General features: G+C 42.3%; 1 protein-coding gene across 3 annotated transcripts; it reads right to left on the bottom strand.

The window, feature by feature from the left end:
• Positions 1-8728: 8728 nt before the first annotated feature.
• Positions 8729-54187, bottom strand: mocs1 (molybdenum cofactor synthesis 1). Of its 3 annotated transcripts, none has more exons than XM_041848343.2 (11): positions 53853-54187; positions 45740-45875; positions 37007-37174; positions 27415-27579; positions 25869-25930; positions 25088-25199; positions 20806-20918; positions 17585-17695; positions 16595-16715; positions 12904-12951; positions 8729-11818 (listed from the first exon to the last, which is right to left on the bottom strand). In XM_041848343.2, the coding sequence occupies exons 1-11, from the start codon at positions 54069-54071 to the stop codon at positions 11667-11669; spliced, it is 1407 nt and encodes a 468-aa protein (XP_041704277.1). In that variant the 5' UTR covers positions 54072-54187; the 3' UTR covers positions 8729-11666. The 3 variants fall into 3 exon arrangements, with proteins under 3 accessions (XP_041704277.1, XP_041704279.1, XP_041704278.1); XM_041848344.2 differs by having other exon boundaries at positions 11730-11818; positions 12889-12951; XM_041848345.2 differs by lacking the exon at positions 45740-45875 and having other exon boundaries at positions 53853-53938.
• Between the last annotated feature and the right edge of the window lie 15034 nt (positions 54188-69221).

Below are 69221 nucleotides of genomic sequence, written 5' to 3'. Positions count from 1 at the left end.
TACAATAAAGAACCTTTTGATTGGCCTATACCTTTTGTTCATGTCCCCTCATTTTTGCCACAGGCTATGAGCCGGCCTGTGACAACTCTCAGACCATGAGAAACAAGGTTCACTGGTCTGATGAAACCAAGATTGAACTCTTTGGCCTGAATGCCAAGCGTCACGTCTGGAGGAAACCTGGCACCATCACTACGGTGAAGCATGGTGGTGGCAGCATCATGCTGTGGGGATGTTTTTCAGCTGCAGGGACTGGGAGACTAGTCAGGATCGAGGGAAAGCTTAACAGAGCAAAGTACAGAGAGATCCTTGATGAAAACCTGCTCCAGAATGCTCAGGACCTCAGACTGGGGTGAAGGTTCACCTTCCAACAGTACAATGACACAGCCACAGCCAAGACAACACAGGAGTGGCTTTGGGACAAGTCTCTGAATGTCCTTGAGTGGCCCAGCCAGAGCCCGGACTTGAAGACGATCTAACATCTCTGGAGAGACCTGAAAATAGCTGTGCAGCAACGCTCCCCATCCAACCTGACAGATCTAGAGAGGATCTGCAGAGATCACAATCTGGGTCAGCTGGGCATTATTTTAAAGCCTGTTCTATTGCCAACATGACTATTTTTAAGTTATAAAATACGATTTTACAGTGTTTCATAAAGCATTTCAGGGAAACAGAATTTTGGTGCGCATAGAAAGGAATCATGAGTACATTCAGGTGCGTGTGCCGCTGTGAATTTTCTTCACAATAGACAAACAGGCTCACATTGTTCAGAACAACCATGTTTGATTTAACTGTACATCAAACACAGTGATCATAAACGTTGACACTGTATATAACATGAGCTTTATATGGAAATGTACATAAGGGTCCTCTTCATTTACAGTATTTCCCTCACTCGGACAACAAAAAATTAGCTAAATTTGGCCAATTAACGGGAGGGATGGGGGCAACTGCTTGCCGCGCGAGGTGCTCAGTCAAAACCCATACATCATGTGAAGAGCAGAGCCAGAGCTCTGACTTCATGTACAGAATGTTACTGTACAGCCACTGCGTTTCAATTTAGGCATTTATCAGTGCCCAAATCTGCCATTTTAAACCTGTATATGGGTACAAATGTAAAGGGTTAAGCACCAATTTCAGTTCAATAAAGGTTTTCTGCAGGGCAATAAAGGCAAATTTAAGCTCTGACAGCCTAGTCAGCTGTGAGAGCAATAGCATACACCACAGTGTCATCTGCATACAGGTGAAAGTTATTATTTATTTAAACCAATATTGTTCATTTTTATTTAATTTTTTTATTTCACCTTTATTTAACCAGGTAAGCCAGTTGAGAACAGGTTCTCATTTACAACTGCGACCTGGCCAAGATAAAGCAAAGTAGTGCAATAAAAACAACACAGAGTTACATATGGGGTAAAAAAAACATAAAGTCAGAAATACAACAGAAAATATATATACAGTGTGTGCAAATGTAGCAAGTTATGGAGGTAAGGCAATAAATAGGCTATAGTGCAGAATAATTACAATAGTATTAACACTGGAATGCTAGATGTGCAAGAGATGATGTGCAAATAGAAATACTGGGGTGCAAAAGAGCAAAATAAATAACAATATAGGGATGAGGTAGTTGGGTGGGCTAATTTCAGATGGGCTGTGTACAGGTGCAGTGATCGGTAAGGTGCTCTGACAACTGATGCTTAAAGTTATTGAGGGAGATAAGAGTCTCCAGCTTCAGAGATTTTTGCAATTCGTTCCAGTCATTGGCAGCAGAGAACTGGAAGGAATGGCGGCCAAAGGAGGTGTTGGCTTTGGGAATGACCAGTGAGATATACCTGCTGGAGCGCAGACTACGGGTGGGTGCTGCTATGGTGACCAATGAGCTAAGATAAGGCGGATTTGCCTAGCAGTGATTTATAGATGGCCTGGAGCCAGTGGGTTTGACGACGAACATGTAGTGAGGACCAGCCAACAAGAGCGTACAGGTCACAGTGGTGGGTAGTGTATGGGGCTTTGGAGACAAAACGGATGGCACTGTGATAGACTACATCCAATTTGCTGAGTAGAGTGTTGGAGGCTATTTTGTAAATGACATCGCCGAAGTCAAGGATCGGTAGGATAGTCAGTTTTACGAGGGCATGTTTGGCAGCATGAGTGAAGGAGGCTTTGTTGCGAAATAGGAAGCCGATTCTAGATTTAACTTTGGATTGGAGATTCTTTATGTGAGTCTGGAAGTTGAGTTTACAGTCTAACCAGACACCTAGATATTTGTAGTTGTCCACATACTCTAGGTCAGACCCACGAGAGTGGTGATTCTAGTCGGGTGGGCGGGTGCTAGCAGCGTTCGATTGAAAAGCATGCATTTAGTTTTACTAGTGTTTAAGAGCAGTTGAAGGCTACTGAAGGATTGTTGTATGGCATTGAAGCTCGTTTGAGGTTTGTTAACACAGTGTCCAATGAAGGGCCAGATATATACAAAATGGTGTCGTCTGCGTAGAGGTGGATCTGAGAGTCACCAGCAGCAAGAGCGACATCATTGATATACACGGAGAAAAGTGTCGGCCCAAGAATTGAACCCTGTGGCACCCCCATAGAGACTGCCATAGATCCAGACAACAGGCCCTCCGATTTGACACACTGAACTCTATCTGAGAAGTAGTTGGTGAACCAGGCGAGGCAGTCATTTGAGAAACCAAGGCTATTTAGTCTGCCAATAAGAATGCGGTGGTTGACAGAGTCGAAAGCCTTGGCCAGGTCGATGAAGACGGCTGCACAGTACTGTCTATTATCAATCGTGGTTATAATATCGTTTAGGACCTTGAGCGTGGCTGAAGTGCACCCGTGACCAGCTCGGAAACCGGATTGCATAGCGGAGAAGGTACGGTGGTATTCGAAATGGTCGATGATCTGTTTGTTAACTTGGCTTTCGAATACTTTCGAAAGGCAGGGCAGGATGGATATAGGTCTGTAGCAGTTTGGATCTAGAGTGTCACCCCCTTTGAAGAGGGGGATGACCGCGGCAGCTTTCCAATCTCTGGGGATCTCAGACGTTATGAAAGAGAGCTTGAACAGACTAGTAATAGGGGTTGCGACAATTTCGGCGGCTAGTTTTAGAAAGAAAGGGTCCAGATTGTCTAGCCCAGCTGATTTGTAGGGGTCCAGATTTTGCAGCGCTTTCAAAACATCAGCTGTCTGAATTTGTGTGAAGGAGAAGCGGGGGGGGCATGGGCAAGTTGCAGCAGAGGGTGCAGAGTTGGTGGCCGGGTTAGTGGTAGCCAGATGGAAAGCATGGCCAGCTGTAGCAAAATGCTTGTTGAAATTCTCGATTATTGTAGATTTATCGGTGGTGATAGTGTTTCCTAGCCTCAGTGCAGTGGGCAGCTGGGAGGAAGTGCTCTTATTCTCCATGGACTTTACAGTGTCCCAAAAGTTTTTGGAGTTAGTGCTACAGGATGCACATTTCTGTTTGAAAAAGTTAGCCTTTGCTTTCCTGACTGCTTGTGTATATTGGTTCCTAACTTCCCTGAAAAGTTGCATATCGCGGGGCTATTTGATGCTAATGCTGTACGCCACAGGATGTTTTTGTGCTGGTCAAGGGCAGTCAAGTCTGAGGAGAACCAGGGGCTATATCGGTTCTTAGTTCTGTATTTTTTGAATGGGGCATGTTTATTTAAGATTGAGAGGAAATTACTTTTAAGGAACAACCAGGCATCCTCTACTGACGGAATGAGATCTATATCCATCCAGGATACCTGGGCCAGGTCAATTAGGAAGGCCTCCTCGCTAAAGTGTTTTAGGGAGCGTTTGACAGTGATGAGGGGTGGTCGTTTGACCGCAGACCCGATACGGACGCAGGCAATAAGGCAGTGATCGCTGAGATCCTGGTTGAAGACAGCTGAGGTGTATTTAGAGGGTATGTTAGTCAGGATGATATCTATGAGTGTACCCATGTTTAAGGATTTAGGGTTGTACCTGGTAGGTTCGTTGATAATTTGCGTGAGGTTGAGGGCATCTAGCTTGGATTGTAGGATGGCTGGGGGTATTAAGCATATCCCAATTTAGGTCACCAAGCAGTACAAACTCAGAGGATAAATGGGGGCAATCAATTCACATATGGTGTCCAGGGCACAGCTGGGGCTGAGGGGGTCTGTAGCAAGCGGCAACAGTGAGAGACTTATTTCTGGAAAGGTGGATTTTTAGAAGTAGAAGCTCAAACTGTTTGGGCACAGACCTGAATAGTATGATAGAGCTCTGCAGGCTATCGCTACAGTAGATTGCAACTCCACCCCCTTTGGCAGTTCTATCTAGACGGAAAATGTTATAGTTGGGGATGGAAATTTCAGAATTTTTGGTGGCCTTCCTGAGCCAGGATTCAGACACTGCTAGAACATCAGGGTTGGCAGAGTGTGCTAACGCAGTGAATAACTCAAACTTAGGAAGTAGACTTCTGATATTTATGTGCAAGAAACCAAGACTTTTGCGATTACAGAAGTCATCAAATGATAGCTCCTGGGGAGTAGGAGTGATACTGGGGGCTACAGGCCCTGGGTTAGCCTCTACATCACCAGAGGAACAAAGGAGGACTAGAATAAGGATACGGCTAAAGGCTTTAAGAACTGGTCTTCTAGTGCGTTGGGTACATAGAATAAAGGGGGCAGATTTCCGGGTGTTATAGAAAAGATTCAGGGCATTATGTACAGACAAGGATATGGAAGGATATGAGTAAAGTGGAGGTAAACCTAAGCGTTGGGTAACAATGAAAGAGATAGTATCTCTAGAGGCATCAATTGAGTCGGTCTCTGAGTGTATGGGCGGAGGGACAAAGGAGCTAACTAAGGCAGGTTTAGCTAGGCTGGGGGGTCTACAGTGATATAGTACAATTAGAAATAACCGAAACAACAATAAACTAACCATGTTTGGGCTGAGGCTAAACATAAACAGGATGTAGTACCGTAAAAAGGAACAGTCCAGCAGATATCAGCTGTATAGCTGAGTTATCATAAGGTCCGGTGGTGAAGCGCTAGTGAGTAAGAGGCCACGGCTAGCGTGTGCTACGTCCGTTTTGTTGTAGCCAGCTGGTAGCGATGAATCCGGAGTTAAAGGTCCAGTGATTCAGTGATTCCGGCGGAAAAACTGATATGTTCTGGGTCGATAACGCGCTGTGCAGACTGGCCGAATATCCGGTGATCAATGTCCAGTGATTAAAAATTAATCCAGCGGAAAAAAAATCCAATATTCTGGGTGCAACACCGCTAGCTGTGGCTAATAGCAAGTAGCTAGTTCAGTAGCTAGTTCAGTTTAGTGAGTAAGAGGCCACGGATAACGTGTGCTAACGGGCCAGGGCTAGCAGATGGATGGAATCTTCGTGGTTAACGTCGTAACCACATCAGACGATTTCGTCGGCAGACCAGTCGTGTAGGATCGGCGGGGCTCCGTGTCAACACTAGGTGGTCCCGTCCGGTTGATAGAGAGGTAGATAGCCGGGAGATGGGCCTAGCTCGGGATGATTAGCCAGACCACAGCTTCCGTTTTGTTGTTGTTGTAGCCAGCTGGTAGCGATGAATCCGGAGTTAAAGGTCCAGTGAATCAGTGATTCCGGCAGAAAAACTGATATGTTCTGGGTCGATAACGCTGTGCAGACTGGCCGAATATCCGGTGATCAATGTCCAGTGATTAAAATTAATCCCGCGGAAAAAATCCAATGATCTGGGTGAAACACCGCTAGCTGTGGCTAATAGCAAGTAGCTAGTTAGCTGGCTAGCTAGTTTCAACTGGAGATTCTAGATTCTAGATAAAAGGTAAGTCAATAATAGAATCCGTTCCACATTGAGTGAGGCGGGTTGCAGGAAAGTATATTTTGTAGAAGGATGAAAAGTCTGATAGGGAAATATGTACGAAAAATACAAAAAAACAGGGTATTTACAGGCTATTTACAGACACACGACAGAAACAGGACTGCACTACTTCGCCATCTTGGATAATTTAAATAGTGAAAAGAACCAGACCAAGAATCGATCCCTGTGGGACACCCTTTGTTATGTCCAGAAAACTTGATTTAACACCATCAGTAAATGCACACCGCATTATGTCCTTTAAATACTTTTCAAACCAGCTACTGGACAGGCAGCCTGGTCCAGGCCAACTGATGAAAGCCTCTGAATAAGTAATGAGTGATCCACAGTGTTTCTTCGTATTCAAACAATTAAGAACATCATTTAAAACCAAAGAAGTAGCAGAGACGGTTCTATGACCTGGTCTGAAACCTGACTGATGTACATTTAGAATCGATTTTGTAGTTAAAAAGGATCTAAATTGAGTATTTACCAAGGATTCTTGATATTTTGCTAGGCAAGAGTTTGGAAAGGGGACGATCATTATTTAGGTCACACAGGTCACCACCTTTGTGAAGGGGGAGTATATAGGCCGCCTTCCAGAAGTGCTCTTAAACACTTGTAAAACTAAATGCATGCTCTTCAACCGAACGCTGCCTGCACCCGCCCACCCGACTAGAATCATTTCTCTCGGCGGGTCTGACCTAGAGTATGTGGACAACTACAAATACCTAGGTGTCTGGTTAGACTGTAAACTCTCCTTCCAGACTCACATTAAGCATCTCCAATCAAAAGTTAGATCTAGAATCGGCTTCCTATTTCACAACAAAGCCTCCTTCATTCATGCTGCCAAACATGCCCTCGTAAAACGGACTATCCTACCGATCCTTGACTTCGGCGATGTCATTTACAAAATAGCTTCCAACACTCTACTCAGCAAATTGGATGTAGTCTATCACAGTGCCATCCGTTTTGTCACCAAAGCCCCATATACTACCCACCATTGTGACCTGTACGCTCTTGTTGGCTGGCCCTCACTACATATTCGTCGCCAAACCCACTGGCTCCAGGTCATCTATAAATCACTGCTAGGCAAATACCCGTCTTATCTTAGCTCACTGGTCACCATAGCAACACCCACCCGTAGTCTGCGCTCCAGTAGGTATATCTCACTGGTCATCCCCAAAGCCAACACCTCCTTTGGCCACCATTCCATCCAGTTCTCTGCTGCCAATGACTGGAACGAACTGCAAAAATCTCTGAAGCTGGAGACTCTTATCTCCCTCACTAACTTTAAGCGTCAGTTGTCAGAGCAGCTTACCGATCACTGCACCTGTACACAGCCATTCTGAAATTAGCCCACCCAACTACCTCATCCCCATATTGTTATTTATTTTGCTAATTTGCACCCCAGTATCTCTATTTGCACATTATCATTCCAGTGTTAATTACGAAATTGTAACTATTTTTGCACTATGGCCTACTTATTTATTGCCTTACCTCCATAACTTACTACATTCGCACACACTGTATATATATTTTCTGTTGTATTTCTGACTTTATGTTTTGTTTACCCCATATGTAACTCTGTGTTGTTTTTAATCGCACTGCTTTGCTTTATCTTGGCCAGGTCGCAGTTGTAAATGAGAACTTGTTCTCAACTGGCTTACCTGGTTAAATAAAGGTTAAATAAAAAACATATTTAAAAAACCTGGGGCTGGTACCAGAAATAATTGCAAGGTAAAAAATGTGTTAAAGATTCTGCAATCAGAGCAAAAATCTGCAGCAAGAAAGGACAAGCAAATCAGCTCCAGACCAGTGGATTTTTCTTACATCAATCTTACGCAAGGCGTCTAGCACATCACAAGTAGAAAGTTGTTGAACTGAAACAAATATTCATTAGAAGTTCCATCGAGCCAACTAGAGGCTTGGAGAGGGGCAGGCAGTCGACTAGCTGACCATGGTCAATTAAACCAGCATTTATTTAAAATAAAAAGCCTGCCGAGATAAGTGATGCTTTTAATCAGCATTTTATCTCATTTTTCTCAGTAATGATGACAGACTCTGACAAATTGCTTAGGCAGGGAAGCAGAGGAATTTCCACACCTCAGTGCATTAACTGTTTTCCAAAATTACTTGTAGGGGCTATTTGTCAGAACTAAGTAAATCAGTGAGGAGTTTGCTGGATTTTTTAAAAACATTTATCCGTGTGGGTTTTGCGATCAGTTGAGTCACATTAAAGTAAAAAAATATACATCTTAAAATGGTCTGAGGCCGGGGTAAGCCAATCTAAGTTGAAATCCCCTAAAATTACTAATTCAGATGACAGAAAATGTTTTAAATACTCAGAAATAGTAAAAATAGCTAGAGCCCTGCACGGGCATGACTTTTAAGCCCGAGCCCTACCCATCCATGGCCTGCATACTCACCAGACATGTCACTCATTGAGCAAATTTGGAATGCTCTGGATCCAAGCGTTCCAGTTTCCGTCAATATCCAGCAACTTCGCACAGCCATTGAAGAGGAGTGGGACAACATTCCACAGGCCACAATCAACAGTCTGATCAATGAGGCAAATGGTAGTCACACCAGATACTGACTGGGTTTCTGATCCACGCCCCTACCTTTTTAAAAAGTTATCTTTGACCAAGAGATGCATATCTGTATTCCCAGTCATGTGAAATCCATAGATTAGGGCCTAATGCATTTCTTTTATTTGACTGAATTCCTTATATGAACTGTAATTCAGTAAAACCTTTAAAATTGTTGCATGTTGCGTTTTATATTTTTGTTCAGTGTAATATAACATGGGATAATGTTTGACAAATAAAGGAAACTCCACATGCAGAACACCAACTACTAGAGTTTTGTGTGGTCTTCAAATATAGATAATGAGAGCAATGTTAACATATTAGCTTATTGTTTATTTAATTAGTATTCCATAGGTGCAGTGCTGAACAATGACAAAGAAAAGATAATGCATATCACATGATAATTAGTAACTTTGAATATATTCAACAATCAGTGTACAGCACTTAACTGTATTGTGCGAAATTATCAAATTAATTTAGTGTCACCTTAGAACATGGGTGTCAAACTCATTCCATGGACGGCCGAGTGTATCGTCATTATTTCCTTTCAATTTGTATCCAATTAAGACCTAGACACCCAGGTGAGGGGAGTTCCTAACTAATCAGTGACGTTATTGATCAATCAAGTACAAGGGAGGAGCTAAAATCCGCAGACACTCAGCCCTCCATGGAATGAGTTTGACACCTGTGCCTTAGAACATGAGGCAGCAAACATGAAGTGAATCTGATTGTCTTATCACAGATGGTTGAGAGCAAGGGTTAAGTTTGAGGGGTTAACACACACCCTAGTCCAGGGTTCCCCAACTGGTGGGCCAATTTTCTGAGCAAAAATAAAATAAAAAATGTTTGTGTGGAATTTTCATTGTTGGACATAAGACTGTAAAAACAGCAGGAAATCAGCTCCAAGTGATTGTAATTGAAGAAATATGTTCCCAAGTATTCGCACGCATAATAGAGAGACGTGATCGTATACAAATGTAAGCAAGGTTTGAAATTGTTACGTTTTAGTCAAAGATGCAGGTATCGGTTTGGGCTTCTTGCGGTCAATTTGCAGTCTAAACTATTTGTAATGTTCCAGCCCCCTGACCATCCGCTCAAGAAAAGAAAATCGGCCCACGGCTGAATCTAGTTGATGATCCCTGCCCTAGTCCATAATTATTTTCTTTATTCACTTTCCCAAAAAGGACTCCAGCCTCAACGTTATGGGTGCATCACAAAAGTAGCTTCCTCATCGCCATTCCTTCATCTGCACTGATTTGGAGAAAAAATGTGTAACCCACACTTTCTTTGTGCGGGTCTGGGACATACTGTATAAAAATAAGGGTCGTGTTCCAGAACGATTATATTGCAGATGCTGCATTGCGTATTTTAAGGTCATTTTTCATACCAGCATACTGACCTCAAATTGTGTGCATTGGTATGCAAAATGCGTGCAGGTTGGCAGGTCTGCAAATGTACTGTACACATAGCCAGCGTAAACATATCTGATCCTAACAATCTGGTACAATGGAAAGATCAATACTGATCAGCAAGTCATGGCACCAGCCTACCAGCCAGACAATATGATTTGAATCACATAGAAAAGGTCTATGGAGTTTAAGCTTAAGATGTACTTAATCAGTGGATGACTTACAGTGAGGCATTTCTTGATCCTCTAAAAAATTTGGGATTCTGAAAGGAGATGTACCATGCAGGGTTGGGGGCTTGATTCAATTTTTTATTCAGTCAACTTGGGAAGTGTAGTTCTCAATTCACCACCTGAGTTAAACCAACGAAATAAAAATATTGTATAGATCAGGTAAGAGTTTGACCAAAACAACCACACATGCGTTCCCCACATAGATAGATCCAGAATCTCTGCATTGCAGTCCATCAAAATATGCCAACATTTAGGCTTTCATTTATGTGTATTTCACACCATGTTGGGGTAAAAATCAGAGTACAATGCTTGTAAACCCCAATACATGTTCATGTCACCAATCAACTGCATTACACTTAAAAATGACTAATTACCACCACTGATTTCTATATGGTATGCTATGCTACCAGCTTATACAAGCATTTAGCAGATTTTTTTCTAAACCCGAAAAGGACAACTTCTAGATATTATACAGCAAAAACAGCCAAATATATTCAAATCAGATTTTAGTTAACACATTGTGGGCCTGTTAGAACACATAAATCATGACGGATTTGACGAATATCCACTTTGTTAGATCAGATTTGAAAGGAACGGCATCCTTATTCTATCCCCCATGGTCTGCATTCCATTGATCCCTTTACCGTATGTGCTGACCCCCAAATCTGGTGCCGTGGAGATCAGGTTCCAGTCAGGGGTTAGAGGTCAGGGTTCACAGTGGAAGTCCCCTTTGCACCCCGTCAAGCTTGATGTCTGACGGTGATGTCATGACTCACCACCTAGCACATGTAGTAAAGCGTCAATGTTGCCACTGCGACCACAGTCAGCGCCTCCATCTCCATGCTGGTACAGTCTGTGATAAGGGCGGTCGTCGTAATAACGGCCGCGTGGCGTCGAAGGCGACAGAGTACTGGTCTAAGGGCAGCAGGTTGCAAAGCGGGATGAAAGTCTTGTCTGCTTGGCGCCCATGATGCCTGCAAGCTGCGCAACGGCTAACGCGTCACCCTTGGCTAACTGGTTGTCCCGGAGCAGGAGGAAGGCAGTGGAGCCCAGGTGAACGGTAGCTGTGGTGCTTCGACGTGTGGGGGACTTGCTGCCCACATCCACCATGGAGGCTTGGCCTTCGGCGTCAGTGTGGGTCAGTTGGGCAGTGGAGGTGTTGTCCGGCTTGGGGGAGTCAGAGGAATTTGCGCTTGGAGGTCATCTCTGGATGTTTGTCTGTGGCACTGCCTTATGCTATGCTGGCTTAGGCGGGGCCCTGTTTTAGCGTTTCTCAGTAGTGTGCAAAGGGAGGGAATCTTGGGGGTCCTTGTAGAGGCATTCTTTGTTAAGTTTGGATTCCTGGCAAGTGCGTACCTGAGACAGTATATGTCATTGTGACTCAATGCATTTGTGCGTGTGTCAGAATCAGCAGCCTTGGTTTGAGAACTGGGGGTTGTCAGTAAGTCAATCCCATATTTTCTGAGGGGGGCTACACTAGAGGCAGCGGCACCCCTGTAAAGGATTATTTTGACAATAACTGAGGGCTCCTTCAACACTGGTGGGTTCCCGAACCGCTGACATCAGGCAGCACTGTTAAAACTGTGTTGCCTAAAAAGGCACGATACATCCTTACTGGGTTAGCCACTTCCGCTTCTGGAGTGGTACTGTTGGATGGCCATAGCTGAGGTGAGGACTGCAGGATCTGGACATAGAAGAAGGTGGAGAGGACCACTGGCAGACTCTGGACTTGGGCAGGGACAGGGGCCTTTGGGGTGTGGTGTCTGAGAGACAGGGATGAAATTAAGATTAGCGTTTAGGAAGACAACTCTAAATAACAGTATTGTAATATGGTAAAGCATTATCATTATTGCCATTCAATCAGTGTTAGTAATTTTATTAAAAAAGTTACAACATGATTTAGAAGTAAAAAAGGCCTCTATCCAAGAGGATCATGGTTTCCCATTTTGTATGCCAGAAGAATACGATGTAGCTGGAAACACCACTCATAGAGATTTACTAGAGAGCACATCTCAATGGCCGAATCTGTGAGAACATGGGCAGCACCCTTTTGGGGTAGTCTGCGTGGGACTTGCTAATCGGGAGGGGTCAAGACGATGAATTATACTCCTGTGCAAACATTCCATCAAAGATGGTGGATAAATTAAGATGAACGACTCAAGCCATTTACCATGTACATTTCTTTTTCAAGGTTCCTGTTTGTGTAAGTGGGTGTTCCGTCTTTCACAGTTCCTCCATAACCTCTGGCATGTTCAAGCGAGAGAGGGAACTGCTGGCTCTGGTCTACTTATTTTCCCTCCCAGCTCGCCTCCATGCGACCAGAAAATATGAGCCGGTGTCTCCTTTCTCCGCCTTCTCAGGGGCACCCCCTCCGCGGGGGCGGGGGCAATAAGTATACCAGAGCAGCCACGCCCCGATCAGAAAAAAATTCAAGAACGGGATGTCTCGCTTTCTCTACCATCTGTGAGTCCATAATTAAAGGTGGCAGTAAATCACCTATCTTGGCTTTATACCTGTTCAGACTATACACACTCCAGCACAGTAGGTAGTGGGAATGCACCTTTTCAGTTTATTAATGAACTTCCAATACACTCATAGAAGTAGAAAAATCTGGAATGGACTACTTTAAAATGAAGATTTAATCACACCTGATGAAGTCACCTGATGAAGTGAACCCTAGTAAAACTATGGGTTCACTTCATCAAATTCATTCAAATGGACTGAGGGTACGAGATTAGAAGGAGAGAGGGAGCGAAGGAGAGAGAGGGGGTGAGAAGGAGAGATAGGGGTAGAGGAGAGAAAGAAGGGAAACGAATGCGAGAGTGTTACGTACAGCCGCGTCACCCACCGATGAGGATCATGGGTCTGTTCTTCATCTGGGAGATGCTGAACATGCCTGTGGAGAGGGACGGGGAGAAAGAGTGAGTTTGTGAGGACTCCAATGGAGGACATGGGAAGGATAGGAGAGGAGAAAATAGAAAAATAAATTATGATTTGTGCGGGAGCCTCACCCACCACCCTCTCTCTACCTGTTCTTCCCTCTAAATTCTGTGTCCCATTCTACATTTCAACCTGTCTGGAAAAAACTACATGTGAGGACATCGGAGCCCCTGGTATCCTTTACAAGAGAATATATATATACAGTATATATATACACAGTATATACATACAGTATATACAGTATATACATATATATACAGTATATACATATATACACACACATACATACATACATACATACATACATAAATACATACATACACAGTACCAGTCAAAAGTTTGGACACACCTACTCATTCAAGGGTTTCTTTATTTTTACTATTTTCTACACTGTAGAACAATAGTGAAGACATCAAAACTATGAAATAACACATATGGAATCATGTAGTAACCCAAAAAGTGTTAGAAAAATCAAAATATATTTTATATTTGAGATTCTTCAAATAGCCACACTTTGTCTTGATGACAGCTTTGCACACTCTTGGCATTCTCTCAACCAGCTTCATGAGGTAGTCACCTGGAATGCATTTCAATTAATAGGTGTGCCTTGTTAAAAGTTAATTTGTGGAATTGCTCTCCTTCTTAATGCGTTTGAGCCAATCAGTTGTGTTGTGACAAGGTATTTTGATTTGTTTAACACCTTTCTGGTTACTACATCATTCCATATGTGTTATTTCATAGTTTTGATGTCTTCACTATTATTCTACAATGTAAAAAATAGTAAAAATAAAGAGAAACCCTTGAATGAGTAAGTGTGTCCAAACTTTTGACTGTATATATATTTTTTTTTACGTGAGTAATAAATTATGGAGGGATAATACATTAAGAGTCAGTGGATGTCCAACAGAGGGAGAGAAAAGGAAAGAGGTCATAATCTCGTTTGAAATCTACACTGAACAAAAATATAAATGCAACTTCAAAGATTTTACTGAGTTACAGTTCATATAAGGAAAAATCAGTCATTTGAAAAATCAGTCATTTGCCTCATGCAGTGCGACACGTCTCCTTTGCATAGAGTTGATCAGGCTGTTGATTGTGTCCTGTGGAATGTTGTCCCACTCCTCTTCAGTGGCTGTGCGAAGTTACTGGATATTTGCAGGAACTGGTACACACTGTCATACACGTCGATCCAGAGCATCCCAAACATGCTCAATGGGTGACATGTCTGGTGAGTATGCAGGCCATGGAAGAACTGGGATATTTTTAGCTTCCAGGAATTCTGTACAGATCCTTGTGACATGGGGCTATCATGCTGAAACATGAGGTGATGGTGGCGGATGAATGGCACAACATTGGGTCTCAGGATCTCGTCATGGTATCTCTGTGCATTCAAATTGCCCTCAATAAAATGCAATTGTGTTCATTGTCCGTAGCTTATGCCTGCCCATACCATAACACCAACACCACGGGGCACTCTGCTCACAACGTTGACATCAGCAAACCGCTCGCCCACACGATGCCATATATGCTGTCTGCCATCTGTCCGGTACAGTTGAAACTGGGATTCTTCCGTGAAGAGCACAATTCTCCAGCGTGCCAGTGGCCAGCGTGAGCATTTGCCCACTGAAGTCAGTTACGACGCCGAATTGCAGTCAGGTCAAGACCCAGGTGAGGACCACGAGCAGATGAGCTTCCCTGAGATGGTTTCGGACAGTTCGTGCAGAAATTCTTGTGGCTGGTCTCAGACGATCACGCAGGTGAAGAAGCCGGATGTGGAGGTCCTGAGCTGGCGTGGTTACACGTGGCCTGCGGTTGTGAGGCCGGTTAGACATACTGCCAAATTCTCTAAAATGACGTTGGTGGTGGCTTATGGTAGAGAAATGAACATTCAATTCTCTGGCAATAGCTCTGGTGGACATTCCTGCAGTCAGCATGCCAATTACACATTTTAGAGCAACCTTTTATTGTCCCCAGCACAAGGTGCACATGTGTAATGATCATGCTGTTTAATCAGCTTATTGATATGCCACAACTGTCAGGTGGATGGATTATCTTGGCAAAGGACAAATGCTCACTAACAGGGATGTAAACAAATTTGTGCACAACATTTGAGAGAAATAAGCTTTTTGTGCGTATGGAACATTTCTGGGATCTTTTATTTCTGCTAATGAAACATGGGACCAACACTTTACATGTTGAGTTTATATTTCTGTTCAGTATAAATCAGTGTGTGATCGAACCCTCTGTGATTAGGGTGCCGTTCTGATGCCATTGAAACACATTGAGCTATAGAAAAGGATCCAATTCGATAGCACCATAGTCGACATTTCAAGCTAGCTTACGACACATTCTTATCTCGGTTACACTCACCCCCCCTCAACTCGATCCACAGCGACCCCAGCTGTCGAGCTGAGCCCAACTGTGGATCCGAGTCACAGCACCAGTATAACCGGCATTACTGTGCTAGCTTAGCATATAGCGCTGCCTCCCTGAACCTGCCTCTGACTGGGCTTGAACCAGGGTCCTCTCCCTCGCCAACACACGACAACCCGCTTAACAACATATTAACTGATTGAGCTATATAAAAGGATCCAATTCGATAGCACTATTAGTGACATTTCAAGCTGGCTGCGGAGTAAGCTTACGGTATATTACGGTACGTTCTTATCTCCGTTACACAACAATGAATCTTGCAAAATGACATCATACACAGCAGGACGACTTCCTGCTTAAAACATAGGTAGTTGTGAAAACAATAACTGTTGTGTTAACATTTTTGTGCAGACAAAATTTTAAATCGTACAACCGTTGTGTCGAATATGTACGGGGCCATAAAGCCATTGTTATTCAAATTAAAGTTAACTAATCAGCGATTGCTGGGAATGATGATGTCTGATGTCCTATTGCTAACAGTCTACTTTTAATGTGCATTATCAGAGTAGTAATAAACCTGGGGCGGCAGATAGCCTAGCGGTTAGAGCATTGGGCTAGTAACTGAAAGGTCGCTAGTTACAATCCCTGAGCCGACAAGGTGAAAAATCTGTCGATGTGCCCTTGAGCAAGGCACTTAACCTTAATTGCGTCATTGATATTGGCAGACGCTGGCCGTGACTCCACTCTCTGAAGGTGTCTCAGGGGGAGTGGGATATGCCAAAAAAACAAAATAGGACAAATGTAAGCACCCACCTAATTATTATTATTATTATTATTATATTCACTAAGAATGAAATGAGAGACTTATCTTAACTTGTCCAATAAGAAACACTCCTTTTTGTTGCAAAATGTTTTCCTACAGTGTGCACTTAAGCAATAAGGCCCGAAGGGTGCTAGGACACGGCTAAGGGCTGTGTTCTAGCACTCCGTGTTGCGTCGTGCGTAAGAACATGCCCTGGTATATTGGCCATATATCACAAACCCCCGAGGTGCCTTTTTGCCATTATAAACTGGTTACCAACGTAATTAGAGCAGTAAAAATAAATGTTTTGTCATACCCGTGGTATACGGTCTGAGATACCACGGCTTTCTGCCAATCAGCATCCAGGGCTTGAACCACCCAGTTTATAATAATGAATATACCCCAGGTAATGTGCTCTTACTACCTGCATGTTGTTTCTTCTTCCGGCCCACGGCGGCGCCAATGATCTCCAGCAGCTCCCGGTCAGACACTCCAGAGCGCAGAACGTCCCTCAGGGACACCTCCGTGTTCCCAAACAGACACACCTGGGGACGGGAAAGAGGTGGAGTCACTAACACACACACCCCTGACAAACATGCACAATCACACATACAGAGACAGACATATCCGCAAACACACACACACTTGTACACACACACATGCACACATCTGGGGACAAAACAAAGGACGAGTAACTAACACACACACCCGATGCACGTACATCAGGGATCATCAACTAGATTCAGCCGCGGGCAAATTTTTTCTTGAGCGGATGGTCAGAGGGGCGGAACATAATACAAAAATATATTTTTAAGACTGCAAATAGACCGCAAGAAGCCTGAACAGATATAATATTTGACTAAAACATAATCATTTCAAACCTTGATTACATTTGGGAACATTGTCCTGCGTAGGGTGCCGTCTTTCAGATGGGAAATTAAAACGGGTGTCCTGACTCTCTGTGGTCATTCAAAAGCCCATGGCGCTTATTGTAAGAGTAGGGGTGCTACACATTGATGGTGGATGAGGTGAGTTTCCCCCTACTATGTAAAGCACTTTGAGTACCTCAGTTGGTAGAAAAGTGCTATATAAATCCAATCAATTATTATGTATTATTATTTGTATACGATCACATATGTCTATTATGCGTGGGAATACTTGGGAACAGATTTCCAAAATGAAAATCACTTGGAGCTGATTTCCTGGTCTTTTATGTCCAACAATTATTCTTTAAATATAAATATATATTTTGTTTGTCTTTTGCTCAGAGAACTTGGGGGTGCCAACCCTGACGTACGTAATCACACACACACGGCCGACTGTCTGTCTGTCTGCGCGATTATGTAAGTACACAGACGTCCACCCACCCCCAAAGTCACGCCTTCACTGGCTACCTCGCATGTGGGCTGTTCACCTTGAGGTTGCCGTCTGCCGTGATGCGTAGTCGGTTGCAGGAGCCACAGAAGTGATCCGACATGGAGGTGATGAAGCCCACCTGGCCCTGAAAGCCTGGCACCTTAAATGTCTAGGGAACAGAACAAATCGTAAGAACATGGTTTAAGGTAATCTTGTCCCCAGCCCGCTTTCTCTTTGTCGAACTGTCTGGTTTCCCCATACATTCGATCCCCGCATGAGCGTTACGCATTCCTCATCCCTCTACTCTGTCTCCCTGCGCCTATCCTTTGGCTAATAAATAAAAAATATGTAAGGACTTTGGATTTCTGTTCTTTTATTTTTGATATAGCACATCTGTTCAGGAAAGGACAGGTGATTGTTATACTGGGGTCATTTGGAACAGACACTGACCACGTTTATATGCACACCAATATCCCGTTATTATTCGGGATACTCAAGTATTCTGTTTTTAAGTTGACACATATAAACATCATATCCCGTTTAAAATAACCCAAATAAGCATGTATCCTGGTTATAAGAAACCCAGATAAGATGCCTGGGATATGCTGATCTTAGACGGGATACTTATCCCGTTTACTGTTGTTTTTGCGGTCTGCACAGGCTCAGTTTAGGATAGTATCATGGGTGTTGTGTGATGATGTTTTCATCAGATTGCAAAACAAATCACTTCAAAAAGTAGGATACCTGCGCATGTTCAAACCACCATAATAATTCCATAATTTATTTTACTGGTACTCTGTACCGGACCGTATCAGCTTAGGCTCCTTTCACCCCTAATTTAGATATGTTTCTGCTTATAATTTCCGACATTTAGTAGGCCATTTGCTCGTCAACATGTCTATAGTTAGATGTAGCTTTTCTTTTGTCATAACTTGTTGCCCTTGCAGACTAAATAAAGCAGTGCTCACCAGACTAATGTCTTAAATCAATAGAATGAATGCATTAGTAATCTAGTTGACACCGGTAAAGTTGTCCGTTTCACTTCAGCGAGGACGTTTAGGGATCGGGAAGAAAACGCAATAACTCCAAAACAGTGGAAAGATTGTTCTTGTGCAAAATGTCCAAATGCCATCAATTTGACCGGTTTTAAGGAAATTAAAAGCTGAGAAAATGATTAAACATGTTTCTGTTAAGACTGCTTGCATGTAGAGTACCAGTCAAAAGTTTGGACACACCTACTCATTCAAGGGTTTTTCTTTATTTTTTACTATTTTCTGCATTGTAGAATAATAGTGAAGACATCAAAACTATGAAACAACACATATGGAGTCATTTAGTAACCAAAAAAGTGTTAAACAAATCAAAATATACTTTATATTTGAGATTCTTCAAAGCAGCCACCCTTTGCCTTGATGACAGCTTTGCACACTCTTCAAGTTTCTTCAAGTGCAGTCGCAAAAATCATCAAGCGCTATGATGAAACTGGCTCTCATGAGGACCGCCACAGGAAAGGAAGACCAGAGTTACCTCTGCTGCAGAGGATAAGTTCATTAGAGAGTTACCAACCTCAGAAATTGCAGCCCAAATAAATGCTTCACAGAGTTCAAGTAACAGACACATCTCAACATCAACTGTTCAGAGGAGACTGTGTGAATCAGGCCTTCATGGTCGAATTGTTGCAAAGAAACCACTACTAAAGGACACCAATAATAAGAAGAGACTTGCTTGGGCCAAGAAACACAATGGAAATCTGTCATTTGGTCTGAGGAGTCCAAATTTGAGATTTTTGGTCCGAGACGCAGAGTAGGTGAACGGATGATCTCCGCATGTGTGGTTCCCACTGTGAAGCATGGAGGACGTGATGTTATGGTGTAGGGGTGCGTTGCTGGTGACACTGTCTGTGATTTATTTAGAATTCAAGGCACACTTAACCAGCATGGCTACCACATCATTCTGCAGCGATACCCCATCCCATCTGGGTTTGCGCTTAGTGGGACTATCATTTGTTTTTCAACAGGACAATGACCCAAAACACACCTCCAGGCTGTGTAAGGGCTATTTTACCAAGAAGGAGAGTGATGGAGTGCTGCATCAGATGACCTGGCCTCCACAATCACCCAACCTCAACCCAACTGAGATGGTTTGGGATGAGTTGGACCGCAGAGAGAAGGAAAAGCAGCCAACAAGTGCTCAGCATATGTGGGAACTCCTTCAAGACTGTTGGAAAAGCATTCCTCATGAAGCTGGTTGAGAGAATGTGAAGAGTGTGCAAAGCTGTCATCAAGGCAAAGGGTGGCTACTTTGAAGAATCTAAAATATTTTTTGATTTGTTTAACACTTCTTTGGTTACTACATGTGTTCATATGTGTTATTTCATAGTTTTGATGTCTTCACTATTATTTACAATGTAGAAAATAGTAAAAGTAAAGAAAAACCCGAGAATGAGTAGGTGTGTTTTTTCTTTTGACTGGTACTGTAAGTGTCAAAGATAGCATGTTACATGCGGTCCCTAACCGCAACTTTCTGAAGAGATGCTGAAAGAAATACATCATATTTCTCCACTGCTCTTTCCGAGAAAAAATTAACATTTCGTGCTAATCATTTAACAGCAATAGAAAAAATAGAAAAAGAAGTTCATATTCTAGTTAATATTCTATTAGGCTACATCTGAGAGGTTATAGGCCTACAGTCAGTGTCTAGATTTTTAGCTTTTATTCCATTTAACCTAAATTAGGAATATTCTGTTTATTCATGGCTAGAGGGATACTCGTGAGCGGGATATCAAAGGTGCATGTAAACAGCTTATCCCAAATAAGACCTTAACCGGGATATGAGCTATTATCCAGAATACTGTGCGCATGTACACGTGGTCATTGAGATCATTAGCCTATGTGCCAGTCTGTTTGGCTTGACGATGAGCAATGAAGTGAACAAACAGATCTGGGACCAGGCTACAAGATCATTAAAAAAAAGAGACCAGCTTTGCTATCGGGCATCACTGTATCTTGACATTTTCATTAGCATCTGATTTAGCTTGCACAACCATGTGAGTGTACTTACTGTCAAATAAACAATTAATTAATTAATTAATGCAACCAGCACACACTGTGGGAATTACTGCATCTCCGATGTAGCAGAAATGGATGACGTGTCATCATAATTGGTTCCTGTGTGGACCTGGCACACTGAATATTTAATTTAGCCGAGTTGCAGACAAAGCGGATTAATAATTTAGATATTATATGTGGGAATTTGAGCGGGCTGGGGGGAGAGAGGAACCTTGGCTGTGTCCGTCTTTCCGAGTGGAAGCTTTTCCAAACTGGGCCACTGCTGTCTGATGCGGTCCAGCATCTCCTGGTAGCTCACCATCTTCTTGAAGTTCCATTTGTTTCCTGCAGGAGGTGGCAGAGGTCAACAGAATGGAGTGAATGCTCTAGTCTAGAGGTGCATTCACACAGTGTGGATGACCGACCGTGATTTAAATACTATTTATTTTCACTCAAATACTTTCAGTGCGCTTGATTGTGCTTTGTGCTTTCCCGGCGCACCAGGTGGGTTGGTTTTTCACATTTTGGACTGTTCTATTGGTTCAATTAGGCAGAGCAAGCTAAATCAAGCATACGTAAAGTATTTGAAAGAAAACCAATTCTATTCGCACCCAGGTCTAGTTGAGGATAAACTTGTACAGTACGTAAGTTTCATGGAGACTCTCACTCTACATGAAACACTGTTGGTTACCATGTGGTTCTGAACAGTGATGACATATTCTAGTGAAGACCAAATTCAGGACTCTTAGGCCCTGTTTGGATGACAATTCATTTTCTTGCCTTCCTTGAAGTAATCGCTGATCAGCGATGCAGTGAAATGCATGCTTTTACAATCCAATCATGTTTTTACATTTACAAAAAGGGAGGTCCTTCTTTTTCAAAAGTATTTGAACGGGGTGAGTGAGGGTTTAAATGCTAACCTCTGTCACCCTGTCTGTAATCTCCTATCTTTTAAACAAGAACGAGGAGATTAGCTAACACAAACTGGTGCTATCACTTTATCTTCAGTATTTCTAGAAACTGCCAATTGTAAACTCATTAGTTACCCCATTCATAAAGGAAAATTAGACTCATAATAGTTTGATTTGAAAGTGTGAGACTGCATTGAACCATTACAAACATAAGCCTATGTAAAATGAGGTCTACAATTTGAATATAAGGTAGATGGCTAAGAACCCTGTTTTTATTTCAGTATTACAGCAACTTAAAACCCACAATGACGGAAATCGAGAGAGTATTATTAGTCTTCTTTTTAGGGAATTGAAAATACTGAGACAATGACCCTATTTTACTTCTGTAAAAAAACAGAAACTTGGACAATGCAGTAAAACGGCAACATTTACAGTGGCAATTATCATATGTACACTACCGGTCAAAAGTTTTAGAACACCTACTTTCTTTATTTTTTGTATTTTCTACATTGTAGAATAATAGTGAAGACATCAGAACTATGAAATAACACATATCGAATCATGTAGTAACCAAGAACGTGTTAAACAAATCAAAATATATTTTCTATTTGAGATTCTTCAAACAGCAACGATTTGCCTTGACACTTTTGCACACTCTTGGCATTCTCTCAACCAGCTTCACCTGGAATGCTTTTCCAACAGTCATGAAGGAGTTCCCACATACAGTTGAAGTCGGAAGTTTACATACATACCTTAGCCAAATACATTTAAACTCAGTTTTTCACAATTCCTGACATTTAATCCTTGTAAAAATTCAATTTCATAGGTCAGTTAGGATCACCACTTTTATTTTAAGAATGTGAAATGTCAGAATACTAGTAGAGAGAAGTATTTATTTCAGCTTTTATTTATTTCATCACATTCCCAGTGGGTCAGAAGTTTACATACACTCAATTAGTATTTGACAGCATTGCCTTTAAAATTGTTTAACTTGGGTCAAACATTTTGGGTAGCCTTCCACAAGCTTCCCACAATAAAATGGGTGACTTTTGGCCCATTCCACAACTTCCTGACTGATGTCTTGAGATGTTGCTTCAATATATCCACTTAATTTTCCTTCCTCATGATGCCATCTATTTTGTGAAATGCACCAGTCCCTCCTGCAGCAAAGCACCCCCACAGCATGATACTGCCAACTCCGTGCTTCACGGTTGGGATGGTGTTCTTCGGCTTGCAATCACCCCCTTTTCCCTCCAATCATAACGATGGTCATTATGGCCAAACTGTTCTATTTTTGTTTCATCAGACCAGAGGACATTTCTCCAAAAAGTACGATCTTTGTCCCCTTGTGCATTTGCAAAACGTAGTCTGGCTTTTTTATGGCAGTTTTGGAGCAGTGGCTTCTTCCTTGCTGAGCGGCCTTTCAGGTTACGTCGATATAGGACTAGTTTTACTGTGGATATAGATACTTTTGTACCGGTTTCCTCCAGCATCTTCACAAGGTCCTTTGCTGTTGTTCTGGGATTGATTTGCACTTCTCGCACCAAAGTACGTTCATCTCTAGGAGACAGAACGCGTCTCCTTCCTGAGCGGTATGACGGCTGCGTGGTGTTTCTACTTGTGTACTATTGTTTGTATAGATGAACGTGGTACCTTCAGGTGTTTGGAAATTGCTCCCAAGGATGAACCAGACTTGTGGAGGTCTACAATGTTTTTTCTGAGGTCTTGGCTGATTTCTTTTGATTTTCCCATGATGTCAAGCAAAGAGGCACTGAGTTTGAAGGTAGGCCTTGAAATACATCCACAGGTACACCTCCAATTGAATCAAATGATGTCAATTAGCCTATCAGAAGCTTCTAAAGCCATGACATCATTTTCTGGAATTTTCCAAGCAATTTAAAAAAGGCACAGTAAACGTCTGACCCACTGGAATTGTGATACAGTAAATTATAAGTGAAATAATCTGTCTGTAAACAATTGTTGGAAAAATTACTTGTGTCATGCACAAAGTAGATGTCCTAACCGACTTGCCAAAACTATAGTTTGTTAACAAGAAATGTGTAGAGTGGTTGAAAAACAAGTTTTAATGACTCCAACCTAAGTGTATGTAAACTTCCGACTTCAACTGTATGCTGAGCACTTGTTGGCTGCTTTTCCTTCACTCTGCGGTCCGACTCACCCCAAACCATCTCCATTTGGTTGAGGTCAGGGGATTGTGGAGGCCAGGTCATCTGATGCAGCACTCCATCGCTCTCCTTCTTGGTAAAATAGCCCTTACACAGCCTGGAGGTGTGTTGGGTCATTGTCCTGTTTAAAATGATAGTCCCAATAATCCCAAACCAGATGGGATGGCGTATTGCTGCAGAATGCTGTGGTAGCCATGTTGGTTAAGTGTGCCTTGAATTCAGCAAAGCACCCCCACACCATAACACCTCCTCCTCCATGCTTTATGGTGGGAAATACACATGCAGATCTCATCCATTCACCCACACCACGTCTCACAAAGACAGCGATTGGAGAAAAAACATCTCAAATTTGGACTCCAGACCAAAGGACACATTTCCACCTGTCTAATGTCCATTGCTCATGTTTCTTGGCCCAAGCAAGTCTCTTCTTATTATTGGTGTCCTTTAGTAGTGGTTTCTTTGCAGCAATTCGACCATGAAGGCCTGATTCACACAGTCTCCTTTGAACAGTTGATGTTGAGATGTGTGTTACTTGAACTCTTGTGAAGCATTTATTTGGCCTGCAATTTCTGAGGCTGGTAACTCTCTAATGAACTTACCCTCTGCAGCAGATGTAACTATGGGTCTTCCATTCCTGTGGCGGTCCTCATGAGAGCCAGTTTCATCATAGCGCTTGATGGTTTTTGCGACTGCACTTGAAGAAGCTTTCAAAGTACTTCACATTTTCCGTATTGACTGACCTTCATGTCTTAAAATAATGATGGACTGTCGTTTCTCTATGCTTATTTGAGCTGTTCTTGCCATAATATGGACTTGGTCTTTTACCAAATAGGGCTATCTTCTGTATACCACCCCTACCTTGTCACAACACAACTGATTGGCTCAAACGCATTAAGAAGGAAAGCAATTCCACAAATTAACTTTTAACAAGGCACACCTGTTAATTGAAATGCATTCCAGGTGACTACCTCATGAAGCTGGTTGAGAGAATGCCAAGAGTGTACAAAGCTGTCATCAAGGCAATGGGTGGCTATTTGAAGAATCTCAAATATAAAATATATTTGGATTTGTTTAAAAAAAAAAATCCATGTGTGTTAATTCATAGTTTTGATGTCTTCACTATTATTCTACAATGTAGAAAATAGTAAAAATAAAGAAAAACCCTTGAATGAGTAGGTGTTCTAAAACTTTTGACAGGTAGTGTATATCTTTTTTTTTGTGTGTGGTATTTTGACAATCAGACAGTAAAGAAATCAAGGAGGGAGACAGGCAAGTGGGAGAAACAGTGGTTAGGGTGGATACAGGGATTCAACATCCGGTCTCCGGTGAAGAGTAGTACTCTGACGTGACAGGGAATGTTACCACTCGACCACGGCTCTGCACTGGTGGCAATGGTCTTTAAGAATGGTCCACTCACCGTCGAAGGGCATGTACTCGATGAAGCGTACTTCCAGAGGCTTCTTCTCTGTCAGGGCCACAAAGTCCAGAAGCTCGTCCTCATTGAGGCCCCGCATGACCACACAGTTGACCTGTAGAGGGCAGTGTGCAGCAGTGAGCTACATTTACATTTTAGTAATTTAGCAGACACTCTTATCCAGAGTGACAGTGCATTCATCTTAAGATAGATAGGTGAGACAACTGTAAAGGACATCACGCTGCTTGCTTAGAAAGTACCACTTCCTCCCATTTCGGTCCATACCTGGCATGAACCTCTGACTTGCTAACACACATTACCGCTCTCCTGAAGCGTCTTACAAGTCGGCGCCGCGCTAGCTATTCGCTGGCGCAAGTGGGGTCACTTCAGGCTGAGGAGTAAGTTTCACACATCCCCATGTGCTACACAACCACATATCAGTCATAGTAAATGCATTTTTTTTCTTCAATAAAGTCAGTGCTAGTAGCTATAGGCCTTGCACCAGAGAGCTGCCAAAACTGCACTAATCTGTTTGTTTTGACTGACTACATGCAGTACTAACACAAGCCATGCATTAAGACACTATGGAGGGAAAGCTTTCATAGTAACAAATCAACACACACTCAAACATGTCTAAGAGCGAAAACATGCACACACACAGTCAGTCACACACACACACACTGTTGAACTTAAATCATTAACGTGACAAGTACGGCTTCCACCCTACAGCTCCTTTGGAAGAATGAGCAAATGAACAAAGTCGAGTGGGACTCTGATCTTTTACCTTGATAGGGTTGAAGCCCATCTCAATGGCTTTGTCAATACCTTCCATGACCTTGTGGAACCCTAGGAAAGAGAGGAAGGCAACAATGAAAACAGAGCAGTAGCCTATAGTAGCGAGGCTTATGTGATACATTTGATTCTAAGCTACTTCCAAATGGCAAAGACGCAATAAATAGACGACAACACATTGTGTCACCCACCCCGAGCTCTCCCTCTCCAAACACACCAGGAAAAGTCCCAGACAAAGCTTAGCAAACTAGTCTCAAGACCTGAGAACGACTGTCATTTCAGTTGAAAGGTACACTACTAAGGTCAGCGCTACCAGAGATAATGTCTCTTCCTGTGTTTTGATTCAGCCAACCCTGCAGAGGGAATGTGAAGGCTAGTTTGTTTCCATTCCATTGATTCTAATTGGAAGGGCAGTCGCTTCTACCTGATAGCTCCATGTTACAGTTTAATGGGTGTTAAACAGAGGATTTAAGTGAAATGGCTAATTTGGCCCACAGCTTGGTTTTGGCTAAATTGTGTTTTCAAATGAGATTTTGAAAAGGCACTGACCTGCTGTAGGAGGTTTTTGCGCCTTTGAAACAGGAAGTTAATCAACGAAAAGTATTTGTGAATCAAGTTGAGAAATTTCATATTTGGGTGTCATGTAGGAAAATCTTACAGTTCAATACAATTCTGTCACAAACATTTCCATGATATGGTTTAAAAATGTATCGGGTTGAAATAAATTATCCAAGTGCTGTGATCATGAGTCATTTGAACATTAATGTTAAATCATTCACGTATCAGTATGTACCAGAGGGTTAGACAAATATTTTATGTATGTTAGCTTTTAGTTTAGTTTGCTCATTACATAAGGTGAATAGGGCTCAACCGTTTCGAGTTTTCAAAATGTGCACGGAAAATGTAATGTTCTTTTGTTGTGCACTTCCCTTTATATCTTATCAATAAACCCTAAATTGTCCATGGTGAATGTGTTGTTTTGTGTCCCTCACTTCATACTTTATTAACATACTGTAAGTATGTGTAGCCCTAACAGTAATTTCACACAAAAAAAAGTCAAAAAAATTAAAAATAAGAAAAGCTTAAATTAAATCCAGAAACACAACAGTAAAGAAACTTTATCCCTACTCTGAACTTGATGAGTTTTTAATACAATTGTCAATACAACAACATACATTTACCTCATTTGGAGACAGACATATACTGGAAGAACAGCTTTCCCACATCTTCTATATCCCCCACGACAATGAAACCAGTCAGCCCAACAGTGAAAGCCCAGTGTAGTGTAAGAGGTTACGCTCTGAAACCTTACCTTTTCCTGTGTGCTGCTACTCTCCTTCCTAAGCCTGTCTAGTCCATCTGTCCCTGCCTCCCAGGATCCTGCCTCCCTAAGCTCTCCAACTCTGTCAATCCCCAGCATTGTCTCCAGTCGCTGGAAGGGGCGCTGAGCACACATTGGCTCCTTCCACAACTATGTGCATTTCGGCACAAAATGGCTACCATGCAACATTCAGTAGGTTATGGAGAAGGTGGGTTACCTTTCCGCCGGACGATGAACTCAAACTTGGCCGGCACCAGGGTGTCCAGGCTGATGTTGAGCAGATCCAGACCAGCATCCTTCAGTTTAGGCAGCAGCCTCGCAAGGTTCATACCATTGGTGGTCACAGCGATGGTCTTCAGGCCCTCCAATTTCCTCAGCTCCGCTGGACAGACGGACAGACAGACAGATGATAAAGTGTTACAGCACAGTGACAAATGGCATACAATTCCTGGTTGAATTGAACTCTATGTTGACTACAAAGTAAGTGGGTGTGACTGGCTAAGCATGCATATCACAAGATGGGGTTTGGGGATCATTTGCAAGATCATCAACCACAAAGCCCATTTGTGGTTTTTGGATTCCACTTCACACACCCCATGGAGACCTCAGACACTCCAGTGTAACGTTTCCAGGATCAGCTTCCCTTCCCCCAATCCTAACCATAAACATGAGTGGGGAAATGCAAAACTAACCCCAGATCAGCATCTAGGAGCAACTTCACTCCACACCACTTCAGACACCCTGAGATGACCTTTGAACTCAAAAGAAAAGTGTGAGTAGACATGTCTGGTGACGTCACAGTGCCAATCGGAAAGGTAATGCGTCTGATCAGCACATGACCAATGGTGAGCTGTGTCCACATGGACGCCATCCCTACCAGAAAATCCAGTTTAGACACGCTCGATTTGCCTTTTCGCCATGACGTGTCTCAGCTGTGCAATTTCCCCTTTCCCCATTAGGCATTCCCCTTGATATCACATCACATACTGCAGATGCACTGTCCATCCCCACAAACCTCATAGAAAATAAATGGATTCCAATGCCTGTTATTAAGACATCTACTAAATAGCACCTCTAACAACTTGAACTCAAAACGAGCAACCATGGACAAAATTCTAATTTGGGGAATTATTGTGTAAATCCTGTATCAATGAAAATGAATGGGAATATTGGTTGATGAGGGTTAAAAAATTCTGCCCAATGTCAGCATCTCAATAAAGTTATAATCGGTCGGTAACAGCAATGGTAGGATATCACATCACAAGATACAACACACAGTCATGGCATAGTGAATCCATTCCCCCTTACACATGCTTCATTAAGTTGAAAGCATGCGTGGAGAGTGAGACAGTCATGAGCCTCGTCTCTGCAAAACACTTACAAGCCTCTCTCGCCAGCAAGGAGAGTTGCCTTACGAATCATAGATAACTGAAGTTTATACAAAATCTTAGATCACTGCTCATCCCAATGTCACTACATCCACTTTAAGTCACAATCATAGCTATTGGTTCTTCTCGTTTAGTAGGAAGTAATTCCTCCGCCTAGCAAAAATAATACAGGAACTGGAAAAACTGCAAGAGAAAAACAGAGGTTTATAATTGTAGCAGGCTTGGTTTATGTGCAAAAAAAAAAAAAAAAAGTGTTTGTCGTATGTTTCATGACCTGAAATAAAAGATCCCAGAAATCTTCCATATGCACAAAAAGCTTATTCTCTCCAATTTTGTGCACAAATTTGTTTACATCACTGTTGGAGAGTATTTATACTTTGCCAAGATAATCCAGCCACCTGACAGGTGTGGCATATCAAGAAGCTGATTAAACAGCATGATCAATACACAGTTGCACCTTTTGCTGGGTACAATAAAAGGCCACTCTAAATGTGCAGTTTTCACATAACACTATGCAACAGACGTCTCAAGTTGAGGGAGCGTGCAATTGGCATGCTGACTGTACGAATGTCCACCAAAGCTGTTGCCAGAGAATGTTAATTTCTCTACCATAAGCCACCTCCAAGTATTTGGCAGTACGTCCAACAACCACAGACCACGTCAGCCCAGGAAATCCACATCCGGCTTCGTCACCTGTGGGATCACCTGAGACCAGCTACCCGGACAGCTGATGAAACTGAGGAGTACTTCTGTCTGTAATAAAGCCCTTTTATGGGAGAAAAAAAAAACGAATTCTGCTTGGCTGGGCTTTTTGTGGAACATTTCTGGGATCTTTTATTTCAGCTCATGAAACATGGGACAAACACTTTACATGTTAAGTTTATATTTTGTTCAGTATACATTACTGTGTGATCGAACCCTCTGTGATTAGGGCGCTGTTCTGATACCAATTAAACATATTGAGCTATAGAAAAGGATCACCATTGAGACATTTCAAGCTAGCTACAATTCCCCATAACCTACAGTATGTTGCATGGTAGCCACTTCGTGCCGAAACGCACATGGTTGTGGATGGAGCCAACGTGTGCTCGGCGCCCATTTCAAAATGTCTGGGATTTTTACAAAAAAATAACCTACAGTACTGTATCAATCAATCATTCGTTCATGTTATAACACAGCATACCAGTCATTCATGATTTGAAATGCAATCAAGCATTTTAGTTTTTAAATCAAATAAAAGCGACCCTTGAATAATTTGCGTGAACAATAAATAAACCGTTCCATTTTGGAAATTGCATTCACAAATGAATGCGACTGGTTTTAGTCTCTGCTGTAATAAAGGCTTTACAAAAAAAAATCTAACAGCACCTGATTGGCACAGATTATATGCACGCAGCGCTTGCTCCTTACCTTATTTTTCTTGATTTTCAGTATTTTCCACAATTAGTCAAATTTATTCCACACATCTGATTTCCCCTTTACCTCCTGAGCAACCAGAAAACATTCCCCCAATGCACATGAAATGCATACGTGTGTCACATAAAGAGAGCAATGGGTTGAGGGAAAAGGGAATGTTTTTCCTACACAAATTAGGGATTTCAGTAACAGAACTTTTCAGTTAGAAATGGCTGTAATTATGTTGCAGCTTCAGCAACAGGGGGAGCGTGATAAACACTGTTGATGTTATGTGGTGGTCGCTGCAGCAGGGAGGAGAGGGAGACAATACAGCAAGTCTGAGCCCGGCCCGGCACAATCAAATCAATTGCGGTCGGACTCCCTCTAGTCATTTGTGTCTCTTATTAATTCAGCCACTTACTTAGCTAACTAGCAAGTTCAACCAAATACACAGCTGCAGTGCTGCCAACTCTCACGCGTGAGTATTGCTAAGCGATTACTACTTTTTGAGGTCGGTTCAGTTTCGGTTCGATTATAAAAATAATAATCACTGTTTTCGATTTCAATAATTTTTTTTAAACATTCAATGCATTATGAAATAATGTTAGAGCTTTTTATGGAAATTCCAAATCCAAAAATAGTGAACATTCAAATGCCAAAACATTGAAAATATTCCATTGTCTCGGTCAGGTTCACATTGGGTATATATCAATTGAAAAATAGGACATCACCATGAAATAATAGAAGTATGTGGACACCCCTTCAAATTAGTGGATTCGGCTATTTCAGCCACACCCGTTACTGACAGGTGTATAAAATCGAGCACACAGCCAAGCAATCTCCATAGACAATCATTGGCAGTAGGATGGCCCGTACTGAAGAGCTCAGTGACTTTCAACGTGGCACCGTCACAGGATGCCACCTTTCCAACAACTCAGTTCTTCAAATTTCTGCCACGCTAGAGCTGCCCCGGTCAACTGTAAGTGCTGTTATTGTGAAGTGGAAACGTCTAAGAGCAACAACGGATCAGCCTCGAAGTGGTAGGCAACAAAAGCTCACAGAACGGGACCGTCGCATGCTGAAGCATGTAAAAATAATCTGTCCTCGGTTGCAACAATCACTATCGTGTTCCAAACTGCTTCAGGAAGCAATGTCAGCACAATAACTGTTTGTCGGGAGCTTCATGAAATGGATTTCCATGGCCAAGCAGCAGCACACAAGCCTAAGATCACCTTGCGGAATGCCAAGCGTCGGCTGGAGTGGTGTAAAGATCGCCGTCATTCGTCTCTGGAGCAGTGGAAACGCGTTCTCTGGAGTGATGAATCACACTTCACCATCTGGCAGTCTCACAGACAAATCTGGGATTGGCAGATGCCAGGAGAACGCGACCTGCCCCAATGCACAGTGTTAACTGTAAAGTTTGGTGGAGGAGGAATAATGGTCGTTTTTTATGGTTAGGGCTAGGCCCCTTAGTTCCAGTGAAGGGAAATCTTAACGCTACAGCATACAATTACATTCTAGACGATTCTGTGCTTCCAACTTTGTGGCAACAGTTTGGGGAAGGCCCTTTCCTGTTTCTGCATGACAATGCCCCCGTGCACAAAGTGAGGTCTGTACAGATGTGGTTTGTCGAGATCGGTGTGGCAGAACTTAACCTGCACAGAGCCCTGACCTCAACCCCATCGAACATCTTTGGGATGAATTGGAACGCCGACAGCGAGCCAGGTCTAATCGCCCAACATCAGTGCACAACCTCACTAATGCTCGTGGCTGAATGGAAGCAAGTCCCCGCAGCAAAGTTCCAACATCTAGTGGAAAGCCTTCCCAGAAGAGTGGAGTCTGTTATAGCAGCAAAGGGGGGCCCGTGATTTTGGAATGAGATGTTCTACGAGCACTTTTGGCCGTGTAGTGTATTTCAGTTGTGTATATTACTTAGTTTTTAGTTGTTTACTTTATTATTTTTCATTCTTTAAAGTTCTCATCTCTGCTCAGGCAGTTCTCTGTGCTCCACATACTGTACTGTCTTTAGTCATCCTATTTAGCTAGGCTAGCCTGCATAAGCATGCTGCAGAGCTGTCTGACGAAATAATTTGACTTGTTCTCAAAGTAGATAAGGCATACTTTCACAAACTGTCTCTATCCCTCTCTCTAGTTGTTGTGTTGTGTATATTCCTCTCTCATGCGGTCTGTGTGTGTATCTAACCTAACATAGCAGGAGTAAAGTGTATCCTTCTCAATCCGAGCCAAGAAAAAACAAGCACAATGGATTATGGTCATTGTAGTTAATTACCACATTCTTGCGATGAACTAAGTTGAATATTTGCTTAGTGAAAACTACAACTCCCTTCATCCCAGCGTCCCACATACAGTACCAGTCAATAGTTTGGACACGCCTACTCATTCAAGGGTTTTTCTTTATATTATCTACATTGTAGAATAATAGTGAAGACATCAAAACTATGAAATAACACATATGGAATCATGTAGTAACCAAAAAAGGTGTTAAACAAATCAAAATGTATTTCACATTTGAGATTCTTCAAAGTAGCCAACCATTTGCCTTGGTGACAGCTTTGCACACTCTTGGCACTCTCTCAACCAGCTTCATGAGGTGGTCACCTGGAATGCATTTCAATTAACAGGTGTGCCTTCTTAATAGTACATTCGTGGAATCTATTTCCTTCTTAATGTGTTTGAGCCAATCAGTTGTGTTGTGACAAGGTAGGGGTGTTATACAGTAGATAGCTCTATTTGGTAAAATACCAAGTCCATATTATGGCAAGAACAGCTCAAATCAGCAAAGAGAAACGACAGTCCATCATTACTTTAAGACATGAAGGTCAATCAATCCGGGAAAATGTCAAGAACTTTGACAGTTTCTTCAAGTGCAATCGCAAAAACCATCAAGCGCTATGATAAAACTAGCTCTTATGAGGACCGCCACAGGAAAGGAAGACCCAGAGTTACCTCTGCTGCAGAGGATAAGTTCATTAGAGTTACCAGCCTCAGAAATTGCAGCCCAAATAAATACTTCAGAGTTCAAGCAACAGACCCATCAGAACATCAACTGTTCAGAAGAGACTGTGAATCAGGCCTTCATGGTCGAATTGCTGCAAAGAAACCACTACTAAAGGACACAAATAAGAATAAGACTTGCTTGGGCCAAGAAACACGAGCAATGGACTTTAGACCAGTGGAAATCTGTCCTGAGTCCAAATTTGAGATTTTTGGTTCCAACCGCCATGTCTTTGTGAGACGCAGAGTACGTGAACGGATAACCTCTGCATGTGTGGTTCCCACCGTGAAGCATGGAGGAGGTGGTGTGATGGTGCTTTGCTGGTGACACTGTCAGTGACTTATTTAGAATTCAAGGCGCATGGCTACCACAGCATTCTGCAGCGATACACCATCCCATCTGGTTAGCGCTTAGTGGGACTATCATTTGTTTTCAACAGGACAATGACCCAACACACCTCCAGGCTGTGTTCTCCCGAGTGGCACAGTGGTCTAAGGCACTGCATCGCAGTGCTAGCTGTGCCACTAGAGATCCTGGTTCGAATCCAGGCTTTGTCGTAGCCGGCCACGACCGGGAGACCCATGGGGCGGCACACAATTGGCCCAGTGTCGTCCAGGGTAGGGGAGGGAATGGCCGGCAGGGATGTAGCTCAGTTGGTAGAGCATGGCGTTTGCAACGCCAGGGTTGTGGGTTTGATTCCCACGGGGGGCCAGTATGAAAAATAAAAAAATAATGTATGCACTCACTTAACTGTAAGTCTCTGGATACGAGCGTCTGCTAAATGACTAAAATGTAAATGTAAAATGAATGATGCCCAGCTTAAGGCAAACAGCTAATTTCCCTTTGACTTTTTCAAATCATAGTCTCACACCTCATATCGGCCTATATATTTTTATAAGGTTTGAACAACAACTAAAGTGGCCAAATAACTTCTTAAAATTAAGCACATTAATCCGCTTTACAACGGGTGTAGAGCCTAACTGGCATACATACGCAGCACTTGCATTTCAAGTTTGGGGAAGATAATTTGAGAATGGTGTTTCCTGCTAATGGAATATTGGTGCTCATAGCCTACTGCCGTTTGCGCATTGCTGCACTTATGTGGTCGCCTAATAGTTTATCAACATTTTAAGCTAAACTTTCTCTTCTGTTGCGTCAGGCTCATTGCTTAAAAAAGGTTTTTTGATGCTAGTGGTTGTATTAATTTGAGATCTATCGCATCCCACAACTGTCCTGGACTATGTTTGGAATATTTATTTCTCGCACAGAATAGGTCAACCTTTGTACTAAGGGGGATAGTAGATTGACATAGGCTAGTGCTTTTGCTGTTCGTTAGGCCTACTCATCTTGTTGGCTGACGAAAAGTAAATGTGGACAGTTCTTCCAAGATCTTCAATATGCGCCTCGGAATTGGATAAGGACGTGCGCAGTTGCGTCCCCGATGTGTCTGTCTTCACTTGTAGCCATGTGAACGAGAAGTGCTTCGGCACGCAGCGGGGAGAAGGGAATTATAATTATTATATTCAGCCCAAGGGCACAACGGCCACTGGCCGCAAAAGGCATTTCTTTTTTAGGGGGATTATGGCCACACAAAGGGGATGCAGCCGGGAAATTCGAGGCATTATCAAGTGCTTGTCAAATTGTGAACGAGAGACTGATGAAGTGTGTACAGCCTGCGCGAAAAACAAAGCAGAGCTTATGCCTTTCATGCGACAAAAAAAAGATTGTCGCATCATGCAGCCTTAGAATCTATAAAAAATCTAAACATATAGCCCAACATTTGTATCACAACTAAAAGTAAAATAAATAACTCACAATTAAGCATATACTGTAGGAGTACCTGTTTCTTTGTTAACTGCTCAACACAGAATAGCCACATGTGCACACTCCCTCAAATCATTTGGAGAAAATATCCTTTCTATTTTATTCAGCTATGTTCAATTGTATTCTTCATACTAAAATTTGAAAATAATGCCACGGAATTCTAAGCAAATCTTGTCTGCTAAATGAACTAGTGTAGCCCACAGCCATATGGCATAGCCAGATCAGGGCTTAACATAAGGACAACGCAGAGTATGCTATTCTGTTCTTCTGAAAGAGACTACATTTTCTTCAAATCATGTTTCTTTAGACCTGTCTAAAATAAATAACGGATTTATTGTGATGGTGTAGGCTATATTACATGGATTTATTTTCCAAAGGTCTGCATCGGTGGCTTGTCGGCTATGCGTGGAAGCCAGGAGTTGCTAAATGTGTTTATGTTAATTAACGGTCAATTACCCTGAGACTGGCAGTTATTTGCTTGACAATCACCAGCTGACAAAATTTCATGACTGCCACAGCCCTAGTCACACCAGATACTGACTGCTTTTCTGATCCATGCCCTTACCTTTTTTTGTTAAGGTATTTGTGACCAACAGATGCATATCTATATTCCCAGTCGTGAAATCCATAGATTAGGGCCTAATGAATTGATTTAAATTGACTAATCTTCTTATATGAACTATAACTCAGGAAATCTTAGAAATTGTTGTTTATATTTTTGCTCAGTATATTTAAAAAAATCTTTAGAGCTCTCTCCCTTTCGATAATCACTAAGCGTCAAAGGGAAAAATGTCATGCTCTGATCCAGTGGGGAAAAAAAAAATAGGCCTACCGGAGCTCACTGGCACAGGAAACTTTATACAATATTTTATACAATGTTGCAAGTTTGCTAGCACGAGCTTCGGGCAGGGCCCAAGTTAATAGTTGATACAATGTTTCAAGTTTGTTGCAGACAGGCCATGCATAGCCAACCTGATTTATAGGATATTTATTTTTTAAATCAGGACATTTTCTACCTGCAATGTTTTTATTTGTTGGCTTTATGTAGGCTATTTTTACATAGTTGGCAATGGCAATGGCAATAGAAGTTACTTTTTAGGTTTGTATTATTTTCATTTAGATAGAGTTTTGATTAACCACATGACAATGATTTTATTATAAATTAAATGAAACTGTTCCACAAAAATGTGCATATGAAAACACTAACTGGCACGCAGATGAGTAGAAATTGTAAGATAAATTGGCATTCTACATAAGAAAAGGTTGCCAACTCCTCGTGTAGCCTATTACCAGCAACTTCAGGAGCGTAATGGAAGAATCTGCGAAAGCCAGCAGGAGGATGGTCGGGTCAGGTTAAGGTTTTTTCTGCTGGTTATCATGATCTCTGGCTCCCTCTTGAGTCATTTGTGTCTTCTTTCATCAAACAGTGCGCTTAAAGCATAAAAAAAGCTCAATGCATATAGTTGATTTTATTAAAACATAGGGTGTGTCTATATATGGAAAAACACACATTTAAACTTTTTTTGTCGGGGACAGCCCTAGACAATACGTCTCAAAGGCTTAAAAATCCTTATTTAACCTGTCTCCTCCCCCTTATCTACACTGATTGAAGTGGATTTAACAAGTGACATCAATAAGGGATCATAGCTTTCACCTAGATTCACCTGGTCAATCTAGCTCATGGAAAGGTTCGATCTCCGCATGAGATCTATACTTTTCTTGTCCTACTCTGTCTGGTCCCTGCTTCTGCTCCTATCCTGTCATAAAAATAATAAACATGAAAGGAGTTCGGAATTCGGTTCCCCTTAAAAAAAACGGACTTGTTTAGAACTGAACATGGTGGTGTACAACATTTATTTGACTCCAGGATACACTACGACAGCTTCTGAAACTATTCATGGGGACCCCTAGGGTGTGCACATTTTTGTTATAGCCCAGCTCTAACACACTTGATAATGAGCTGATTACTGTAGTTGGATTAGGTCCCTATGGGAATCAACTGAGAAATACAGCATTATGATGTTAACTTTTAATAAATATGATAAAGACCAGCATATTATCAGACATTAGCGAATCGGCTTTTCTACCCAAATAATAGGGTGCATTCGTTTTAGCCCGCCAGACGCACCGGGTGGGCAGAGTTTGCACATTTGAGACCTAATCAACACAACCCACGCCCCACTCACTGATGATATCCAGGACGTCTGGTCGGATTAGGGGTTCTCCCCCAGTGAGGCGGATCTTCTCCACGCCCTCTCGAACAAACAGCTGGGCCACGGTCAGCACCTCAGAGGTAGACAGGAGCTGAGCGCGAGGGGTGAGCTTTACCCCCTCTTCTGGCATACAGTACTGACCTGCAGGGGGAGAGATTGAAGATTATAACAAAACGTCATTATGAACTCATGAAGTATTACATTTGGTATTTTTTATGATAAAGACCCATCTACAATGAACAAATAAAACCAGTCAACAATCATTAGTTCAAATATGGGAAAAGTAGGCCAGAGCTTTTGGTGATACTAAGATAAGAGTAGAATGTATCGCATAAACACTAGGGGAGAAATGTTTTGGCATCTCAATTAATCCCAATAAACCTCATTGCTAGTATCCCCCACTAGAAAAGCATAAATGTACAAGCTAGCTTGGTAATGCTGTTTTACAACTACCTCATCTAAAGTGTTCTTGTGCAGAAGAGATACAAAGCTCGACAATAACGGAAGGAACAAGCATTATCTTAATAGGAGTCAAATAATAAGAGGGTATTTAACAAGATTTAATTGGTTAATATGACTAATGGGAATGGTCCTTTAGACGGAAAGTGACTAGGCATCAGGATAGACAATAACACGAGTAGAATAAAGAACAGAGTAGCAGCAGCAATTATGAGTAAAAGTGTGTGTATGTGAATGTGTGTGGGAGTGTCAATGTAGGTGTTAGTTAGCGTGTATATACAGTGGGGAAAAAAAGTATTAAGTCAGCCACCAATTGTGCAAGTTCTCCCACTTAAAAAGATGAGAGAGGCCTGTAATTTTCATCATAGGTACACAGAAAAAAAAATCCAGAAAATCACATTGTATGATTTTTAATGAATTTATTTGCAAATTATGGTGGAAAATAAGTATTTGGTCAATAACAAAAGTTTCTCAATACTTTGTTATATACCCTTTGTTGGCAATGACACAGGTCAAACGTTTTCTGTAAGTCTTCACAAGGTTTTCACACACTGTTGCTGGTATTTTGGCCCATTCCTCCATGCAGATCTCCTCTAGAGCAGTGATGTTTTGGGGCTGTCGCTGGGCAACACGGACTTTCAACTCCCTCCAAAGATTTTCTATGGGGTTATGATCTGGAGACTGGCTAGGCGACTCCAGGACCTTGAAATGCTTCTTACGAAGCCACTCCTTCGTTGCCCGGGCGGTGTGTTTGGGATCATTGTCATGCTGAAAGACCCAGCCACGTTTCATCTTCAATGCCCTTGCTGATGGAAGGAGGTTTTCACTCAAAAATCTCACAATACATGGCCCCATTCATTCTTTCCTTTACACGGATCAGTCGTCCTGGTCCCTTTGCAGAAAAACAGTCCCAAAGCATGATGTTTCCACCCCCATGCTTCACAGTAGGTATGGTGTTCTTTGGATGCAACTCAGCATTCTTTGTCCTCCAAACACGACGAGTTGAGTTTTTACCAAAAAGTTATATTTTGGTTTCATCTGACATTCTCCCAATCCTCTTCTGGATCATCCAAATGCACTCTAGCAAACTTCAGACGGGCCTGGACATGTACTGGCTTAAGCAGGGGGACACGTCTCGCACTGCAGGATTTGAGCCCCAGATCGAGGGAGATTATCGGTGGTCTTGTATGTCTTCCATTTCCTAATAATTGCTCCCACAGTTGATTTCTTCAAACCAAGCTGCTTACCTATTGCAGATTCAGTCTTCCCAGCCTGGTGCAGGTCTACAATTTTCTTTCTGGTGTCCTTTGACAGCTCTTTGGTCTTGGCCATAGTGGAGTTTGGAGTGTGACTGTTTGAGGTTGTGGACAGGTGTCTTTTATACTGATAACAAGTTCAAACAGGTGCCATTAATACAGGTAACGAGTGGAGGACAGAGGAGCCTCTTAAAGAAGAAGTTACAGGTCTGTGAGTGCCAGAAATCTTGCTTGTTTGTAGGTGACCAAATACTTATTTTCCACCATAATTTGCAAATAAATTCATTAAAAATCCTACAATGTGATTTTCTGGGAAAAAAATTCTCAATTTGTCTGTCATAGTTGACGTGTACCTATGATGAAAATTACAGGCCTCTCTCATCTTTTTTAAGTGGGAGAACTTGCACAATTGGTGGCTGACTAAATACTTTTTTGGGTGACTCAGATATAAGACAGGAACAAGAACGTGATGAGGTAGACAGAGTGAGAAAGTGAAGGAGGGAGACGTGCAGTATTATAGGCTGCCAATGAACAGCATGGGAAAATCCATCTCCTACAGTGACGTAAGACCAAGCTGTCAAATGACATGAGGCACCTCTAAGCCCCCAAATCTCTCAAACCATTCCCTAACTCCTCAAAATCCTCATTGACATCTCAGTCATCTTTAATTCATACTTAATATAAATCACTTTATCTCCTCTCCCAACCCAAGATACTTTCATTGTCTCTCTTAGATTTGTTTGAGGGAGAAAAAAAGCGGAGTAGCTTTACATTAAGTTGGATATTGTAGGGAGAACCAGTGTGATTCTCAGTTATGTACAGGTATATACATGAACTGTTAACGATTGTTAGGCATTTCAATCTAACTGCTGATTGAAAGTTGCTGAAGGTCATTGATTGAATACCAACTTACATCACCATATTGACTTTTGTTTGAAGGCCATAACCCAAAATATAACATAGCCTTTTTGAGAACACCTAGATTTTTCTAGATTCAAGTTTAACGTGATTTACTTCCATCCTTCTCTTGTGCAATTGCAACTTTGCTATTTAAAAGTATTTGCTGCATTTTCTTGCACAGAGAATTTTGAAAGTATCATATTGCCCAATGAGAGAGCGAGAGTAATTATGCAATATGAGATTATGCATGCAGTATTGAAGAGTCGGGGGGATCTAAACTTCAATATCACACCCTGAAATATTTATAGTTTGGAAAATAAATAGTTGTCCAGCAATAATGATAAACCACCTTGTATTGAAAACTTAGATGGAAATCTACTGAGGATGGTAGCGGACTATATTGCCACTCTATTTGTCATATTTTTTATCTGAGTCTGGAGAAAAGACATTGTGTTTGACCAATATACAATTATATTTCTCTGTAAAGAAATAACAACAGACTTTCAGGATGCTTATAGAGAAGGGCACTCAACATGTACTGCACTGACACAAATAACTGATGATTGGTTTAAAGAAATGGATAATAAGACGATTGTGGGAGCTGGACTGTTAGATTTCAGTGCAGCCTTTGATATTATTGACCATAACCTGTTGTTGAAAAATGGCTTTTTCAACCTCTGCTATATCGTGGATTCAGAGCTATCTACAGTGGGGAGAACAAGTATTTGATACACTGCCGATTTTGCAGGTTTTCCTACTTACAAAGCATGTAGAGGTCTGTAATTTTTATCATAGGTACACTTCAACTGTGAGAGACGGAATCTAAAACAAAAATCCAGAAAATCACATTGTATGATTTTTAAGTAATTAATTTGCATTTTATTGCATGACATAAGTATTTGATGAATCAGAAAAGCAGAACTTAATATTTGGTACAGAAACCTTTGTTTGCAATTACAGAGATCATACGTTTCCTGTAGGTCTTGACCAGGTTTGCACACACTGCAGCAGGGATTTTGGCCCACTCCTCCATACAGACCTTCTCCAGATCCTTCAGGTTTCGGGGCTGTCGCTGGGCAATATGGACTTTCAGCTCCCTCCAAAGATTTTCTATTGGGTTCAGGTCTGGAGACTGGCTAGGCCACTCCAGGACCTTCAGATGCTTCTTACGGAGCCACTCCTTAGTTGCCCTGGCTGTGTGGTTCGGGTCGTTGTCATGCTGGAAGACACAGCCACGACCCATCTTCAATGCTCTTACTGAGGGAAGGAGGTTGTTGGCCAAGATCTCGCGATACATGGCCCCATCCATCCTCCCCTCAATACGGTGCAGTCGTCCTGTCCCCTTTGCACAAAAGCATCCCCAAAGAATGATGTTTCCACCTCCATGCTTCACGGTTGGGATGGTGTTCTTGGGGTTGTACTCATCCTTCTTCTTCTTCCTCCAAACACGGCGAGTGGAGTTTAGACCAAAAAGCTATATTTTTGTCTCATCAGACCACATGACCTTCTCCCATTCCTCCTCTGGATCATCCAGATGGTCATTGGCAAACTTCAGACGCGCCTGGACATGGGCTGGCTTGAGCAGGGGGACCTTGCGTGCGCTGCAGGATTTTAATCCATGAAGGCGTAGTGTGTTACTAATGGTTTTCTTTGAGACTGTGGTCCCAGCTCTCTTCAGGTCATTGACCAGGTCCTGCCATGTAGTTCTGGGCTGATCCCTCACCTTCCTCATGATCATTGATGCCCACGAGGTGAGATCTTGCATGGAGCCCCAGACCGAGGGTGATTGACCGTCATCTTGAACTTCTTCCATTTTCTAATAATTGCGCCAACAGTTGTTGCCTTCTCACCAAGCTGCTTGCCTATTGTCCTGTAGCCCATCCCAGCCTTGTGCAGGTCTACAATTTTATCCCTGATGTCCTTACACAGCTCTCTGGTCTTGGCCATTGTGGAGAGGTTGGAGTCTGTTTGATTGAGTGTGTGGACAGGTGTCTTTTATACAGGTAACACGTTCAAACAGGTGCAGTTAATACAGGTAGAGTGGAGAACAGGAGGGCTTCTTAAAGAAAAACTAACAGGTCTGTGAGAGCCGGAATTCTTACTGGTTGGTAGGTGATCAAATACTTATGTCACGCAATAAAATGCAAATTAATTACTTAAAAATCATACAATGTGATTTTCTGGATTTTTGTTTTAGATTCCGTCTCTCACAGTTGAAGTGTACCAATGATAAAAATGACAGACCTCTACGTATGTTTTGTAAGTAGGAAAACCTGCAAAATCGGCAGTGTATCAAATACTTGTTCTCCCCACTGTGTGTGTGTGTATATATATATATATATAGTCTAGTGAGTGTGTGTAGGGTCAGTGGAAGATAGTTTGGGTATCATTAATAGACTATTTAGCAGTCTGGCTATTTAGCCGTCTTAAGTCTTGGGGGTAGAAGCTGTCTCAGAGCCTGTTGGAAACACCAGGCTCAGTGTTTCAGGTGAATAGGCACAATCAGGACAAAATGTGATTCAGACAGCAGCTCATGGAGCACACACACTGCTGCACAAGACTCTAACCCAAGTCTGCAGGCCTATACAGGACAGGGCACAGGAAGAACCTCTGTGCTGACCGACTCACAGAGGGCCAAGGGGAGAACAGGCAAGACTTTCTAATTCACAGGACAGTGCATTTTACAAGAAAACATGGAAGAAAACCCTCTCATCACCATTATCCAAAGACCGAATTAATTTGCTATGTTAGTCAGTAACATTCCTTTCTGCCACCCAGAGACATTTCTGTTTGATGGTGACATTTTACAGCGCAGGTCCTTCATTGTCATTTTAACATGGCATAGAGAGTAGAGCCCAAACTAGCTAAGACCTCGAACAGTACACATTTTACGTTTACATTTTAATCATTTAGCGGACGCTCTTATCCAGAGCAACTTACAGCATCAATTACGGTTCAGTGCCTTGCTCAAGGGCACATCTACAGATTTTTCACCTAGTCGGCTCAGGGATTCAAACAAGCGACCTTTCGGTTACTGGCCCAACGCTCTTAACCGCTAGGCTACCTGCCGCCCCAGAGGGCAGGTTTGAGAGCTAGTTAGGAGCTGCCAACATGTGGCTCCAGATAGCCAAGGGTTATTAAAGGAGCACTACGGTAACGAATACAAGATAGCAAATGCATACATGGGAAAGGCTTTTAGCAGCACTGTCCCAGACTCCTTGATCTCATTCAGTTCCTTGAAAATTAGGTGAGAATAGCCACGTATCCAGTGATTGGCGAAATTCAAGATCCTACACCATCCAGAGGCAAGACTCAAAGGCCACAGTCAAAGCTCATTCACGAGTCCACAGGGAGCAGCTTTGCTACCAGTGTGTCATCAACACAGCAAACCCAACACATCTGTTGTTTAACAGTGGTCACAAATTGAAGCGGCGTCACAGGGAGAAGGTTGGTTTTCTAAAGGAAAAGGGAATCTGTTTTGGTTGCTTGTCAAGCGACTGCAAGCGTCGCATATGCAGTATATGTAAACAAACTCACCCAAGTGTGCTTCTTATTGATCAGCGAGACAGAGGAACAGCAGAGCAGTCATCAGAAGCGTCAGTGAGCATTGCACTGGTTTCTCTGAACACATATGGGCATACTGGGGCTGGGGACCAAGAATGCGGGCTTGCTATTGTTCAAGTGCAGGTCAAACACAGTAAAGGCAACAAGGTTGTCCAGACGTATGCCTAGACCTAGGAAGCACAGCCACATTCTGCACAGAGAGACTGATGACACAGCTTGGCATCACAGGAAGAGAAGCCAAAATGCTGTTAAAACCATGAATCAAGTGGAAGGAAAGTCTGTGCACACTCATGTTATCAAAGGATTGGAAGTTTGAGTTGGAGAGAGACAACTTTATCGAGCTACCCGAAGTCCACACTCAGAACGAGATGCTGGTGAATACAGAAAATATCCCCACACAGACAGACCTGTCCAAATGGTCTTAAAGACTTCTGAAATCAATGCAGAGGTGGAGCTGTTGATAGGAACCAACTCTCCCAAGCTCATGGAACAATGCGAGGTGGTTAACAGCTGTGAAGATGGACCATATGCTGTGAGGGGGGGTCAATGGCCCCCTTAGAAGCCATAACAATGACGACAAGAGTAGCCGTCCTACCGTTACAGCTAACATAATCTCTGTTTCAGATCTGGAAGAGATGTTGACTTGCCTAGTTAAATTAAGGTTAAATTAAATCAATACAACACAGATTTCAAGGAGAAAAAATGTAAATGTCAGTGGAAGAGAAAAGGTTTATGAACATAGCCAATGATTCTGTCAAGTTACAGGAGAGCCATTACAGCCTGAGGTTACCTTTCAGGAAGGATGACATCACCTTACCTGACAACTGTCATGTTGCTGAACAGCGCCTCCTAAACGTGAAGCGGAAGTTCAAGATAATGAACACTTCCATGAGGATAAGAAAGGTTTCCTCTATGATATCATCGACAAGGGGTACGCTGAGAGTGCCAGAAGAGCAGCTAGAGTATACAGATGGTAAATTATGGTATATTACACACCTTGGGGTATATCAACCAAAGAATGGAACAATCAGAGTTGTTTTTGACTGTGCTGCTACATTCAAGGGCACATCACTGAACTCTGAGCTTCCTCAAGGCCCAGATCTGACTAACAGTCTTGTAGGTGTGCTCACACGATTCCGCCAGGAGCCTGTAGCAATGACGTTTGCCATGCAAGCAATGTTTCACCAGGTAAAGGTATCACACAGTGATGTTGATTTCCTGAGGTTCCTATGGTGGCCTGGATGGGACACTAACCTCTCACCCGTTGAGTATCACGACTGTACATCTGTTTGGAGCTGCCTCTTCACAGAGCTGTGCAGGCTATGCATTAAAGAAGATGGCAGAGGAATGTTGTCATCCGGAGGTGATTGACATAATCAGAAGAACATTTTATGTAGATGACAAGATGAGGCATTGCAACTTCCCAAAGAGATCACAGCTACTAATCACAAAAGGAGGATCCATCTCTCCAAGTGGGTGAGCAATAGTCGAACTGTACTAGCCTCCATCCCGGAAGCTGATAGAGCTAAAGAAGTAAAACAGTTGAATTTGGACGGAGACAAACTCCCCATTGAAAGAGCACTGTGAGTACAATGTTTAACCTTTAATGTTGCCATCAAAGACCAACCCAGCACATGTAGAGGAATTCTATCCATGGTGAGTTCGATCTATGATCCCCTGCCAAACTGCTGTTACAGGAGATGTGCAGGAGAAGATGTGGCTTTAGTTAAGTAAACTATATATTTTGCTTAACTTCTTCCAGTGTGACGTAATTGGTAGTTTGGTAAACTAAATCTTCAGAGTAGCTTCCCCAACACTGTTAGTACGTGCAGTACGCCTGAAGACAAGAACCAACATTATGGAAAGGCCAATATCCAAGATCTGCCTACTGCAAGAAGGTGCATTCTAATAGTAAGGCTCCTTCAAGTTAAGTAAAGAATTGTTTTGATTTCACACCAAATACAATTGGGACCGGTGTGTAGGAGCCAAATAGTATATTGTATATTTTTATGTTTCAAATGGATAATAAATGAATGTATATGTGTGATTGCCACTAGTTTTCTGTGAAGTGTGTGTACCCCCCCTCTACAGGCTGAAGGGGAAGAACATTAAAAAGGCCTACAGGCTCCAAGGCCCATTGGGCGTGACTGGAATGGCAGCCACAGTCTTTTGACCATGCTTAGGCATACCAGACCATGCTTACCATATCATGCTGTTTATTTCTTCAGTTTGAATTTAAGGAATTTGTTTTCTTAGATTTTTCTTTACATTTTTGTAACCAGAAGAACGACAAATAAATTGATTATTCTTTTTCAACTTGAATCAAACACTGGACATTGGATTTGTATGCATCGAGACTTACATTTCACCATTGTGGATAAAGGATTAGGATGGAAATTGTATTGGGACAATTATATTGGACAATTAGCCACTACAGTGACAGAGATGAATCACACCATTAGGGAATAATTTCAGTTAAACAGTGTTTTATATTGAGACTGTAAGCAGTCTTCATAATGGTGCTTACAGCGAAGGTTACATTTCTCCGTCAGGGAAATGCGCAGGTAGCTGTGCCTTCGGCCAAAGTTGTCTGTCAGGAAGGCAGAGAAGGGTAGAACTTCCTCATTCAACCTTCGTCTCTGGCCCACTGGTACAGCCACCTCCTGGACATAGACAACAAAGGACAAAATAAACCGTGAACAAGCCACTTAGGAGGCTTAATTACTCAGCCCAGCATTTTCCGTGCTTCATGTCCAAATCATCTTAAAAGTAGACTTACTTCGTTGCGCTTGACAATCAATTTTAGACACTTTAGGATGATTTGGACTTGAAACGCAAAAGGGATATTGACATTAATTGGTTTTGGGCAACAAATGCTAAATATATATATATTTATCAACTAGGCAAGTCAATTAAGACAAAATTGATCGCAAGAAGCCCAAACCGATATATTTGACTAAAACAATCATTTCAAACCTTGCTTGCCTACCTACAGTGAGGGAAACAAGTATTTGATCCCCTGCTGATTTTCTAAGTTTGCCCACTGACAAAGACATGATCAGTCTATAATTTTAATGGTAGGTTTATTTGAACAGTGAGAGACAGAATAACAACAAAATAATCCAGAAAAACGCATGTCAAAAATGTTATAAATTGATTTGCATTTTAATGAGGGAAATAAGTATTTGACCCCCTCTCAATCAGAAAGATTTCTGGCTCCCAGGTGTATTTATACAGGTAACGAGCTGAGATTAGGAGCACACTCTTCAAGGGAGAGCTCCTAATCTCAGCTTGTTACCTGTATAAAAGACACCTGTCCACAGAAGCAATCAATCAGATTCCAAACTCTCCACCATGGCCAAAACCAAAGAGCTCTCCAAGGATGTCAGGGACAAGATTGTAGACCTACACAAGGCTGGAATGTACTACAAGACCATCGCCAAGCAGCTTGGTGAGAAGGTGACAACAGTTGGTGTCAATCTCCCTCGGCCTGGGGCTCCATGCAAGATCTCACCTCGTGGAGTTGCAATGATCATGAGAACGGTGAGGAATCAGCCCAGAACTACACGGGAGGATCTTGTCAATGATCTCAAGGCAGCTGGGACCATAGTCACCAAGAAAACAATTGGCAACACACTACGCCGTGAAGGACTGAAATCCTGCAGCGCCCGCAAGGTCCCCCTGCTCAAGAAAGCACATATACAGGGCCGTCTGAAGTTTGCCAATGAACATCTGAATGATTCAGAGGAGAACTGGGTGAAAGTGTTGTGGTCAGATGAGACCAAAATCGAGCTCTTTGGCATCAACTCAACTCGCCGTGTTTGGAGGAGGAGGAATGCTGCCTATGACTCCAAGAACACCATCCCCACCGTCAAACATGGAGGTGGAAACATTATGCTTTGGGGGTGTTTTTCTGCTAAGGGGACAGGACAACTTCACCGCATCAAAGGGACGATGGACGGGGCCATGTACCGTCAAATCTTGGGTGAGAACCTCCTTCCCTCAGCCAGGGCATTGAAAATGGGTCGTGGATGGGTTTTCCAGCATGACAATGACCCAAAACACACGACCAAGGCAACAAAGGAGTGGCTCAAGAAGAAGCACATTATGGTCCTGGAGTGGCCTAGCCAGTCTCCAGACCTTAATCCCATAGAAAATCTGTGGAGGGAGCTGAAGGTTCGAGTTGCCAAATGTCAGCCTCGAAACCTTAATGGACTTGGAGAAGATCTGCAAAGAGGAGTGGGACAAAATCCCTCCTGAGATGTGTGCAAACCTGGTGGCCAACTACAAGAAACGTCTGACCTCTGTGATTGCCAACAAGGGTTTTGCCACCAAGTAAAGTCATGTTTTGCAGAGGGGTCAAATACTTATTTCCCTCATTAAAATGCAAATCAATTTATAAAAATTTTGACATGCGTTTTTCTGTCTCTCACTGTTCAAATAAACCTACCATAAAAATTATAGACTGATCATGTCTTTGTCAGCGGGCAAACGTACAAAATCAGCAGTGGATCAAATACTTTTTTCCCTCACTGTATATAGAGAGAGATATATACACATACTAGGGGTGTGCTGAAATGGCCATACTCGTAATCGTATCCGTAAATTGACAGTTGATAGTCGGATCGGACGATACTCGCGATTAGGGCTGTGGCGGTCATGAAATTTTATCAGCCGGTTATTATCATGCAAAAGACTGCAGGTCTCACGGTAAGTGACCGTTAATTAACATAAACCCGTTTTAGCATCTCCAGGCATACAAGCTACTGATGTGCTCCTTTGGAACAGCTACATTTAAAAATTCTAATAAATCAAATGTAATATACACCTTCACAATAAATCCATTATTTATTTCAGTCAGGTCTAAAGGAACATGAAATGTATTTCAGAAGAACAGAATATGAGTAGGTCTACTGTAGGCCTATGTTATCCGGCTATGCTCCATGCCATAGGCTGTAGGCTTGTTCATTTAGATGACAAGATATGCCTATAAATCCTGTGCCATTATTTTATTTTATAGTAAGTAGAACATAATTTAACTTAGCTGAATAAAATAGAAAGGATATTTTTCCCATTAGGGAGCAAGGGCACATATGAAGTAGCTATGTTGCGCATAAAAGTGATCATTTGAAACAGGTCCTATATGCTAGATTTAGAGTTATTTGGCAACTTGATACAAACCTTAGAATATCTTGGAAATCAAAACATATATGGGATACATGGTGCGACTGTAGGCTATTGATTATTTGAGAAAGTAGCAAAAAAAGGTTGCGATCTGTTCCTTGCATCAGGCTGCACAGCTGTTCTCATCAAGTGATCATAATTTCACCCATCAGACTATTCTCAATTTAATCTCGTCTTTACTAAAATGTCAAATTAGTTTCGATTGGCCTATTATCAAATGATTGGGAGTCCCAAAGGGCGGCGCACAATTGGCACAGCGTCGTCCGGGTTTGGCCGGGGTAGGCCGTCATTGTAAATAAGAATTTGTTCTTAACTGGCTTGCCTAGCTAAAAAAAGACATGTCATCTGTATGCACTGGAATAGCGAATGGAGGCTGAACGCTTTCCTGAAGGTCCGTTTTGTAGGCTACTTTAATTTTATAGCGGAGCATGTGCTTAATATGAGCAGCTGAGAATTAAATATTAGAACACGTATTTCACTCCAAGCATCAACTACTTTTTGAGGAGCATGCTCTCGCTGCCCGACAGGTGACATTCCGCACAAACTCTGTATGCCATAGGCGCTCCAACCTTGTTCCTGTACCTACCCAGTGCTGGGAAAACCAAGTGAAATCTGTTCGGGAACATCGATAGTAACATGTTTTCCCAGCACTGGGAAAAAAAATTATGCACGCATGACTGTAAGTCGCTTTGGATAAAAGCGTCTGCTAAATGGCATATTATTATTATTATTATTATTATGTTTTCGCAACAAAATATTTCACTGAAAGGAATAGAGAGAGAGGAAGAGATGTAAACGCATGGTGGTGAGATATTTTGTATAGCTAGTTAATGTGTCACCCAATTAATTATGAAAATATTTAAAAATTCCCTATTACGAGGCTACTCAAAATCAAATACAAATGCACTAATTGTAGGCTAACTATAAGTCGCCCTGCACAATCCATGAACCAACAGCATCGCCTAGGGCTATATGTTCTCTCCCAGACTCACGGATAGAAATGTTGGAGCATAGCATAAGGTAACCAGTCCATCCAGTATGCATAATAATACAGTCCACACTCAAAGGTGATTACTCTGTGTTAATTTTGGAGTATAGGCTAGAACGATTATGTACCAAAGACATCTTAAATCAAGTCCATTTCGTTGTGTTAGGCTTTGAAACAACATCCACAAGAACCATGTCTTACACTGTTTCAACCTGCTGTTGAACTTCTTTCTTCAAATTGATATTCACAGTGAGGTGAGTTTTAAAAGTACGATAGGCCTACTGTTTTGATGAGATTTTCGATTGCATTTATGTCAGAGTGGTTTGAGGGACAATAGAGCCCTGAATACCAGGCCATTACGACCTGATGGTAGTTAGGTTGTTGGATACTACCAAAGCATGTCCAGAGTGCATAAAAGGAGATTACCGTGTCATGTGGAATTTTACTGTGGTCATGACTCATGACTGCCAGTGTAGACATCCTTACTCGTGATCAGATGAAACGGAAGTGTTTTAATATGCCTAAATAGCTGTTGGCAAAATACCTCCCTGCCAAAGAAACTGCAGATTAGAAACAGCGCACGGAGGGGTGGGTGTGTGTGTCCTCAACTTGCAGCCAAGTTTGCTATCACTCAGTCAGAATGCGCATTAGCGTTTCATATATTTTCCCTACCCTTGCCTCACTTGCTAGATATTATGCACATTGATAGCAAACGTCCTCGCCATGTGATTTATCGTTAGTAGCAGGCAGCAGCAATCCAAATGATCAGACCGAAAACATGTGAGGAAAAGTGATTGGGTGAAATTATGAAGCTAGTGGATGGAGAAATACAGCTTCAATCTATCCAATCAGAGCAGCAGGATCAACGTACAGCCAGCCCTTCTCTTTACAGACAGGCAAACTAGCCAGTCAAGGTATTTAGACGACGTAGAACCTCGCACATGGCGGACATGAGAAAGATGTGTGCTGGCACCCGAAAATAACTATTCTTCCCAATCACGGATAATTACAAAAAAATACTCGGATCATAATCGTATCACAAAAATTGCCCATATCCGTTACAATACTCATTTTGTCCGACTACTCGGCACACCCTTAGTCTCTAGTATGCATGGGAATACTTTGGAACAGATTTCCAAATGTAAAATCACTTGGAGCTGATTTGTTAGTGTTTTTACAGTCTTTTGTGCCCAGCAATACATTTTTGTTTTTAAACAACTACTTTTTGTTGCTCAAAAACAGTTGGGGAACCCTGGTCTACATGATGAGATTATTATGGATAAGAAGCAAAATATTTGTATTTGTCAAACAGCAATCAAGCATTGATCATCACGTCACCAGAATAAGACCCTCATTATTTACTGGAAAGGAGCATCAAACTCATCACCATGCACTTCCATCACCCTGTGAAGTTCATTACAACGTCTTTATTCTGTAGCCTAATAAACTGCATGGTTTTCCGAGTCGTAATGGGAGGACCACAAACCATGTCATCGTGTGACTCCAAGTTTACTTTGATATGATGGTTAATATATCAATATTTGCACATAAAGTCGTTTCCACCGCCTTTTGTCGCATTTAAAAAATTGTACTGAAACTTCCTGTTTCCATCACAGCTGTCATGATTTTAAAAAATTATACGATATGACTTTACTCGCATAAAAACTGTGGATGGAAGCGTTGTTAGTGACAGCCTACCAAGAGGCAAAAGGCCTCCTGTGGGGACAGGAGCTGGGAATAAAAATAGAAATGTAGGACAAAACACACATTACACAGAAAAAGACACCACAACACTACATAAAGAGAGACCTAAGACAACATGGCAGCAACACAACATGACAACAACACATGGCAGCAGCACAACACGGTAGCACCACAAACATTGTTAGCACGATGGACAAAGAGGTTAGAGACAACAATATATCACGTGAAGCAGCCACAGGTGTCAGTCAGAGTCCATGATTGAGTCTTTGAATGTAGCCACTAGGGCTGAACCCATTTAGTCGACTGGTCGACTGTTAGGTCGATAAACATTTCTGTAGTCGAGCAGTTGCAAATAAATAAATAAATACATTTCGGTTACTGGCACAACGCTCTTAACCACTAAGCTACCTACCGCCCCATTGACAACAAGGGGTATATAACAATGTATTGAGAAACTTTTGTTATTGACCAAATACTTATTTTCCACCATAATTTGCAAATAAATTAATTATAAATCCTACAATGTGATTTTCTGGAGAAAAAAATTCTCATTTTGTCTGTTATAGTTGACGTGTACCTGTGATGAAAATTACAGGCCTCTCTCATCTTTTTAAGTGGGAGAACTTGCACAATTGGTGGCTGACTAAATACTTTTTTCCCCCACTGTGTGTGTGTGTATATGTATGTATTATATATATATATATATATATATATATTTACACAGTGCATTCGGAAAGTATTCAGACCCCTTGACTTTTTACACATTGTTACGTTACAGCCTTATTCTAAAATTGATTAAATTATTTTTTTCCCTTATCAATCTACACACAATACGCCATAACGACAAAGCGAAAACAGGTTTAGAAATGTTTGCAAATGTATTACAAATAAAAACAGAAATACTTTATTTACATAAGTATTCAGACCCTTTGCTATGAGATTTGAAATTGAACGCAGATGCATCCTGTTTCCATTGCTCATCCTTGAGATGTTTATACAACTTGATTGGAGTCCACCTGTGGTGAATTCAATTGATTGGACATGATTTCGAAAGGCACACACCTGTCTATATAAGGTCCCACAGTTGACAGTGCATGTCAGAGCAAAAACCAAGCCATGAGATTGAAGAAATTGTCCGTAGAGCTCCAAGACAGGATTGTGTCAAGGCACAGATCTGGGGAAGGGTACCAAAAAATGTCTGCAGCATTGAAGGTCCCCAAAAACACAGTGGCCTCCGTCATTCTTAAATGGAAGAAGTTTGGAACCACCAAGACTCTTCCTAGAACTGGCCACCTGGCCAAACTGAGCAATCGGGGAGAATTGGTCAGGGAGGTGACCAAGAAACTGATGGTCACTGACAGACCTCCAGAGTTCCTCTGTGGCGATGGGAGAACCTTCCAGAAGGACAACCACCTCTGCAGCACTCCACCAATCAGGCCTTTATGGTTGAGTGGCCAGACGGAAGCCACTCCTGAGTAAAAGGCACGACAGCCCGCTTGGAGATTGCCAAAAGGCACCTTAAGGACTCTCGGACCATTAGAAACAAGATTCTCTGGTATAATGAAACCAAGATTTAATTATTTGGCCTGAATACCAAGCGTCACGTCTGGAAGAAACCTGGCACCATCCCTACGGTGAAGCATGGTGGTGGCAGCATCATGCTGTGGGGATTTCTTTCAGCATCAGGGACTGGGAGACTAGTCAGGATCAAGGGAAAGATTAACGGAGCAAAGTACAAAGAGATCATTGATGAAAACCTGCTCCAGAGCGCTCAGGACCTCAGACTGGGGTGAAGGTTCACCTTCCAACAGGACAACGACCCTAAGCACACAGCCAAGACAACACAGAAGTGGCTTCGGGACAAGTCTCTGAATGTCCTTGAGTGGCCCAGCCAGAATTGAACCCGATCGAACATCTCTGGAGAGACCTGAAAATAGCTGTGCAGTGACGCTCCCCATCCAACCTGACAGCACTTAAGAGGATCTGCAGAAAAGAATGGGAGAAACTTCCCAAATACAGGTGTGCCAAGCTTGGAGTGTCATACCCAATAATATTTGTTTTATTTTTATAAATTTGCAAACATTTTGAAAAACCTGTGTTTGCTTTGTCATTATGGGGTATTGTGTGTAGATTGAGGGGGGGACAACAATCAATTTTAGAATAAGGCTGTAACCTGACAAAATGTGTAAAAGGTCAAGGGTTCTGAATACTTTCCGAATGCACTGTAGATGTCGTTCAATTGGCAATATAAATGTTTGTCTTCAACTAATGCCTCTTAAGAGGAAAGTAATCTCATTACTGATTACAATTTTGGAAAGGTAAGTAGCAGCCTAACTTTAACGGATTTCATTTAGAAAGTAACCTACCCAACCCTGCTTAGAACGTATCTGGAACTCACCTTTATGTCAAAGAGCCCTGTCATAGCGTCCACCAGGCAGCTATGGTAACTTTCGAGTAAACCTAATTATTTCAGGCAGTCACTGGCGTCCTACACACTCCCGCAGCCCCTGCCCCCACTCCCCAGATAGCATATAAACAGGTCATAAGCCACAGCCCAAAAAACATGAATTACAAGAAATAAACTGTAAACTGAAATGTTATCTCAGCCTCATGGCAAAATGTGTAGATTAGCATGAGATTATCTATAAAACTGCACATTTTTGCCCCCACCCCACACAAAACAACTGCACAGAAAAAAATATACGAAAATGCGGTAACGTTATGGCACGGCGTTTATAAAATAGCTATAGCTAGCTTTTCTTACCTGTGTCGTCCCAATTTTTGTTGCGGGGACAGGTGCACTTGAGTTTGCAAGAGATACGAGTTCAAGTTCATTTTCCTCTTGCGTAGCACTGGAATACCACCGCCGCAACTTGGGTGTTGAGCTTGGTGCAAATAGTTTCACGTGAAGCGTTGACAGGGCCTTGACATCGTAATGTCTGCCTAAAACAAGGCGGCAGCACTTGCTACCATGAAAAGCCATGTTATAAATGTAAATTAACTGTTGTAATATCTGTTTACCGTCAAAGGAAGACAGTTAATGATATTGGAGCCTCACATAATATCTTCAGAGTTGCTGTAGCCACATTCGAGGGGGAGTGGGCAGCTTCAGCCAATCGTCTGAAACTGCAATATTGTTGCCCTATGGGTAGTGTAGTTCTTGTTCTTCTATGGTGTAATGGCGTTCGCAACAATTGGATGTGCATTCCGCCACCTACTGTGCTGGTTGATAATAAGGATTCCAAAAAGGCAATATGTGGGTAAAACGTTTATATAAAAAAAAAATGAATTAACTAAACAAAATCAACCTGCTTTTCTGTAAAAAAACATATTCTAATCAGGTCCCTACACAGGCTCAGAAGACTCCTGTGAGGGCGGGCATTTCCTAGTGAAATCTGCTGTACAGCCCTGATCCTTGACACCTCAACCTCTTTCACCCTAACAGGGCACTCAAGGAAGTCCGGAGTATGATCCCCACCACAGTTGCAACATTTTCCATTCACAGATTCTTCAATACCATACTTCTCCCGTCTGCAAATATTTTACACGTGACCATATCTTTTACAATTCCCACACCGTAGTGGTTTGGACACAAATGCTCTCACCCCAAACCTCACATAGCCAAGCTTCACATGTTCAGCTAGAGTCTCCTCAAACAACAATAGTATCGATAGGCTTTTCTCCTTCCATTTAGCTTACGGGTCAGGCGATGTGCACTGACCACTCTTGGGATTTTCTGAATAAGATACTCGTCATCTATATCTAATGAGACTCCAGCTATAACTCCTTTGGCAGGCGCCCTGCTTCGAAGATCAATACAGGTTACTTCTGACGTGGGACATTTTGCCAGATCCAGTGCACGCTTGTTCTTCATCGACACAATTAACCAAAACAAGGCCGCTTCTAGTCACCTTGATTAAATCCACCTTTCCCACTGCTCTCTTCACAGTCCTCGATAGTATAAATGGATTTCCCAAATGCACCTCCTTGTTCAAAAAATGCAGTCCAATAAGAAATGCGGTCCTTGTCTTCTACTACAACTTTTGCTTGTTTTGTTCCATTCTTTGATTTTACTATTTTCCATTCATTGTCACACACTTCACTTGCCGCATTTTGAGTTACAAGCAACAATTCCATGGACGCTGCCATTTTGGAACCGTCATCCATCTCCGTACATGTGACTCTCTTCGCAACCTCCTTAGGTAGTGTAGTTTTACAATAGACATGCGTTTGAATATAATAGAACATCTTTTGTTTTACCTTTCGATTTTTAATTACAGTGACATTGGCATTAATGGGCTGCTAGAAGAACATAGAAGTGATTACAAGTAGTGTGAAGTCTGATTAAGAGCAATTGTGTAATTACTGGGTAGCCTACATGGAAATGATAAGAGGACCCATCCTTCAAAAACTATTTGAGACAATGGGCGTGTTTGAGTTGTAAGACTGAAGCAACCGACTTTAGACGAAAGTTGAGGAGTGAAGTCGGGGTGATGCATCTGATACAGCGGAAAGTTGGACACTGATGTGGCTTTCCAACAGCAAGGCTCAGTGCAACATGGCAGTTTTGTTGTTTATAAAAGTTTGTCTTTGTAATGTCGAAATAAACATGTCTCCAACATGTTTGAGACAGCCTCAAATATCACATTCATTTGTACATATCCACTGTTTCAGTCACGTCTTTGGTCCCATTCGCGTCGGTCAAACACTAATGATTGGTCGACAAATAGTGCCTCCCACATTGCAGGCGATGGCTGCAAGTTGCATTTGGTGAGGAGCAACTGCCGAAAATTGAAGTCGACTACAGTCTAAAATTCAGGGCATTTGATCACATGGTTGTTGTAAAGTTCATGTAGTCGACATGTAGGCGCAAGTCTGGCAATCCCCTAATGCAACACACTTTGAAAGGCGGTTACCAACGATTGTCTTCGACTTGACAAAAGTGAGCAACTCGAACGCGCCCAATAATTGATTGTGAATTGAAATCATTTGGAAATGGCACTGAAAAATACAGGCCTACCTCAAGAGAGCTACAATTTGTGATCTGAAAACTCATAACCTTGTACTCTTTGGTCTAAGCCAATCTATACAGTTGTCAACACGCCATTCCACTCCCAGGATATTTCTAAGAAATTTTGTATTTAGGATTTTTACACAAGAAGTTAATGGCATTGCTCAAAATTGTCTGAATAAGGTACTCGTCAAAATTGTCTACTCTAACAATAACTGCCACAGTGTTATATCATACAGCTACTGTTCAGGGCAACATTCTACATTCTGTAGTTTCAATGATAGAAAAGAGGGATACAAGAGGTAAGCAAAGAGCAGAGAAAACACCTGTGCTTGACTATCAGTGCTATTATGTTTGGACCTACATAGGGGAATGGGTCTGTTAAAAAGAAATCACCACCACCACCTACTAGATCCCTAGTGAGTACCTTGAACCCATTCTCTCCACATCAACTGTCATTCAAAGTCTGCTGACCAATCAGAGTTTTTTTTGTGTATTATGTAACCACCTTTAACGATGACGTTTGTGTCACTTAAATCTCCATAAAACAACTTGAGAAATGCAATGCAAAGATACACACCTAGTGGGTGAGGCAAGGAAACCTAAACCATGTGAGTCTGTCCGTGTCACAGTTCAAAACTTCAAGAGCTGCATACTCCACCCACGCAGGACTTTACCCCCGGGTTCCTAACTCACACAGAAGATCAGGACAACAGAGAAGTACAATCAAAATAGTTGATTGCCTAAAATTGTATTTGTCGCATGCACGTTTAGCAGATGTTATTGCAGGTGTAGTGAAATGCTTGTGTTCCTTGCTCCAACAGTGCAGTAATATCTAACAATACACAACAATACACACAAATCTAAAAGTAAAATAATGGAATTAAGAAATATATAAATATTAGGATGAGCAATGTGGGTGTCCGGAGTATAGCTGTCATCAAGGCAAAGGGTGGCTGTTTGAAGAATCTCAAATATAACATATATTGTGATTTGTTGAACACTTTTTTGGTTACTACATGATTCCATATGTGTTATTTCATAGTTGTGATGTCTTCACTATTGTTCTACAATGTAAAACATTTTTAAAATAAAGAAAAACCCTTGAATGAGTAGGTGTGTCCAAACGTTTGACTGGTACAGTGGTGATTTTAGCATGAAAATCTTGGTGGGGCAAACTCCCCCAATTTTTTTTTGAATGCATGCCAGCAAAGCCACTACACAACACTAACAATACATTAATTGCACTGTAACGGTGACAAACGGTGACCACAAACTGTTAGGGTGTACATAAAGCTGTCCCAGCACCTCACCACTGCTACACCTGGCTATCAGCGGAGCCTTGTCTGGCAGCGAAACAGTTAATTCAGCCTCATTTACTGCCTTTTAAAAAAACATAGCTGATATGGCTGACTTGCTTAAACAAATGTGGTTTCTACTGACAATTGAGATGTACAAACTATGGCATGAGGGGACGACGAGCGGATAAGAGGCAATACGTATTTCGATTAAGACATTAATAAGCGAGCTAGGAAGGACGTAGTCAATATAACTATTTGTTCAACACTTTTGAAATGTACGGCGAAAGAATTCAGAACATGGGCCGTTCTTACAGTATTCTCCCTGTACACAAAGTCAGAACCGTAGGCTAAATAAAGGGGGCATATAAGCAGAAAATGAAAGCTCTTACAATATTCGATGATGACATTTATCTAAAACAGGCTATAGGCTAAATGTGCACCACAAAGTCAGAACAGTAGGCTAAGTTATGAAGTGAAAAGGGAGCAAATTATTAGGGTGAGGCACATGGGTTACTAACAGCTTACTACACAACATACACTTAGTTGTACTTTCTTAGCTACAGTATACATATCTCCCTGTCATTTTACATCATTTATGCAGCAGCATACAATACATTTTTGGACTCACCTTGTTGTGCTGTGCTCACTTGAATAGGAAGGTGGCTCGGCGGTCCTTCTTGTGGGCTCTAGAAAGAGGCCCGAAATCCCGACTGGGAATTCAGAGTTTGATGACCGTTCAAAATTATTTTCCATATTTTCCCAGTCAGAGCTAGTTTTATCAGAGTCCCCAGTTGTCTTGAACTCACTGAGATTTCCCAGATCCGAGTTTCCAGTTGTTTTGAATGCGGCAGAAGTCATGCTGGATTGACAGCATGGCCAATGTATTCAAACTTTTCTGGCCCATGGCGTTACCCCCTTTTTCGTGATATCCAATTGGTAGTTACGATCTTGTCTCATCGCTGCAATTCCCCTATGGACTCGGCGAAGGTCGAGAACCAAGCCACACTGCTTCTTGACACACTGCTCGCTTAACCCGGAAGCCAGCTGCACCAATGTGTCGGAGGAAACACTGTCGAACTGACGACCGAAGTCGACCGACCAACCTGCCACAAGGAGTCACTAGAGCACAATGAGACAAGGATATCCCGGCCGGCCAAACCCTCCCCTAACCCGGATGATGCTGGGCCAACTGTGCGCCGTCCCATGGGTCTCCCAGTCACGGCCAGCTGTGACACAGCTTGGAATCGAACCCGGGGCTGCAGTGGCGCCTTAGCACTCATTTTTGAATTTGCTGTGTAATGTTAATGTACAATGGCCCATGAGCACCGATACGTTTTATCTATAATTTCTCTTCATATGACAAGGATTGAAAAGGATTTGCCAGTAGATTGCTGACTTGAGGCATGATGATGACTGCTTGTCTAGCTTCCTAGATAAGATTTTGAAAGTATGATGTTGACATGATCAGTCCAATCAAAGCTGAGGTAGATATAACGTGATTTGACGTCATTTTATCTGTGGCCAATGACCCTGAGCCTTCTTGGATGGGCACTTCTAATGTAAGTCTATGGCAGCACCAAAGGGGCTTGAATTTTCGAGCTCTACCCGTAGATTTTGCAGTGACGTAGTGTCACCACGAGTGACAGAACACTGAGCCAATCATGTCGCAACTAGAGAACATTACCAACCCCTACGCTCCGTATTTTCCGCTGGTTGCCCCACCACCACAGAAAGCACAGAGCTAGGCTGAAACACCTGCATTTTGGAGCTGCCTTAATCAAGAAAGCAAAAAAGAGACCATGCTTGTATGCGGCTTTATTAACTCAATTATTAATTTATTTGACATTGTTTGCAAACTGATATGTGACACGTATTAATGCTATTATATATTTTTTGCTAAACAGGTGAGGCCCTGAAAGACACGTCACCACTGTACATATGTATGTGTGTTGGGATGCATAGACAGTATGTGGCTAGAACTAATGGGGTTACAGAAAATGACCTGCTCGGTCGTCCACAGCTGACATCCCCTGGACAATGGAATATTCTGGCTCAGGGAGAAATCACTACAAACTGTGCCCACACAATATTCATATATAAGTACATTGATAAGAGGAATACATTTGATAATGCTAGAAAACACACTCCACTGCAAACGGCATAAAGATGGTGCTTTGTCACAGCAAACTGTTTTAATGATGCTCTCACACAGAAGTCCAGCCCCGGAATAACCACTGACTTAGGGGGACCCACTGTACTGCTTTTGGGGGGAGTATATTGGCCTAGTTGAAATGACAAAGCCCTGGAGGCACACAGACACACGGGACAAACAGTTTAGAGATAAGGGGGATACGTTCTCTTCCCTCTCGTTCAACTGGCCTCGCTCGTGGAAGAGAACTGTATCCCCAAAATAAAATAAAAAGAAATAAAGAAGAGAGCGAAATCTTGAGCTCCTTTTGGCCGTCGCTCCGCCCCGTTGTGTGGGTTGGCTATATTTTGTATGTATCTTTTCCCATCTCTGCTCCTATACTGAGCCTTGCTGATTCCTCTACCTTTAATATGCTCTGTCATGACTCTCATGTGATGGTCCCATGTGAGAAGCCCAAGATCAGAATACAAAGAAGCAACAGTCTACAGATCTCTCTCTCCCGTGGTCATTTTTATGAACACAAGATTGATTGATGTGGGGGGTTTTATGAACCCTCGCACCTTTTCTAAATGGTTTGCAACAAAAGACTCCATGTTGGTCCCTGGTATTGGCGATCTGAATGTCTCTGTGTTACAGGGACAGATTTCCGCCAAAACCTTTTTCTCCAAAAGATTGGACAATGGAACGGTATTTCTGACATCTAGGTGGTTGGAATGATTGGTGGGGATCTAAAGAATAATCATGTCATATTGTTTATTGCTTTGTGATGTCATTAAGGAATGTATTACTAAATAACTGTATCTCTGGAAGTGTACACATTTCAGTTATCAGGTTTGCATCTAAATGTTGTATAAAATATATGATTAAGTATGAGAATACGTTTGTGAAGATAGCAATGTGATTTTAACCTTTTAAATGAGATAATAGTTTTTCATAGAAACTTTTGCCAGTCAGTAACCACACCCAAGTAAGCACAGACATTAGGTCGGCGTGACGGTCGCCCCGTTTTACCCGAATATAAAAAGCCTTGAAAAACGAATTAACATTAGACCAGGAAGCCCCACGGCTTAAAATGGTTGACACTCTACAGACCAGCCGACATGCAGCACGAGCTAAACGTTACAAAATGGTTAGACTAGAAAGACCAGAAAACGTGAGACGGTAGTCTATACGTTTGAAATGGTGAAACTCTAAAACTCTCAACACGAGGTGAAGAAGAAGACCATGCACTGGACCTTATCATATCAGTCTGCAGCTGGCATGTATAGTCGTCTAGAGAATTTTCACTAAAGACACGAGTTGGGAAGGACAATCCTTCTCAGACAACCGTTGGTCCATCTGAAGTATCTATTCTAACACATCAACTCTATGAACTACAGGGTATGCTGAAGTATCCATTCTAACCACCACTATGACCAGCAACTCTACCAAGGACATTGGGATCTCTGGTGGGCAAACCAGAGTCCTACATTATCAACTCAACTATCGAGGACAGCTACACGTAAATACATGTTGCATTTCTAATCCGAATGAGCGGCTGCTAAGCATTTGTATTTCCATGAGTGTAGTTTACAAATGTCCGATAGGTGAATTCCTTTGTCTCTGTCTTTCCTCCCCTCTCTCTGAATCCGCCATCGTGTTATAACCAAACTGTCCTGTATTGTTAGTCCACTAGACTGTATAATGTTAGTGTTTTATGTATTCTGGAATTGTTATTGAGTTAGTTAGCAAATAAATAATTGAGCCAATTTGTGTATTGCTCATTCATCAATAAGGTTAGGGTTCTTGCAGGTTCAAGGATTATGCGACATTCAGAATGAGACTGATAAGAGGTAATTATTTAATAAGTGACTGTTATCGATATATAACATATATATCTTCTAAGACTTTAATTAGGGAGATGGTAACTCGTTAAACAACTTATTCCGTGGTGCCCCAAATTCCTAATTAGTTCATTGTTACATGATTAATTTAATCGAGTGACAATTAAACATAGTTAGTTGATTAGATAAATAATAGTTGCATATTAATGAAAGTCACGTCACGACAGCTCTGTATTAAAAACAGTACTTATTTACACTTATTCGCTGTTCCACAAATATTTTTTGGGGATTTTATTTCTCCAGCTCTAGTAAACCAATTAAATAAATATGGCACTTTACAAAACAAATGCCGTTCATACATTATCATAGATCATACTGTATAATGTTAACATCCTAGAATATGGGAAGGGGAAGGAAGGGGTGAAGGTGTGCATTTCTTAAGATTTACTTAAATGTTCAAGCGTCTACAGGAGTACACACACATACATGCACATGCATACCCATATAAATACATAAACACCCAGGGCAAATCCCACATAATCCTGTCATGGTTGGCCAATCTTGGTACAAGAAGGCTTACCAGCCATGGGGTCATTGGAGATGTGTTGTTATTCAAATATGTCATAGCTCCCTCTCCTGAAAATTGCTTTAGAAACTAGCTTTCAATTTTGCAGGACTGACTGGGCCACATGCGCCGAATAGAACAGGTGCAGACATTACAGTGAAATGCTTACTTACAGCCCTTAACCAACAGTGCATTTATTTTTAACAAAAAAGTAAAAATAAAACAACAACAAAAAAAGTGTTGAGAAAAAAAGAGCAGAAGTAAAATAAAATAACAGTAGGGAGGCTATATATACAGGGGGGTACCGGTGCAGAGTCAATGTGCGGGGGCACCGGCTAGTTGAGGTAGTTGAAGTAATATGTACATGTGGGCAGAGTTAAAGTGACTATGCATAAATAATTAAGAGAGTAGCAGCAGCGTAAAAGGATGGGGTGGGGGGGCAGTGCAAATAGTCTGGGTAGCCATCATTAGCTGTTCAGGAGTCTTATGGCTTGGGGGTAGAAGCTGTTGAGAAGTCATTTGGACCTAGACTTGGCACTCCGGTACCGCTTGCCGTGCGGTAGCAGAGAGAACAGTCTATGACTAGGGTGGCTGGAGTCTTTGACAATTTTGAGGGCTTTCCTCTGACACCGCCTGGTATAGAGGTCCTGGATGGCAGGAAGCTTGGCCCCAGTGATGTACTGGGCCGTACGCACTACCCTCTGTAGTGCCTTGCGGTCGGAGGCCAAGCAGTTGCCATACCAGGCGGTGATGCAACCAGTCAGGATGCTCTCGATGGTGTAGCTGTATAATTTTTTGAGGATCTGAGGACCCATGCCAAATCTTTTCAGTCTCCTGAGGGGGAATAGGCTTTGTCGTGCCCTCTTCACGACTGTCTTGGTGTGTTTGGACCATGATAGTTCGTTGGTGATGTGGACACCAAGGAACTTGAAGCTCTCAACCTGTTCCACTACAGCCCCGTCGATGAGAATGGGGGCGTGCTCAGTCCTCTTTTTTTTCCTGTAGTCCACAATCATCTCATTTGTCTTGGTCACGTTGAGGGAGAGGTTGTTGTCCTGGCACCACACGGCCAGGTCTCTGACCTCCTCCCTATAGGCTGTCTCATCGTTGTCGCTGATCAGGCCTACCACTGTTGTGTCGTCGGCAAACTTAATGATGGTGTTGGAGTCGTGCCTGGCCATGCAGTCATGGGTGAACAGGGAGTACAGGAGGGGACTGAGAACGCACCCCTGAGGGGCCCCCGTGTTGAGGATCAGTGTGGCAGATGTGTTGTTACCTACCCTTACCACTTGGGGGCGGCCTGTCAGGAAGTCCAGGATCCAGTTGCAGAGGGAGGTGTTTAGTCCCAGGATCCTTAGCTTAGTGATGAGCTTTGAGGGCACTATGGTGTTGAATGCTGAGCTGTAGTCAATGAATAGCATTCTCACGTAGGTGTTCCTCTTGTCCAGGTGGGGAAGGGCAGTGTGGAGTGCAATAGAGATTGCATCATCTGTGGATCTGTTGGGGCGGTATGTGGGTTTAGGGTGGGTCTAGGGTTTCTGGGATAATGCTGTTGATGTGAGCCATGACCAGCCTTTCAAAGCACTTCATGGCTACAGACGTCAGTGCTACGGGTCGGTAGTCATTTAGGCAGGTTATCTTAGAGTCCTTGGGCACGGGGACTATGGTGGTCTGCTTGAAACATGTTGGTATTACAGACTCAGACAGGGACATGTTGAAAATGTCAGTGAAGACACTTGCCAGTTGGTCAGCACATGCTCGGAGTACACGTCCTGGTAATCCGTCTGGCCCTGCGGCCTTGTGAATGTTGACCTGCTTAAAAGTCTTACTCACATCGGCTATGGAGAGCGTGATCACATAGTCATCCGGAACAGCTGGTGCTCTCATGCATGCTTCAGTGTTGCTTGCCTCGAAGCGAGCATAGAAGTGGTTTAGCTCGTCTGGAAGTCTTGTGTCACTGAGCAGCACGCGGCTGTGCTTCCCTTTGTAGTCTGTAATAGTTTTCAAGCCCTGCCACATCCGACGAGCGTCAGAGCCAGTGTAGTACGATTCAATCTTAGTCCTGTATTGACTCTTTGCCTGTTTGATGGTTCGTCGGAGGGCATAGCGGGATTTCTTATAAGCGTCCAGGTTAGAGACCCGCTCCTTGAAAGCGGCAGCTCTACCCTTTAGCTCAGTGCAGATGTTTCCTGTAATCCATGGCTTCTGGTTGGGGTATGTACATACGGTCACTGTGGGGACGACATCATCGATGCACTTATTGATGAAGCCAGTGACTGATGTGGTGTACTCCTCAATGCTATCTGAAGAATCCCGGAACATGTTCCAGTCTGTGCTAGCAAAACAGTCCTGTAGCTTAGCATCTGTGTCATCTGACCACTTTTTTATTAACCGAGTCACTGGTGCTTCCTGCTTTAGTTTTTGCTTATAAGCAGGAATCAGGAGGATAGAGTTATGGTCAGATTTGCCAAATGGAGGGCGAGGGAGAGCTTTGTATGCGTCTCTGTGTGTGGAGTAAAGGTGGTCTAGAGTTTTTTTTCCTCTGGTTGCACATTTAACATGCTGGTAGAAATTAGGTAGAACGGATTTAAGTTTCCCTGCATTAAAGTCCCCGGCCACTAGGAGCGCTGCATCTGGATGAGCGTTTTCCTGTTTATTTATGGCCTTATACAGCTCATTCAGTGCAATCCTAATGCCAGCATTGGTTTGTGGTGGTAAATAGACAGCTATGAAAAATATAGATGAAAACTCTCTTGGTAAATAGTGTGGTCTACAGCTTATCATAAGATAATCTACCTCAGGCGAGCAAAACCTCGAGACTTCCGTAGTATTTGATTTTGTGCACCAGCTGTTGTTTACAAATATACACAAACCGCCACCCCTTGTCTTACCGGAGTCAGCCGTTCTATCCTGCCGATGTAGCGTATAGCCCGCTAGCTGTATGTTATCCATGTCGTCGTTCAGCCACGACTCGGTGAAACATAAGATATTACAGTTTTTAATGTCCCGTTGGTAGGATAACCGTAATCTTAGGTCATCCAATTTGTTCTCCAATGATTGAAGATTGGCTAATAGGATTGATGGAAGAGGCAGTTTACTCGCTCGCCGTCGGATCCTTACAAGGCACCCCGACCTACGTCCAAGATATCTCTGTCTCTTCCTCATGCGAATGACGGGGATTTGGGCCTTGTCGGGTGTCTGTAGGATATCCTTCGTGGCCGCCTTGTTGAAAAAAAATTATTCGTCCAATACGAGGTGAGTAATCGCTGTCCTGATATCCAGAAGCTCTTTTTGGTTATAAGAGACGATGGCAGAAAAATTATGTACAAAATAAATTACAAATAACGCGGAAAAACACACATAATAGTACAATTGGTTAGAGGGCTGTAAAATGGCAGCCATCTTCTCCGGCGCTGGTATCATAGGTTTTGGGAGAAATAAGCACCTACAGTGAGGGAAAAAAGTATTTGATCCCCTGCTGATTTTGTAAGTTTGCCCACTGACAAAGAAATTATCAGTCTATAATTTTAATGATAGGTTTATTTGAACAGTGAGAGACAGAATAACAACAAAAAAATCCAGAAAAACGCATGTCAAAAATGTTATAAATTGATTTGCATTTTAATGAGGGAAATAAGTATTTGACCCCCTCTCAATCAGAAAGATTTTTCTGGCTCCCAGGTGTCTTTTATACAGGTAACGAGCTGAGATTACGGAGTGCTCCTAATCTCAGTTTGTTACCTGTATAAAAGACACCTGTCCACAGAAGCAATCAATCAATCAGATTCCAAACTCTCCACCATGGCCAAGACCAAAGAGCTCTCCAAGGATGTCAGGGACAAGATTGTAGACCTACACAAGGCTGGAATGGGCTACAAGACCATCGCCAAGCAGCTTAGTGAGAAGGTGACAACAGTTGGTGCGATTATTCGCAAATGGAAGAAACACAAAATAACTGTCAATCTCCCTCGGCCTGGGGCTCCATGCAAGATCTCACCTCGTGGAGTTGCAATGATCATGAGAACGGTGAGGAATCAGCCCAGAACTACACGGGAGGATCTTGTCAATGATCTCAAGGCAGCTGGGACCATAGTCACCAAGAAAACGATTGGTAGCACGCTACGCCGTGAATGACTGAAATCCTGCAGCGCCCGCAAGGTCCCCCTGCTCAAGAAAGCACATGTACATGCCCGTCTGAAGTTTGCCAATGAACATCTGAATGATTCAGAGGCGAACTGGGTGAAAGTGTTTTGGTCAGATGAGACCAAAATGGAGCTCTTTGGCATCAACTCAACTCGCCGTGTTTGGAGGAGGAGGAATGCTGCCTATGACCCCAAGAACACCATCCCCACCGCCAAACATGGAGGTGGAAACATTATGCTTTGGGGGTGTTTTTCTGCTAAGGGGACAGGACAACTTCACCGCATCAAAGGGACGATGGACAGGGCCATGTACCGTCAAATCTTGGGTGAGAACCTCCTTCCCTCAGCCAGGGCATTGAAAATGGGTCGTGGATGGGTATTCCATCATGACAATGACCCAAAACACACGGCCAAGGCAACAAAGGAGTGGCTCAAGAAGAAGCACATTAAGGTCCTGGAGTGGCCTAGCCAGTGTCCAGATCTTAATCCCATAGAAAAGGTGTAGAGGGAGCTGAAGGTTCGAGTTGCCAAACGTCAGCCTCGAAACCTTAATGACTTGGAGAAGATCTGCAAAGAGGAGTGGAACAAAATCCCTCCTGAGATGTGTGCAAACCTGGTGGCCAACTACAAGAATAGTTTTCAAGCCCTGCCTCTGTGATTGCCAACAAAGGTTTTGCCACCAAGTACTAAGTCATGTCAATTCATAACATTTTTGACTGCGTTTTTCTGATTTCTTTTGTTGTTATTCTGTCTCTCACTGTTCAAATAAACCTACCATTAAAATTATAGACTGATCATGTCTTTGTCAGTGGGCAAACGTACAAAATCAGCAGGGGATCAAATACTTTTTTCCCTCACTGTAACACTTTGTGTTCAGGACAAAAAGTGAATCGCTTTGCCAATTTTTTGCAGTATTACTTTAAGTGCTTTGTTGCAAACAGAATGCATGTTTTGGAATATTTGTATTTTGTACAGGCTTCCTTCTTTTCACTCTGTCAATTAGGTTAGTATTGTGAACTAACTACAATATTGTTGATTCATCCTCAGTTTTCTCCTATCCTATGTTTCTGAGTAACTTGGTCACGCGGCCAAAGACAAAGAGCCTCTGAGAGTGACCATAGTTTTTGGTCCATCCTGTTCTTTTCGTATCTTTCAAGGGCACAGCTGTGTGGAGATATGAAGAGAACAGAGGCTAGCTTGAGCAGCATCGACAATTCTATCAGCAGAAAGTAGTAACAAAACTGGCGTTATCACTTGTTACCGCTATGTTCCCACCAGGCTCTCACATATCTGCTAAACTGCCACGTAGACAAAGGTTATAAAAGCTGACCCAACGCTTGTTCGTTGGGCTCTTAACGCTGCACTGTTGAGTGGATTGTTAACTGCTCCAGATTTGCAAATCTTATAATAAAAAGTTGTTGTTTTGAAGAATCTGCAGTCTCTTCCTTTTGATTAGAATTTCCACGACACAACTGAGTTAGGAAAAACGCCTGTATCTTTGTAAAACGGAAATATGATATTTACATAAGTATTCAGACCCTTTACTCAGTACTTTGTTGAAGTACCTTTGGCAGCGATTACAGCCTCGAGTCTTCTTGGGTGTGACGCTACATCCTTGGCACACCTGTATTGGGGGAGTTTCTCCCATTCTTCTCTACAGATCCTCTCAAGCTCTGTCAGGTTGGATAGGGAGCGTCACTGCACAGCCATAAAGGCCTGATTGGTGGAGTGCTGCAGAGATGGTTGTCCATCTGGAAGGTTCTCCCATCTCCACAGAGGAACTCTGGAGCTCTGTCAGAGTGACCATTGGGTTCTTGGTCACCTCCCTGACCATGGCCCTTCTCCCCCGATTGCTCAGTTTGTCCGGGAGGCCAGCTCTAGGAAGAGTCTTGGTGGTTCCAAACTTCTTCCATTTAAGAATGATGGAGGCCACTGTGTTCTTGGGGACCTTCAATGCTGCAGACATTTTTTGATACCCTTCCCTAACACAATCCTGTCTCGGAGCTCTACGGACAATTCCTTCGACCTCATGGCTTGGTTTTTGCTCTGACATGCGCTGTCAACTGTGGGACCTTATATAGACAGGTGAGTGCCTTTCCAAATCATGTCCAATCAATTGAATTTACCACAGGTGGACTCCAATCAAGTTGTAAAAACATCTCAAGGTTGATCAATGGAAACAGGATGCACCTGAGCTCAATTTCGAGTCTCATAGCAAAGGGTGTGAATACCTACGTAAATAAGTCATTTTTTTTGTTTTGTTTTCTATCTGCAAAAATGTCTAAAACCTGTTTTCGCTTTGTCATTATTGGGTATTGTGTAGATTGATGAGGAAAAATGTTTATTTAATCAATTTTAGATTAAGTCGGGGAAACTCCAGGGTTGGATGGCATACCAGTCGAGGTATACCAAACCTTTTTTGATATACTCAGAGGACCGTTATTAGCATGTTTTAACCACTCCTATGTAAATGGTAGATTATCAGACTCTCAAGAAGAAGGTCTGATTTCATTATTAGTGAAACAGGATACAAGTGGAAAATATAAAGATCCAGTCCATTTAAAAAATTGGAGGCCCCTTACGCAAAAATTCTAGCAAAATGTATAGCGCATAGAATTAAAAAGGTATTGTCGGACATTATTCATTCTAATCAGACATGTTTTTACATGGGTAATACATTGGAGATAATATAAGGCAAGTACTGGAAACAATAGAACACGGCCCCGTGTAGCTCAGTTGGTAGAGCATGGCGCTTGCAATGCCAGGGTTGTGGGTTCGTTTCCCACAGGGAAATTTTTTTATGCACTCACTAACTGTAAGTCGCTCTGGATAAGAGCGTCTGCTAAATTACTAAAATGTAAATGTAACACTGTGAAAAATCTGGGAAACCAGGCCTACTATTCATAGCAGACTTCGAAAATGCATTTGATAAAATATGACTGGGGTTTATATATAAATGCCTGGAGCATATCAATTTTGGACAATCTCTTATAAATTGGGTTAAAATCATGTATAGTAACCCTAGGTGTAAAATAGTAAATAATGGCTATTTCTCAGAAAGTTTTAAACTGTCAAGAGGAGTGAAACAAGGTTGTCCACTATCGGCATATCTATTTATTATTGCCATCGAGATGTTAGCTAT

Source organism: Coregonus clupeaformis, chromosome 37, assembly GCF_020615455.1.
Source record: "Coregonus clupeaformis isolate EN_2021a chromosome 37, ASM2061545v1, whole genome shotgun sequence".
NCBI lineage: Eukaryota > Metazoa > Chordata > Actinopteri > Salmoniformes > Salmonidae > Coregonus > Coregonus clupeaformis.
Note: the sequence above shows the minus strand (reverse complement) of the source record. Positions and strands in the feature narration are given on the sequence as shown.

Bases quoted from the DNA above. Each gene is read 5' to 3' on its own strand.
- mocs1 (XM_041848343.2), bottom strand. From the start codon at position 54,071: ATGGCTTTTCATGGTAGCAAGTGCTGCCGCCTTGTTTTAGGCAGACAT. The intron at 45,876-53,852 runs GTAAGAAAAGCT...GTCTATGTCCAG, and splicing joins CAAAAATTGGGACGACACAG to GAGGTGGCTGTACCAGTGGG. The intron at 27,580-37,006 runs GTGAGTGGGGCG...CCGTCTGTCCAG, and splicing joins AGACGTCCTGGATATCATCA to CGGAGCTGAGGAAATTGGAG.